The sequence below is a fragment of the Cyclopterus lumpus genome, chromosome 5, assembly GCF_009769545.1.
Source record: "Cyclopterus lumpus isolate fCycLum1 chromosome 5, fCycLum1.pri, whole genome shotgun sequence".
NCBI classification, from domain to species: domain Eukaryota; kingdom Metazoa; phylum Chordata; class Actinopteri; order Perciformes; family Cyclopteridae; genus Cyclopterus; species Cyclopterus lumpus.
This window is the reverse complement of record NC_046970.1, coordinates 18,249,164-18,321,252: the sequence shown is the minus strand read 5'-3', so window position 1 is coordinate 18,321,252 and position 72,089 is coordinate 18,249,164. Positions and strand designations below refer to the sequence as shown.

The following is a 72,089-nucleotide window of genomic DNA, read 5'->3' as shown; positions in this document are numbered from 1 at the left end:
TGGACAAGATGCATCTGATGCTGACAGAGCTCTGCTCCTCCTACAGCGTCTGCAGTGACTTTGTTGTCTTCAATCACATCGTCGTTCCCACAGAGTTCCTCCTTTCCCACCTGGAGACACGCCTCTCTGAGTATGAGTGGGGATGGGGGCATTAATATGTATATATTAAATGTGGATGATGTGATGAGTCCTGAAGGTCAAGTCTCTGGGGCAACATTTGCAAAACAAAACAATCTTCCCCTACCTTATGTGTAGCAGAGGGATTTAGATTTTTTTTTTTGTGAATGTCACAGCAATTACTGTCAGAAATATGCTAATAACTAACATGAGCGCTCGTTTTCATTTTGAAAGGAACACATTCTAATATTGTTTCCTCTGCCAGCGTGTAGATGTGCTGTACAATTGTACTCAGTGTACTGACTTCATTTGTCAACGCAATTAGGGAATTATTTGGAGCGTGTCTCTTCTGAAATGTCACCTCCATCACCATTATGTACACAGCTTTTTGATTGGATTCCTCCGTGTCAGGCTGTGCTGCACACACTTAAAAACCCAAGAAGAGATCCATCCTCTTACTCCCTTGCTCTGTGTCATTTTAGTGCTAACTGATATTTAGATTAGGGACCAGGGCAACCTAATGTTTCTGTGTATATGTTCTGCTTAGTCTCCCTGTCTTAGCTGATGATTATCTGCCCTGTCACCCTACAATTAGCACCCTTGAATAGCAGCACACTCGCAGTGATTGGTCTTTCCATGGCCAAAATTGTAAATACAGACAAGTCAGGGAGAAAAAGAGAGCAAATGAATGGCCCTGTAATAAAATAAGTAAAATAGCAGGGAAGCCCTGGAGCAGTGGATGTGCTGACCTAATGAGAGTCTATATCATTTCACCATGGCTCGTTTAACCCATCTTAAGGCCCCAGCCCACTGCTGGTTATAAGTGACGTTGGTTAAACATGTTTCTCTAGGATCATCGTGAGAATGGCCAATTACAACCAGACCACCGAGGAGATAGCCCGTCCCTCAGACCTCCTGGCGGGGTTAAGAGCCTATACAGCCAGCCTGTACACCCTCTCCAGCTACATCAATATGGACATCACTCGGTTGGTGAAGAATGTTCTGCTGCAGCAAACACAGCCACTGGACTCACGTGGAGGGCAGACTATTACGACCATCTACACAAACTGGTGTGTGTAATACATATAGGTGTATCAACTGTATGCTGCATGCACGGATACAACGGAGCTTTTGTTAAGATGAATTTTTCTGTACCTCAGGTTCCTGGAGAGTCTCTTGCGTCAGGCCAGCAACTCCTTCATTGTTCACTGTCCCACGATGAACTGCTTCGTCAACCATGCTACTGACAACGAACCAAGTTTCAGAGCAGAGGAGTTTTCAGATATATCAGGTCGGGCCCCAGAACTTAATCGTTGCACATTTTGTTCTATCGCCTCTGTCTTTCACAACAAAGAAGACAAAGGAAATGGTAGACAAATAATGTATAGGTTATGTATGTATGAAGTTTATGTAGCTGTTCACTGACTTTCATTGCATGTTACAGTGTAGACAAGTTCATTCAGATGAGTCATCCGTGATGTACACGGCTTAGTTTCCACAACAACAACACTAACTTTATGAACTTTTCCATGATGCATACTACATTCACGTACTAGAATTTTGGTAATGTGGGTGTACTCTAAGAAAAGTATTTAACATATTCTTTTCTATGATAATGTTTGCATGACAAGAGCAAACAGCACCAAAGAGACAGACTTTCCCTTTTTGCAGACACATGCTTTTATACACACAATGTACCCTGATCTAAGACATTATTCACTCTTCAGATCTCATTCACTCCTGACATCACATGCAGAGGGAGTCTTATTGCTCAAGGAGCTTGTTATTGTGTTGGTGTGGTGTTTTTCTTCATGCTGCCTTTCATGCAGTTTATTCTGACACTGCCTGACTAATGTAAAGTTCAGTATTGCTTCACATCTCCCCCGCTCATTCCTCCTTGCATTGTAACTATTCCAGCATCACTTGTCTCTTTACCACTCAGCCTTCTTTTGTGCCTACACGCTGCCTTGTTGGAGCGGTGGACCTCCGGCTGTATTAATATCTACTCCACAACAGACCTTGGCTCATGCAATCATGCATACAGGAGGCACGCACATACACAGTACCTTGGAGACCATTGTACTCCAATAGACGCCCCCGCACAGTGTCATCATCATTGTCTATATTTACTCCATAGTGAGGTATCTTGGTGCCTCTTACTGACTCATTTGCCAATCCATTAACCACCTCCAATTTTAACCACGCACATCCTTATCCATCCATATTCAGGCAGAGATGTTGAGCTGAGTGAAAGGTCTAATAGCTGCAGTTGTCTCTCTCTCATTAATACAGCTACACTCAAAAATCTAATCTTTCATATTTGTGTCACTGCTAGAGTTAAGCTTTGTATCATATACTCACGTAAAAACACCACAAAGCAAACAAAACATCTCCACTTGAGCATGTTTCTTTTGTGCGTTTTTGTAAAAATGTCAATTTAACCTTCTGTTGATCCCTTATCCCCCTCCAATTATAAACCTTGAATTATTCATATCATCTTCTGATCAGAGTTACGGGCCTTGGCGGCGCTAATTGGTCCATATGGCCTGAAGTTTTTGAGTGAGAACCTGATGTGGCACATCACCTCTCAAGTCAGTGAGCTGAAGGTACAGTATGAAGTATGAAGATCAGTGGTATTACCTGGGTAACTCTGATTTGAGTATTACTGGTGAGAGCAGTGACATCAGAAGCAGTGTTGCTGAGATTATTAAAGAAAACAGGTATTTTATTCATTATACATATATTTACTTCAAATTTGCAGGCACAACATGCACAATTATATGGTTTAAAGGCACCTTAATTTCACCAAATCGGATGAATCACATCTTTCTGACGAGCTACCCTTTACTTGCTTCTCGAGTGTACAAATGTCCAAGACAGACTTTTATAATATGTTATACATTTCTTAATACATTATGGTATAATATTTGAATAATGTAAACAATCTTAGTCAAAAAGTCAGATTTAGGTCTTAACTCAATTTTGACCTGTCAGAGCACACTAGAAAAACATAAAGGTTCCCTTCGAGATACATAAAATGAAATTATAATATACTTAATAACACTAACTTTCACAATTCCTCATGTGTCAGCATCTTGAAAGATGTTTGAGCTTGAAAGCTACTTTTATCTTGTCCAACCTGTATCTCTTTTGAATTAGTCGCTACTGTGCATCAGGCTCCACACTTCCACATTTATAATTGAAGTGAGGAGCTCTGAACTTACGGAGAGACAAATATGTCACAGCCATGACCACTCAAAACTCCCACCTGAAGGTGGTTTTATCACTTATCTAACTTCCTTCTCTTCTGTCAGAAACTGGTGATTGAGAATATGGACGTCCTGGTACAGATGAGGAACAACTTTGATAAGCCTGAGGAAATGGCACATCTTAAAAAGAGGCTGTCAGGTGAGAAGTGGAGAGAGGTGATAGGTGATGTAAAGGAAGAAGTAGGGGGTTAAAAATGAAAGGAATGATTTAAAGGTATCGATGTTTTGAAGGCAGACAGGAAGAGATCCGGTGATGAAGAGATCCGATGATGCTTTAAAGTACTGTTAGGTTGTAGTGGATTTTATATATATTTGCACATGTAGATAAGAGAAGTTTGTGTTTTAAATTAATACATAAAGAAAGATATGATAATTAATTTGGGATATTATGAGGAATATTCTGGAGGAATGTATTATGAAACATAAGAGAGGATCACTGTTTTATTATTCTGTTTTAATGACAAATGTAATTATTAACTGTATGATGCATGGGAATGAATGAATGTTTTATTGTTTAGACAATAGTTAAAATGGATGCCGATTGAAACCTAATGTGTTGTTTTTATTCTGAAGGCAGGATAATAGGATTTTATTGTGAAGGGGAACTTCCTGTCCTTGACCGGAAGTGTGAGCTTTGACCCCGCTAATTTATCAATTGGCTTAGCAAACAGAACTGCGGCATCCTTTGAACTGACCAATGGAACTAACCTTTAGGTGTGAATTCATTTGCATGACCATACTAATAGCCGAGCATTTGTTCTGGGGAGACATGGTTCTACTGGTCTGGAGACTCGAGACAGCCCCGGTCTGTGGCTCCCTGGGAGCTGCAGTCCGTCTGTGGAGAGATGCTCCTTTCTGGCCCCACGATCGTGAACGCTACATGAGTATTATCTTTGCCATTAAATATTGTTAAACTTTAACTCGAATCCTGAATTTCCTGCGGCCACGGGACCCGGAGCTTTGAACACGAATCTTACAGTACAAAGTGAAGACAGTAACAGAGACAGAGAAAGAAGGAACGAGAACATGAAGTGAAAGAGGAGTACTAATGTTGACTCACTCTCAGCAGAAGTCCTTATTAGTTCTATACTGACTGACATACAGATACATATCTGTAGCAGACCAGTAGTATTTTGTATGTCACTTATTTAATTTAAGCTAGAAGTGGGAACTACTATAAGCACTTCCAGGTGCCAAAAAAGCAATAAATGAAAAAATAAGGTGATAGAAAAGCTGCTATCAGCCAGGAGAGAAACGCCCATTGAATTTACAAAGAGGGAAAGTGTTCACAAATTATCTTCTGAAATTTACAGTACAATATTTGTATTAAATCATTCCAATGTGTGAGGATGCTGAGGAAGGCAGAGCAGGAAACATCTCTGTGTAATGAACTGTTGCTCATAATTTAATACAAATAAAGTTAAAGTGTAAGTTAGCTGTAAAATACTTTTCAGATACCTCTGATCTGTTTCATATGCACCTCTTTAGGTGGAGAGAACGTACTGAAGAGGATGACCATCATCGGGGTGATCCTGTCCTTCAGATTGATGGCACAGGAATGTCTGAAAGATGTAATGTCCAATGTTATTATATAATATAAAACTCTTAGATCGCACAAACTGTTTCTTATGGAGTGTAGGTACAATTAGCACGAAGATATGCTTATAAAATTAAGAAAGAGAGGGAATAGTGGTTTGACATTTGTATTTTTATTTAAGTCTCAAGGTTCACTTCTTAACTTTTCCAGAGCTTTCAACCGCATCTCACATTCTTCTTCAGTAGTTGGAGTTATCTCAGTTGTTATACAAATGTTTTTCTGTCGACCACATGTCGTCATGTGATTGAAGTTTCAGACATAGGTCATGTGATGAGAAATGAGCAAACTCTGCGAAATAAGTAAGTGGATCTTGAGTAACGTTTTTCTAATTCTTATTCATTAGTCAATTACGAAACCACTACTCTATTTTAAGAGAAAAAGAAAAAGAAAAACATAAAACATCACAAGTGAATTATGGTTCCATGCACTGCATCTCTTATAAAGCTGGAAGACCTCGTAGCTTTAGTACATGAAGTTCTTTACTTCATCATATATGATCTCAGTAGTATTGTGAAATATAATCCTGTCATCTAGATCCTGAATAAGCATTGTCCAAATCTGATTGGGCCCATCGATTGCCTGATCGACTTCCTGTCTCCTGAAACTGACATCAAGGTAAACACAACTTGTACACCACTTCACGACAGCTGCACTGTAAAAACAACAACCGTGTGTTGAGATCCCACAGAGCACTCAAAGTGCAAAAATGAGGGTTTTCAGAAATATGTTAACAGTTGTTTTCACGGAAAAATGTATGTCATAGGCATATTATTGTATTATCATTCATCCAAACATATTTACATTTCAGACTTTAGGGCATTGACTTATTTCCACCAGGGGCTAAGATTGCAGAATATACTCTTGCACAACAGAAAGTGTGCAACAGTGGATCTGAGAGTTGCAGAGGAACACTTTTTTCCCCTATTCTCTAGTAGCCTACCAACTAAATTAGATTCCGTATCTCCCTCTGGAGCTATCTGTGTGACTGTGACTCATGAACTCCCCTTCCCTTACTTACGTCTGGCCTCTGATTGAGAGGCATGACAGCCGCGGCCAGGATAACCCTAAAGACGTCAGCAGCCCCCTCGTGCCTCCGTGAGAGAGAGACTCTGATCGCTGCCGCAGCTCTGCAGTCGTAGCCACATCAGTGGAAACATTCTGCCCAGACAGGCCAACCGTGCATGCAACCAGAAATAGAGCAAGATCAAAAACTGTGTGTCATGACAAAGGCACCCACTGCTGATATAGTGTCATTGCATATACAAGTATGTCACTTTCCTGGCTGCTACACAAAATGCAAAGTACACACCAACATTATGGTGTTTTTTTGTGTTTTTTTATCAGCAACTAAATGCAGCTAAATGGTCAAATGTCAAATGGTGAATCAAATTTAAATTGTACTTTCGGCAGTAGCTTTAAACTGCCTATTTTTTGCTGCACTTCAATTGATGCTTTGTGAACTCACAGGTGACTCTGAGCGTTTTTGAGGTGGCTTCAGCTGCAGGGTTCAAGTGCGATATTGATCCCGCCCTTGTTGCAGCTATCGGCAATATGCAGACAGGTAACACTCAAACTATTAGTGCTACTTCTGGAGACAGCTTGATTTAATGGCTTCGTCATTCAAAATAAAGAGTGTTCTTTAATTTCTTCATATTTTCTTTGAAAAACCTGCAGATAACATGTCAGTTGATGAGGAGTACAAGCTATCGTGTTTGCTGCTGGTCTACGTCGGCGTGTCCCTGCCTACACTGGCCCTGGACCCCAACTCACTCTACAGCCGAGAGCGTGGAGGTGCATATAAATTCATTCATTTTCAGCTGCCACAAACTGCTTGCCAGATCTCAACCAAATACTAATCGTTACTACTTCCAGTCATTACTTACCAGCCGCTGATAGAGTATAAAAAGGTACTCCACCCTCAAACATTAGCCTTAATAGCATCTCTGTGCATCATACTTTCCAGTCCGACTGACATGGTCCTCAGCAAACTATGTCTGTTAATGAGAAACACGTTTCTGTTGAGAGACTTTTGTTTACAGATAAGTTCAGCTGACGTGCATCAATACAGTTACTCTTGGCATGTGGCCCCGCTTACCCTAAGAGCTTGGCTCAGAGCCTAGATAGCAACATTAAGGAATACAAATAGCCAAGATTTCTATCAAAGCACAGGGTGGCGTTTGTCTCAGATTATTTTCTTTGTCTCTATTTTCCGTTGGCATGTTGGAAATAGATTTACCCTGTGAGCCAGAGGAAGTACGCTCAGTATACTTCCTCTTAAGTGTTACGGATCATCGAGTTAATTTCGCTAATTGTCGGGCCATGAAGCCATCTTCTCTGTGGCCAAGGTTACAGGACATGCTACTCTGTTCTTTTGGTCAGTGCTGATTTCTTTGTTCTTATTTCCCCAGGCCACAACAACAACATCCACTGTTTAGCGACGGGCATAAATCAGCTGGCTGCTGCCATGTTCACCGTTCAGAACAAGAACATAGAGCAGCACCTCAAAGAGTTTCTCCTGGTGAGTGGCAAGCATTTTGTTTTTCTTTATACATTTCTTACTTTTCCAAAAAAAATTGAAAGCGATTCTTCCAGCACCATTTAAGATAAAGCCGGGTGGAGTGTTGGTAATAATATTTTGCTTCAGGCCTCTAAAGAAACCCTCAGGAGTGACAATTACTTCGATTGAACAGTGATAGACCTGGAGCCTGTAATAAAGGGTCTAAAGTATCAATTTGTAATAAGGTCAAGGAGCACGGACTTAATAACATTTTTACAGAAAAAGGCAGATAATCATGCCATAGTGGAAAGAATCTTGGAAAAGCCTTAAATGTGACAGGAATATGGCGAGGTATAAATGATTTATTGGGCACAATACACCACTACTATGAAAATATTTCAGTTTAAAAGCTTTCTCAAGACACTGCCAACCTTTACCCCAGCTGAGGTTTAGGTTGAGTCCAACAATGTACAAACTTTCCAGTTGTTTAATCTCCCTCTTTTTTGACTTTGTGTTATTCCACAGCTGGTCTCCTCCACTCTGCTTCAGTTGGGACAAAATGTGGAAAAAATGGAGACCAAAAACCGAGAGTCCATCTATCTGCTCCTACACATGGTAAGCTTCCCAGTAGAATACTAATATTTTCAAATGTACAATAAGACTTAAGTGGTTTTATAAATTGTCTAATGTAGAAAAGTTTTTCTCTGTACATTAAGCCATGTCTTTTATAATGGCTTCATGATTTATCTTTAAAGCATAAATAAATGAATGATAAACAATAAAGTCATCAAGGACATTTTATAATCCCTATTAAGAATTTTAAATTAATAGAGTTTGTCAAGGCGACATAAATCTCAGCCCACACTAATGTACAGTACGTGCAGAATAAATTAATCAACCACCTTTATTAATTCCTCAACATATATTATAGTAATGTTGTGCTATAGGTGGTAAACAATGGTTTTTTTTTTGTATCGTCAACAAATCCCAAGAAAATGCCAGCAAATTAATTGATCCCGCCAAAAAATATTGTCTATGTTTTCCTCAGTGTGATAATCCTCAGTTTTGATCCCATAAAAACAAAAAAAGACATCAGTGAGCCATGCTGCTCCACTGGGTGTTCCTTCACTACGATGAACATGGGCGCTGTAGTTTGAGTCATTCCCACATACAACATTCTGCTGCCCTTAATATTCACGAGCACACCAAATGTGTATTATCTCATCGCTGAACATATTCCCCGCTACTTTTTCTTGTTTGGATAACGTTTGCTTAAAACTACAGTGCCCATCTGTTTTAAAAAAATTACTTAAAGGAAGCTGTATATTGCTGACTTAAAGATTGACATCTTTAATAGAAGTTAATGGCCTCGGAGCAGACAGATTTTGGTCTTTCAGAGGAATTTGTTAACAAGAATAAACTCAAGATTTAACACTTTTAACACTAATCCACTCAGATTGTGCAGGAGTCTCCATTCTTGAGCCAAGACATGCTGGAGCGCTGCTTCCCGTATGTTCTGCTCCGAAACGCCTACAGAGAGGTGTACAGGTCCTTCATCGTCACTCTGGGCTGAAGACTGTTAAATACTTCTAATGTAACATTTATTTATCCAACGTACTATTTTAATGTGCATGCATGTTTTGTTTTCATTATCGTTAATCTCTTATTCACATGATCTGCTTGTTCTTACCTGGTTAACCATGGCCTTAGATATCTGTTTATATATAATGTTTGTTTTTTTCTTATCCTCTTTCATGATGCTTATCTGTAAGTATTATAGTGTAGATTCCCGACTGCTGTAGTATTACTAAAACCAGCTTGATTAAGTCAAATGCAAATTCAGTATACTCTGTAACGTACCATGCCATGTCAGAGCCATGACATAAAAAGTTTTAATAGTGAAACCACATGTATTTAGATTGAAAGAGATCCTTGTAAGTGTATAACATTTTTTCTTACACATTTTCCAATAAATATGATAATAATATACTATTTGTTTTCTTTCTGGTCTATTTACAACAAGTGGGTTTGTCTATTTCAGGTCTGTCCCCAATATCCTCCCTTCCTTACTTTTTAGATGAGAGTCATTTTTCCTGTACAAATTAAATGATGCACTCTGGTTTTACCGAACCAAAAGTGCTTGTTGCTAATTTTAGACGCCACTTCTTTGATTTGATTTCGCAACAAGCACATTCATTATTTTGTTCCTCTTTCCTCTATCTCCCTCTCACCCTATTTTGAAGCTATATCCGTTTGTTTGCCACATTGGACATCTGGATGTTCACATCTGTTTGTATGCAGCTTGTCTGTGTGGACATGTTGGAGTGTTGGACCCCTTCACTTGTCATTTGTGTGGACACCTCATAAATTAAGGGCAGGCCCTGACTGGTTTGATTCCCACGCTGACCCAGCACTTTTATTCTTACCACAACCTGAAACCATATGTCCCTTTGCAACCAATTTGTTATTTCAGTGTCAAAACTACCATTATACAAACAAACTAGAATGATCGCCTTGTGGTTGTTTGCCTCCGACAACCAAGCATATTGCAGTTTACATCCAAGTCATGATTTTTATTTTATTAGACAATTGTGTGAAACAATGGATTGGTTATAGGAATGCTCTCTTTATTATGACTGTACTATCTTACTTGCTCTCTACCCAAGTGTATAACCAATCCAGTACTTATGACCAGTTTAAATATAAGCAGTAGAGGGCTACAACCCCCCAAAAAAAATGATTACAACTCCTAACATGTCACTGAAAGGTTATTCATGTCTCGTAGTGACTTAATTACAATCAAGAGAGTATATTTGACAGATTATAGCCCACACCAGACCAGACAAATTAAAAGTAATAAATAAACACATTGGCTGCACGGTGGTGTAGTGGCTAGCACTGTCGCCTCACAGCAAGAGGGGCCGCGGGTTCGATTCCTGGTGGGAGCGGTCCTTCTGTGTGGAGTTTGCATGTTCTCCCCGTGGCAGCGTGGGTTCTCTCCGGGCTCTCCGGCTTCCTCCCACAGTCCAAAGACATGCTGCAGGTTAATTGATCTCTAAATGTCCCATAGGTGTGAATGTGAGAGTGAATGGTTGTATGTCCCTACATGTGCCCTCGATGGACTGGCGGCCTGTCCAGGGTGTCCCCTGCCTTCGCCCTATGTCAGCTGGGATAGGCTCCAGCGCCCCCGCGACCCTAATCAGGATAAGCGGTATTGAAAATGGATGGATGGATGGATGGAAATAAACACATTTTTTTAAAGAATATCCATAAATAAACAATCGCGGAGAATCAGTCATGTCAGCATATTTGGATGTGTGGAAAATTGTGGAGAAAATACAAAAGTAAACAGCAGCCCTGTCCGCCAAGTTGAGGTAGAGAGAATTAATAGCTTGAATCACACCTGGCTGAATCACAACAACCTGAAAGACTAGAGCCAGCAAACAGACCCCTATAGGAGAGGAGGGGTCATCACAAATTACTTTTTTCAACATGCTATATTCTACATTTTGAAGATTTTTTTTATAAATGCAATACCAGTGGTTCTCAACATTTTTTTCAGTGATGTACTTCCTGTGAAAACATTTTTCAGCTAAGTACCCCGTAACCAGCACAACGCATTTTTGGTAAAAGAAAAGATGTAATACACAGCGCTGTGCTATCAGTGTCTGATTTTATATTGAATACATAAAATTCAGTCTATAAACATACACTTATATTGTATTGAATATTTATTATATTTCTTAATCATTTTTAAATAATTTTTTAATTGGTGCTAATTTGAAATAGATTATTTTATTTATTCACGTCCCCCTATTGGAGAACCAGTGTGCTATACGCCGACCTTTTAATGGCTTTTTTCGTCATACAGTTTTATGACTTTTTAATGACATTTCCAGCACTTACTGGAGGACAGAGATGCAAACTAAACTACGCACACACAAAAATTCATTTATAAAAAAGCATATCATTTGAATGTGACAATGGCTAGTCGTGTAACAATGGTAGTGCTTTTCAGGTCCACCTCTCTCTTGTCCAGTCTGCTGCTCTTCCCTAAACACTTCAGGTGTTTTCTCTGAGAATAATAATACGTTTATAAAACCACATCAAAATTAAAATCTCCAACTCGTTCAAATCCACACTAACTAACCCAACCAACCGGCCACCAATCTTGTTTATCAGCAAGACATGTTTTAAGGCTCTGCATGCAAATGCACAGTGGATCCTGTCCTAAAACCCTAAGGACAGTTAATGGTGGAAACTCTGGTCCTGAAATAAGTCTCTCTGCTGATTGTGTTGGTGACACAGAGCCTCTCCTGACACTTGGAATTACACACACACACACACACACATATACTGTACACACACGCTGCAAAATACACAGAGGAGAGGGCTAGATGTACCTGAGAGTGTAAACACAGAGCAGCATAGATTAACATAAACCACAGCACTATATACACACATTCAAACAGAGGACACATGCTGGATTTACAGTAACACAGAGGCACAACGCTCATACTGTGGTTCTGTCACACTTTTACACACATACGGTCTTCAGCAGCGTTCAGAGCGAAGGGTCATGACACCACCTTGCAAGATACACAGAGCAGCTGATAGACATCTCAGTCTTGTGACATGGCGGATCACACTGGAACGGTAAGACTGCCTTTATTGGTTTACTTTTCATACTCTACACTTTACTAAAGTTGTCCGTAACAGTCTTGGGTTGTTGTGAACCATAAAGTTGCAGAAGAGTTAGATTATTTTATTCAGTGAATGGGGTGTTGTGCAGTGAGGAGTTACTGTATTTTCTATTACAACATGCAGACATACTTGGTATGGTTCTCATGAATGATCTGGCAACTAATGTATAGTACTTATGATGTTGTCTTTTCACAACTAGTTCAATGTTTGATGAATTACAATCAAACAAAAAAAGATGTTCTCCCTTACTGCTACTAAGTTCTCTTTTCGTGGTTTCTTTATGTGAACTTAAAATCCAAGATAGAAATAATATGGTGGAAATTAAAAAAAGTATGTACAGATGTTTCAACACTGCATTGAAATATTACTAATTAAAGGGTCAGTTCACCTAAATTACAAAAACTTTTGTCCTCCTCATATTTAGCCACATACTTATTTTTGGGGGGTTTATGCTTTGATCTAACGGTCTCTGAAGTGTCTATCTTCATCTCCAATACAATGGAGATTAATGCATTGTAGTTGTGGTCTAAGAGTCTTCAATCATCACTGCAGTTCTGTGAGGTTATACGTTGGCACGGCTGTGCTTGGAGATAAGTGGTAATGCTAAGATTCTAACATGCTTGCAATAATAATGCTTACTTGCTGTTTACTATACCTCTTACCTTCACCATCTTAGTTTAGCATGTTAACATAACATTAGTTAATATGCTCTAAATACAAAGTAGTGGGCAGCTGTGGCTCATGAGAATGTCATTAGTTTTGCAAGATTTTGGTCAATAATCAAAGTATTGGACAAATAAAAAAGTTGACCCAATGACAGGCTTAGAGGGGAATAAAACAGATCACCAAAGTTCTTACGATTTAGCTTAAGGGGAGCATATCTGTCCCATATGTCATGGCAAAGCTCATCAGTTGTTGAGATATGAGTCTTGACCAAACTGGTGCACTGACCGATGCAATAGATCAACATATAAAGAGACAATGTCTTTGTCACGCTGCGTGATCCAGACGACACAGTGTCGATAGTGTCCGGGTACTATTTCTTTGGTGAAAAGTAGTTCCAATAAAATTAAATTGCAGTATATTCTGTGGATTATTTAGAGCAAGAGGAATACTGTTCCTAAAAGGAGAGATGCGTGGTGCGGTGGAAGAATTGAATCAACCCAACATGGTTGAGTATGAGGTTCATCCTAGAGAAACTTGAGGAAATAAGCCTTTGACCCTTTGACCATTGTATTCAGTCAAAAAAGAACTTTGACTTGGGTAAAATCCATTTGATTCCACTCTCCGTGGCCCTCAGTACCCTCAGTCTCTTGAACATCTAGTTCCCATGCAGAGCCACGTCACATTTGGATGATTTGTGGTGCCACAGAGTCAGATTTCTCTCTGTGAAGTGTAGGGTTTAGTGAGTAATGATTGGCTCCTATCACCGAGTGGACAGAGAAGGAGATGAGAGGGATTATCATCATCAGACTCAGACGGATGGAGAACAAATAAATAAAACTGTTTTGAGTGTAAAGCAAGAGGCTGACAAGCACACAAAGGGAAGATAGTATGGAGTTTTCAAAGGATTGTAAGTGACACTAGATGAATTACTCTTTTTAAATGTGTAATTGACATCACAGTTGGAATACTGTAAGTCTATCAGGAGCATCATTCTCTGGCATTGTTGATTCTCCATCTTTGCTACATTAAAACATAACCAATTTGGGTGAAAACGAAACAGCTCAAAGTGACACAGGAGATGGAGAATCATATGTTGTGATGTTACTTTTTTGCAATATGTTGAGCCATGTCAAAGAGCATGGGAGCATGAGAGTCAGTCTGACCCAGCAGCCAAAGCAAGACAAGCAGGGAGGGAGGCGGACAGCAGGCAGGGGGTTTTCCCATGCAAGCCACGTTGTGGCACAGCTCTCACAATACTCTATAAATAAAGACTAGTAATGCATTTAAGACCTAAAACTATAAAAGTGTTTCGGGACGATAGTCATTGTCTCGTCCGATCTTGTAGGTTTGTGTGCTTTCCATTGTTGGTGTCTCATTGGACAGAAACGGTTTGTTCTCTTCACTGCCCAGAAAACACTGACTTTTGTTGTTGTGACATTTGCAATAAAAATATTTGGACTCCGATGTTAAAGTAAATTGTTGATATGACCTTAATTATGATTTCAGGCTCTGTGCTGTGTATTGAAGGTGCCACTGCTGGCCCTGCACTTTTTGAATGGTGTAAAAAATGTCTTTATTTTCTTTTTGCATATAGTTCATTCTGAAATCAACTTCAGCTCAAGCAGATCAGTAAAAAAATAAAGAAGCAGCCTGTCAATACAATCAAAGAAAATTACTTTAAATGTGTGGGTGGCTATTTTCTGTGCAGTGCAGTAACAAGCAGCGCAGTTAACCTATCGAGCTGATGTGGGTGGCTTTCGAGGGCAAGCTTTGTTTATGTATTTTGGTTTTGGGGGACTCTGGTGGGTTTCAGTGAAAGACTCTCTGTGTAGTTCCTTAATGTGCGGCTGCGTTGGAACATTCTCATTGAGGATTTGAGTACACGTGGCTTGAAAGCCTTGCAGTCAACACTTCATCAGTGAGTGAGGTCAACTCACTCACACTTCACTCAACATGTGTACACATATACACAAACACTCACTCACTGACACTCAATCACTCACTCTCTCTCTCTATCTCTTACACACACACACACACACACACACATACATACACACACACACACACACACACACACACACACACACACACTGACACAGTTTGGGCCTGCCTAACCAATCAGAGTGAAGTGGAGTCGGTCCCCCCAGAAGTGGGTGGGAGAGCTGTTGAAACAGAAGTCTCTTCTCAGGACACACAAAGTTTGCATTGGTGGTTTGGAGAACTGTTTCTGTTGAGAGCCTCTCTGCAATAATTTTACTTTTTATTCGTCCTGTTATTGTTTTGTTTTTTTCATTGAACTCTGGGTTCCATTAGGGCACCGCTTGAGTGTGGAATGGCTGAACTGGTACGAATCCGTAAGAAACGTCTGCAGATCCCCATCTCTAGGTAAGACAGGGTCAAGATTAGCACACATGATATCATAGCCAGATACCAACACGTCCAGCCATTCTGTGACTGCATGAATAAAGATGCTACATCTTTAAATGTAACATAAATGATCGTTGTTGGGTGCAGTAATGCTGTCTGGATAACATTCTGATGTAGGAGTTTTCTTGTTTCGCAGAAATGGAAATATGTGAGTCAAAAATACATCCTGTAGAGCAAAGTGATGAGTGATAATGCTCTGTGGATTTTCTGACTAATCAGAAAGTTCACTGCAAAGCCATGACCAAGAGTTTTATCTTTACCTTGAAAGATATCCTAATAAGAATATAGTTGACCGTTTATTGTTACACATTTCATGCATTCGTCAATATTTTCTCAGATTACACTTTGCAGCATGAGGGCAAACACTTGTGTGAAGTGGTTGTGTGAACACTCATCTTACTCATGCTTTTTCTGTGTGTGGAAAATGTGCTGCAGTGGTGATAGTCATGTGGTTTTGTTTTGGTTAACACAATAATGCATTTGTGTCTGCAGAGTTCAGAGCATGTAACATTGTTGGGTCTTTTGGGGCTATTTTATGCCATACATTCACACATTTCTCATGTCATGAAAGTCATTTTTTTGTTTAAATTAAATAGCAATTTTATGGCAGAATGAGATATGATCTGATATGGGTTCATGTTAGCTTTTTTTTTTTATAGATATATTTATTTTTTGATCTGTGCTGACAAAGCTTATATCATTCAAACTCTTCTACATTGCTGGGCACCTAGTGAAAATGACACTATGTGTAGATTCAACAAAGCCTGGGCCAAAGGAGGATTTGCCATGTCTCTTTATAAACATAGTTTCACAAGTGCACTTGAAGAGTAATTTCCTGTAAACGTCCTGTCTAGAGGCTCTTCTACTGTGAACGGCCGAAACAAAAAAGCCTGTTATCATGAAAGATTGCTGGAGATTGAAAGTGAGCGGTGGCATTCAGAAGCATTCTATTTTTATGACTCAACAGCTTTTGAAAGCCCCTGCCAGCGTGATAAACACTTGAAAAGCTGTGAGCGTCTCATCCCCAGGAGTTGGCTCAATGGTGCGGCGTGGCGTTGTTTGAAAACAATCCTCCTGGTCACGCTAGTGTACGCGTAGCACCACAAACATGTTGAGGAGAAATCATCTGTGGCACAAATGTGTTATCATAATCTGAATCTCTCTTTCAAATGGCTACAGAGAAAATACAAATCCAATCAAAGGAGAAAGATTCCCCGTCGATGAACTACAGATGATATTTGTCATCAGAGCTTTATGATGCTGTGAAAGCTTCTGGACGTATTACTGTAATGAGATTACATTAACACGCTGCAGATGGGAAACTCTGTCGGTAACATGGGCTCCAGCATTTGCTTTTCATCATGCTGCAAGAGATTAGTTCTGATCCAACAGTTATCTGTGCTAATTTGATTTAAAGTTTCAAATTGAGCAACATGTTCTCAGACAAGATCAGAATGTGGCCAAGACCTAAACTCTAAAAAAAACCACAATATTTCATGGAGCCCACTTTGATCATATGTGAGTTACATAAGACTTTGACCATGGGAATTGTTTCTCTCATGGAAAATTTGGCACTAATGATGCCCTTTTGCCACTTTGCTTACTTTGGACAGCTTGGCATTTAAATCACTTCCAAATGACTCTTTCCTTTCAGGAAGATTTCTCAACCCGTACCTCGTTTCACACACGCAAGACAATGACAAGCGCTTTAATATAAAGAGCTCTGTTCAGAAAGCAATTGTTTCACACAAAGTGTCCATATTTGAACAAACTGACCTTACTTTTGGAGCTATAACTTTTATTACTGTATCCAGTGTGATTTAAGGTGAAGACTTTGATGCCAAAGTCCTGTAACCTCAAACCATTTTCACACAACTATTACCTCTCGGCAATTGCTGTTTCGAGAGGTGAAAACAGCAGTTACAGCACCAAAAGCGCCAACTGCCATATTATTTTGCTTTTTAACATCCAAATAAATGACTGTGTTTTCTTTTAGGCTGAGGAGTATGCTCAAGCAGCTGGAGGAGAAAGATGTTGACTTTGAAGAAATCAAAAAGAATCTGGATTTTACAGCATCGTTACTGGAGGCAGTTTACCTCGATGGAACAAGGTGGAAGATAGTGGAATATTATGATGTTGACAATTTTTGCTTTCTTTGAGCTCTTTCAGTAAACAGTACTCATAGTAAAAGCCCAACATGGGCATAAAGGCCCCATAAAGGGACTGGAAGAAAGACTAGAACGATATCTAACTGTTACTGCATTTATGGAGATTATTTTTAGCATGCTCACAGAGGCCTGAAAGCCCAAACCAGTTCACAATATGCACAAAGTGGGGTACACCCTAGAAAGGTTGCCATCACAGGTTTAACACATTATGACCACCATTCACACTCACATAAATGAGCAATTTTGTGTCAACAATTTGGCTAACCTGCATGCCATGAGAAAACTGGCGCACCCAAAGGAAAATTGTGTAGGGGCTTTTTAAGGCGATTATCAAGAATTAAAGTTAGGCATAATTGAAGGGGTGGATGCTTTGAGTGACAGGTGGGTGCCATCTGAGGTCACTAGCAGCTAGCTAGTGACCTCAGATGCTAGTGGTCCGCCTCAACTCCACCAACGATCCACCTCTCTTTCCAATTTTAATTAGGCTGAGTTATACTGTGTTCACCACTGCCAAGATGGCGACGGCTGGAGTCACCCATTTTGAGCCTCACAACGGCTCTTCAGAAACCTATGGGTGACATTACCCATCAGAAACTATCTTCTTCATTTATACAGTCTATGAGTCTAACACACTACCTCACTGAGTTGTTCACGACTCCTTAAATCAGAGATATTCGGTACACTCACAATTAAAAGGTGTTAAATAGAGTGCATAATAAATAGGGAGGGATTTTGGACACAGCAACAGATTTACCTATAGAGCTTTAATCCAGTATTTTCCATTGTGTGTCATCTCAGGCAGTGTCTGGAGTCTGAGGACGACCTTCAGCAGATGCAGTCAGATGGCGTGCCTTCAGAGGTCACCGATTGGCTGGCTTCCACCTTCACCCAGAGGGTTCGGAGGCCTGTACGACGCCCAGATGAGAAGCCCAAGTTCCGCAGCATTGTGCATGCAGTGCAGGCTGGGATATTTGTGGAGCGGTACAATAACGTGTTCATTTGATCTTCTATTTATAAGGTCATACTTTTTTTAGAGAAGGCCTGCATGATTTGTCAGGATGTTTTATATGTTTTATTTATGAGACTTACAATAAAATAAGGAAAACTATAATATCATACTATAAAACTTGCATTGTAAATGATTGACTTCCACATCTGTCCTATAAATCTAATATAAGCTCATGCAGTGTTGTTACTCACATAGCCACAGAAAACACAGACAGTTGCGCTGGACTGTGAAACATTAGCCTCCTTTTCTCTTTAAAACATCCTTCCAAAGGGAACGGGGACTTTGTAGAATTTATATAAACAGCTCCTGAGACGAGTTAGCTGCACAGTGTCAACATCTGAACTTTAACTGAACTCAACATAAACACTGCATTATTTCAGGATGTTCAAGAGGGCCTACACAGTCGCCATGCCAGACGAACCTGCAGCGGTCGTAAACTGCCTCAGGGTAAACCTCCACTAATCATCAATCTCTCCACGCCTGAGTGTTTGTGCAATAAATCAGACATCACAAAAGGGATTGTATACACATCACAAGTATACACCAATAACCCATTTACTTTCCCTTCCTTCTCTTCAGGATGTTGACCGCTGGAGCTTTGACGTGTTTGCTTTGAACTCCACCAGTTCTGATCACGCACTACGAACTCTGTTCTTTGAGCTGATCACCAGATATGGCCTCAACAGCCGTTTTAAGGTATTTTAACTATGGATTTTGTTGCACAGTTTACATATTGTACTTCTCATACAATATGTTATGATAGACATGTAAGAACGTCAGTGCTTTGGATCACAAATGTTCCAGGAATATGATCATTCTTTCTCTTGTAACCTCATGCTATTGTGGGAAATGTGTGTTGTAACTGCAGATGTAATCAGGCATATGGGTTTTATTATTAATTTGGAACAACGGGTTGCCAGATTCTGTGTGCTAATCACATGCAGCATACCGTAAAGTCCTGTCAATTCACGATTTTATTACAACAGTCAGGCTGTTTTAGCTTTGTGAACATTGGATTTTAAAACTTGGTTGTGACTTGAATAATTATGTTACGCTCTTTGCAGATCCCTATCTCTTGTCTGACAGAGTTCCTGTCTGCATTGGAGAGAGGATACTGCAAACACACCAACCCCTACCACAGCCACGTTCATGCTGCTGATGTGACTCAGACGCTGCACTGCCTGCTTCTGCGCTCTGGACTCGTGGTACACCTGGCTCACTGCAATACAAATGATTTTGGTGCTGCGTCACATTTTTTTAAAAGACAAGGCTGGTGTTTTTGTATATCGTCCTAATTGTCTATATGTCTATTGAGTAGACCAAAACCAACAATGTGTTAAGCTGCCAGTAGGACTTGTTCCTACTGAAGGTATAAATCTTAAAAAATATGTAACAAATGTATAGTCATAAAAATTAAAAAAAAAAGACTATGCACTTTTCTAAAACAGCTGTCCACTCTCATTTTAGTCAGAATGTAAATTTGTCTATGAGGAAACACATCTCAGTCTAAGAATCATTCATATATATTTTACCTGCAAGCTTTATATCTGCATGTCACTATTGTCACTGTTCGCATGTTAGCATATGATATGACATCTAGCATGACTGCAGACTCTTATTAAAGTTTTGGGACAACAATGGATATCCATAAGCTGGATCAGGCTGTGGCTACACAGGTTATGCTTGTTAAAAGGAATCATTATTTGTTGGTTTGGTCTTTCATAGGTTTTGTTGATGATAAGGAAAATAAGCCTCATATTTTCATTCCAAGTGATTCCAGAATATAATAACTGTTCCTCTCAGAGTGCAATGTGTGACCCCTGCTATACATACAGTGTGTTTATATATATATATATATATATATATATATATATATCTATATATATATATATATATATATATATATCTGTTGTGTCCCTTGTGTCTATCAAGCACTGGCTGACAGAGCTTGAGGTGATGGCGTCACTATTTGCCGCGGCCATCCATGACTTTGAACACACAGGGACCACAAACAAATTTCACATCCACACAAAGTAAGCTCTTATTTTGAAACGTATTTTACTAACTCTGTCTTATAAAGCACTGGCTTATAGATTATACTGTATATGCTGCATCCTGTTTTGACATTTGTAAAATAGTAAGAGATCTCAGTGAATATAGGACTAGTAAGGTTGTGTTTCTTAGATGCAATTTTGGAAAAACCAGGCAAAGAGAGAGAGAGCACTAAAGCAAACACATCTTCACAGAGGGAGCGCAGTATTTTTAGAAGTCGATTTTCCACATAGGAGGGCTGAAGATTGCAGTCTCTTGGCACCCATCATCATCACCATGCTTTATTTTGGGAAAAATAATCGTCCACAAAAAGAACACGTCTTAGTTACAGAATCCAAAGCAAAACAGTATCTATCTTTAAGTCATACTTCACCCAAATGTAACATGTCAGTGTCCTGTAGGCTGAAATACTGTCTGTTTTAAATTAACTGTTGTTTCTTACTTCACGGAGAATATTGTCTGTGGTCAGATTAAATTCATGTTGGTAACAATTGATTCCATAAAAGTGTTCATGTATCAAATACAGCCATAGAAACATTTTAAACCTGTGTATAATGCTGCAGGACTAGACTCGATTGTATTTGAAGTTTCTATGTAAGTCTATATTTACCAAAATAGTCAAGGTACAAAGCTTTTATGACAGGGTTTTCTATGTGTTTGTTCCTGTAACTCTTTATTTTATGGGTAGTATAGTTTCCTATATTTTCCTAAAAGGAACTAATAAATGATTGTAAATTAATTTGAAAGTTCCTCAAAATGACCACTACATTTGGTGGTAATTACACAATAACAGGACAGTGTTCAATTGGTACATTTTCAATAAACTTGTTATTTATCATTAATTGCTTCCATAAATCGTTTAGTCAGTGTACAGCTGCTCAGCTGACATTTAAAATGTATATACAGGCAAGCATGCATGTTCTCAGAAAGAAAGAAAAAGTTTCAGATTGCAAATTAATGACAACATTTATTTCAGTTTGAATTCCTTGAATTAAATTCCTCTCAAAATCATGGATTTCTTATAAACTAAACAAGTCAAGATGAGATTTGGAGTTAATAGCAAATATTTATATTACATAATATTATTATATTATATATTGTATATTAATGTTTTACAGTTCTGCAGAGTAGGATGCAGTGGAAGTGTACTGTAGATGTCTCTCACAGTAAAGGACATGCTCTCGGCAGTGCTTATGTCTAACCAATGCCATATTGCCACAGAAGACAAAACTGACTAATTTCTTAATTTCTTTCTTTCATTTCCAGTATAATAACACCCAAATTATATTGTCTTTACCAGGACACTATATATCCCTCAGAAATTAAAAGTATTTTGAAATTCTGGATCCGTACAATAAAATGTTACTTGAATTTTTAGTTTTTTGAACATGACATGTTATAATTATTTTTAAAAACATTGTAACCATCATGAAGTCAAGCTGACTGTGGCTTTTCTCTCTTTGAAGAATGAATCAAAAATGTTAATGGTTTTCTTTGAAGACATGTTTTATTTTATGTTTGGTTAATCACAAAATAATCACTAATTGGAAATCTTTTCACAATGTATTTTGTTACCCATCTAATAATGTAGATTATGCAAATAAATGGACACAAGATGTCTGCTTGAGAAATTAGTTAATTAGCTTGCTACACTCATTACTACCACATGGTGCCTGTTTTTATCACATCCTACTCTCTCATCCGCACTTTAAATTCATCATTACAGTCATTGTGCTTAAATGACTCTTTGAGGACTCTCTTTTTATCTCATTCTCACCTCCTCCTTGCTTCACCACAACATAATTGTACAACTAAACTTCAATGCATTTTCACACTTTCTCTTCTCTGTGCTGATCTCCTCCTCTCTTGCTCTTTCACTGTCTGTCTGCCAGGTCAGAGTTTGCATTGATCTACAATGATCGGTCAATACAAGAAAGCCATCACCTGAGTGCAGCGTTTCGCCTTCTGCAGGACGACCAAATGAACATCTTCACTAATTTGACGAGAGAGGAATGGATGTAAGATGACTATGTTTTAGCTATCTTCGGACGACTGTGGGTCAGTGGTTAGCAGGTCCGTCTTTCAATCAGTGGTTCAATCCCCTAGCCCTAGTCGATGTGTCCTTGAGCAAGACATTTAACCCTGAATTGCTGTGTCTACGGTGTATGAATGTAAGTCGCTTTGGATAAAAGTGTCAGCTAAATGTAATGTAATCTTAAATTTCGTTGTTTCAGTTAGAGAAACTTTATGAAAAATAGTTACTCAGACTTGGAAAAAATCTGAGCAGCTAGAAGGTCGCTGTGGGGAGATCTAAACCCCTGAATAACGGAAAAGTAAACATAAAATAGTTTAAGGGGACATTTCATTAAAATTTCACCTGCAGAACAATTCTGTCCCCACTTGGTGCCTCAGGCCATGTGAAAGGGGCTTGCCAGAAAGGGGACAGACAGGGATTGCTCAAGGACATATATCTGTCCCACATTATTTGTCCTTAAATGAGACTTTTAGTCCTTACCGGCGACAAGGCCGCTCCTCTAGCTGACCCTGACCTCTGACATCCTGAGATCAAATTTCTCATTCAGAAATCAATAATAGATCACGTTACTATTTCTGTTTGATAAATCATCCAATAAACAGAAATATAATAGTGATTGAGTCACTGCGTACTTCCTCTGTCTGCAATTATCTATCAATCAGAGATGTCATCAGTGAGCTAAGATTATTGTACTTCGTCATTCACCTTAACAATGTGATATGTAATCCACATGAACAATTAAAAGAGACAATAGTCATCTATGGTTGATGGATATTGGCATCAACTCCCTTGCTCTCAGCGTGTGTGTAAACAATTTACTCCTGCACTGAAACTTAGTTTGTGAAGAGAAAATATTCAAACTGTTATAAAATGTATAATCATGGAAGCTGATGCATCATTTATCAAACATACATCATGTGACTGTTTTATTAATGGCAGCACTCTGCAGATATCTGCAGACAAACACCGGCAGCATACTGTTGTGGGCTTTTTGTCGCAGTCAGCATTACCGTGGTAACAATTAAAATCTATCAGGAGACTTACCCCACGAAGCCTCCTGTTTATATGTACAGTTACTTCCTATAGTGCACTGTCAACTAGTAAACTGTGTCTTTGTGTGCGTTTGTTTCCAGGGAGCTGCGGTCACTAGTGGTAGAGATGGTGCTGGCCACAGACATGTCCTCCCACTTACTGCAAGTCAAAGGGATGAAATCCTGCCTACAACAACACGAAAGGTAACACTAATAAACTGTGCTGTTTGTTCACACTGTGGTGCATAAACCAAGGTCATGAAATAAACTCTGATTTAGATGATTCCTGCCAAAAAGAGGTTGACAGGCAAATTAGTGTCACGCCATGCAGCTGGTGTCAAGTCTGCTTTTTTCAGATATGTCTGAGATGCATAACACAACAGCAAAAACAAGAAGCGCATAATGCTTTTTCAACAGGATTGACAAGCCAAAAGCTCTATCTCTGTTACTCCACACGGCTGACATAAGCCACCCATCCAAGCCGTGGGCACTGCACTCTCGCTGGACCAGAGCCCTGATGGAGGAGTTCTTCAGGCAGGTATGAACCCTAAAAATAAACCTGAACTGATGGTGTGACTCTTTCTCTACTTCTCTTATCTCATTCTGTTAGCTTATCCACTTTGACTCAGTCGTGGACAAAGTATTAAGTGATAATTGACTTGGTCAAATTGGAGAAAATCTTCTAGAATGACTTTTTTAGTTATTTTGTTGTTGTTGCCTCATGTTTTTGTTTATACTTTCAAGTTTCACTGTGAGTGGATGTCAGATCGTATGTGTAACATTTTCACTGAAGCATTCTTGTATGTCCTACTATACATCTGTATTTCTCTGAAGAGTTTGATCTGTTGTTATCTTGGCATGATCGATCAGACAAATGGTTGGACAACTAATAACAGCTTTACAGTTTTCTAAATACTCAACTGAGTCTAAATAGGAGTGTGAAACCTTCAAAGAAATGTATTCAGACTTAAATAAAGAAAACACAGCAGAGACAGTCAGAGAGGAAAGACTCTTTGAACGGTTTACTGCTTGAAGCCACGTTAGACCTTACAAACTAAGATTTTTATGTCTCAAGAAAAATCCTCTGAGAAAATCTAATGCGCCAGATATCAACCAGACTATTTGATCTTGTTGAAAGGGTGATGATACCTTTCGAAACTCACAAGCTTCCTGGGCCCCTAATATACAAGCTAATGATAAGCATCAGCATCATCATCACCATCATCATCATCATCATCATCATTTTAAGTCATGTGAAGAATTTGTAAGCCAATGTAAAAAAACTGACGATTATGTCAGATATATTTGTGTTATTGTTATCCTATGGGCTACACTATAATCAAAATGTATTTATTGAGGAAAGAAAACAGTCATGGGGAACATGTTGACCATAGTAAAAGCTTTGTAACTCAAAAGTACATCAGGACCTGGGACATTGAAATTTGCCTTTTATAGCCGACTCTAAGTCACATGTATTTTGTGGCATTCTGTTCGAAGATGGTCCCATGTGCCGACCTTTGTGAGGTGTAGCCTTGTAGTTTGGGTTGGAGAGCTGCGAAAAGAAGAAAGCTGCAATCCACCAGACACCAATCATGAGTCACCTCCTGAAGCTCATGTCGTCTGCTGATAGTGCACCCTGCCTCGTTCCAGGAGCTGTAAACACCATCAGTAATACATATATATATATTATATATATCTTTGTGCAAAAAAGAATAATCTTAGCCTCGTTATTGTGGTTACTTAATTATTTATATCTGTTGGGCTGCATTCACACAAGATCCGGCATTGCAGTTTGACAGTGTTTGCCGTTGTGTCACTCCTAATAGCCCATTTAGGCCAAGCCACTGCAAAATGTTTGATGATTTAGTTCCATTATGGCAGGGTTGTACAGATCATTTTGCATGTCGAGAAAGATGCATTGGGTTGTAAGTGTAAGACTGAAAATATCAAATTAGAAAGACAACAGACTCAAAAGTCACATTAGTGACATGACTTGCAAAATGATCAACTGACAAACATAATATGTGTAATTCATGGTTCTACTCAAACGGGATCCAAATATAAGTATTTAGCCGTTGACGACCGTACAGATATTTTCCAAAATATGGTGAAATGGGTACAGATGGCACAAACGTTGGTGTTTACGTTCTATTGTCTGGCGAGGTCATTCATGTGACCATGACCTAGCATGTGATTGGATGAGCCCCCTAACGTGATGATGTGGAAATGTGGAAATAAATTGTTGTTTGTTAAGGTAATTCAACATACTTACTCACACAAGTAAAATCAAATATTATTTTTGGTGAGCTAAAGAAGCCTCTCGGGCTTGTAAAGCTGCCAGAAACCAATATTCCACGTAAATTCATGCAATTCCTGAGAGTTTTCTGGGCTGCCTTTCAAATTCCTGTGAATAGACGTTAACCCCCACTTGCACGGCAAGTTAAAGAGCTGCTTACTGACAACAACAAAAAACACCTTTCAGGCAGTGAAGAAAACTGTCAATCTCATGTTCGCACAACCTCAAATGCCATGATGTTTACACAAATGCCAGATGGCATAGGCTGGTATTAAGAGGCTGGTACTTTGACTGAGTGGATTTCCTGTACATGCAGCAATACGTTTCTATGTCATCCTCTCCTCTATATTCACTGCTTAGACCTGGACTGGAATAAATAGAATAGAGGTTTGGAAAATAAGATGTGAGAAACCTCTCTCTGAAAAAGCCTGTTAATGTTTGTTGTGTTACTTTAAAAAAAAAAAAAATGAAAAGCTTTGAGGTGGCTTGAGTGGTGTTGCAGTCAAATAACCTTTAAAAAGTTATTTTCAGGGGACGTGTGGGATGTTGTTCAAAATATTTCTTCTCTCTCATTCTATCTTTGTGAGGGTGATAGAGAGGCAGAGCTCGTCCTTCCCTTCTCTCCTCTGTGTGATCGAAAAGCACCCTGGTCGCGGAGTCTCAGATCGTATGTCTCACAAAACGCTCTCCAAAACCTCTCTCAGTCCTCTCTCACTGATATTCAGAATTAATTCTCATCCACACTAATGTTGGTTAACATTATTAACATGTTTTCACATGTTAATAAGGCAACTTTTTTTTTTACAGGTTTCATAGACTTCATTGTGTATCCTACATTCTCTCTGCTGACGGACATGGCTGAAAAAGATTGTCATTCCTTTGGTGGAGGAGAACCCAGGTCCCCTAGACCCCTGCAACAGACACAGGTACCACACTAAGAAGGCTTGTACCCTTGTTGGAAAATGTACGTTGTACTCAGACGGCAACTTCCGGGTTTGAGAGAAGTCAATGCAGAACAATTACCATATTTCTTACTTAATTTATTATCTCAGTAAATATTGTAAACATGACTTTATCTCAGGTCTCAATTGCTAGATTAAAGCATGTTCAATACAGCATGATGTTCATTTAGTAATGATGGTCCCATTTAGAGTAACATAGATTAGGGTATACTTTACGGCATGCTCTCCGTGTTTTTGTCGAAGAGGTTTAAACCCTTTCACAGTGCATTCTGACATGGTGACTGTCCATGGCTCTGTCCAAAAAAGGTTTTAAAAAAACCCTGCCAGCACCTCTAAAGATCACTAAGTGGGCAACTGTGGATCTGTGGTGAGCAGGGTCGTCCTTCAATCAGAGGATCGGTGGTTCGATCCCCGGCTTAGCTAGCCCATGTCAATGTGTCCTTGGGCAAGACACTCAACCCCCAAATTGCTCCGTAGCGGTGTCTACGGTGTGTGTGAATGTGTGTGAATGTTAGTCCTGATGGGCAGGTGGAACCTTAGCCCCTCCCATCAGTGTATGAATGGGTGTGAATGGGTGACTAGAAAGCACTATACAAGTACAGGTCCATTTACTACTAAGAACATGGAAGTTTACAGGTGGTTATGGTTCAGTATTTCTCTGTCATGTACAATGACTTGCTGGTAATGTTTTATTATACCATCCGATGAAGCTAGGTTAGCTTTTTCCCTGCTTCCAGTGATGTGCTAAGTTAAGCTAATTGTCTTCTGCTGGTAGCTTCTTGTTTAACAGACGTATATTAATGTTCTCATCTAACTCTCAGCAAGACCATAAATAAGTGTAATTTCCTAAAATGTCAAAATGTTCCTTAAAGAGGCATTTAGATCTTTAAAGGTCCAGTGTGTAGGATTTGGCGGCATTGCAACCAACTAGGCAGATGCGAAAACGTGAATGTGTAGAAACGAGAAAAGAGGAATACGTATATAATTATGTAGATACAAACTGCTCATTCTAAGGTAATGGAAATACAACACTCATTTTCAAATGGTTAAAGCTATTTCGTAAATTTTACAATTTCCTCAATGCTACAGACATTACCATTAAATAAAGACAAACATGTTATAGTTTTACTCACAATTATCTAAACAAGAAAGAAAGAAAGGTGAATATAGGTGAAACTGGAAGATGAAATAGCAATATCTATGAGAGCACTGTTATTTCCCAACAGTAATCTGTGGAAGGAGAGCTCCAGAGGTCTGCAGTGGAGTCTCGCTCACATCACAGCTGAGCTGGTGAGCTTCCGCTCCACTTGGACACGACACACTGAAGACAACAAGATCAAATGGAAGGAAAGTGGCTCCAATGGTATGTTTGTATATTCATTATCAGACATTATCGCAATTTACTTAAACATAATGCTATGTTCAGGTGAAATACTGAAGTAATAAACAACATATCTTAATTATATTCATATCGTTAATTTATCGTTTCAATTATATCTAATTTACAGCAGGGTTCACCACAATACAATCCTGAGAAATGGTTGTAATTTCCGCTGCCCTCTTTTGCAACAATTCAGAATTAAAATGATCACTATTGAAAAGTTTGACAACATCCGCTAACAGAATCAAATATATTTGTTCTAGATGTGTGACTGCTTTATGGAGCCTCTCTGCTCCATAAATGTGCTTTGTCTCCCTGATTTGATTTGTTATCTGCTATAATTTCACAGTGATCTCATGAGGGGATTAACAGATACAGATATTGTTTCCCATTCAGTTTCCCATTCATTTCCAATGCTTTTTTCCAATCTCCTGTATCCTCCATGGATTTTCAGACCCCAGTTGTGACAAAAGGGCAGAGACCCAGACGAGAGGAGCTGTCAGAAAAATCCTTGCCAGACCCCACGACATATTCAAAACAGTAGACTTCATTTATTATGTGCTTTAAAAAAGAAATATATATCTTCAAAGGTTAACTACGGGTTAATGCTGAGTCACTGTTTGTAACAAAAGCACAGTTACCTTCTTATTCGGTGATTGTGGGAGCTACGAGGAAGGGAGGTTAAAGGTTAAGTTCATCTTCCCAAGGTAAGATGAAGTACATGCACAAGTGTCCCCATGTCTTATTTTAAGGGTAGTATACTCTGATGATTTAAATGCAAAGTGTACATGCTGGCCATGTATGTGCATGTTATTAATTTAATTTGCCACCTAAACATTGTAAGGACATTTTACACTTACAGTACTAGTTTTACCTGGACACAAGTCATTTATTGTATAAAACAATACAAACAATAAACGTTGACAATATGTAAATGTTTGTCATATGATTCATTATAAGGCTGCCTTGTTATGGTGAGAATATTGTGCATTGTTGTTTTTAATGAACACATTTAAAAGGATTTAACTGCAAGGTAAGACCCTCCCCTTTGATTGAATTGAATCTGCTACCTTGCATTAATTTAAAAATTATTGTATTCAGTTACCCGTCTGCTAAATTAATTTCAAAAGATTCAGTGGTTTATTTAGAAGATACAAGTAGATTGTTGTGGACATTTTTAAATGAAAGGAGACCATCCTAAATGTTTTCTTACAGGCAATCTTTTTTTAAAACCAGTTGCAACAATTCAGTCAAACTAAAACAGTTTGAATCTAATGAAGGTGCTAAATGTGAAAATAAGAGCATTGATGTAGCACTAAACAACTACCAGTATTTGTTTTATAGAAATATAGCGCAGAAGAGCATAATCCCGAACAGAGAATTAATTAACTCTCCCGAGCTTCTCTGTGCCTCACATATGCTCCGTTTGAGTGTGCGTGTTTCTGCACATACGGTGGCTCCCGATGAAGACGCAGCATCGCCACAGAGGCACGCTGCAACAACAGCAACTTAGGTCTTTTACTCTCAGGAAATCCTGCAGCATATCCACCTGCAACATGGTTTTGTAGCAGAAACTGAGCGATCAAATAGAAGTGATCGCTCTCACGCATGCACTTGGAAGTGTCAGTAGATGTCACATGCAGCTTGTCAAGTCGAACTGAGATCCCAGAAGAGCTGCCCTGAGTGAAAGGCATATATACTGGACTATACGATCTAAGAGTTGATTTTGCATTTGTGTATTGTGACTTAATAAAACATAAGGTAATGTGTAATGTTAGTCGTGTGTGTGTGTGTGTGTGTGTGGGGAGGGGGGGGGGGGGGGGGGGGGGGTTAACTTGTTCTGCAGATGATTGTGCACAGAGTGTGTTTTGGGAAAGGGAACTGTTATGGCTAGCGAAGCCTCTAACTTCATGAGACTTGGCCAACCTAATTCCCTCTCCACACTAACACCCACTATCAATTGTTTATACACTTCAGGGACACTTTGTCCTTGTCTGCACATGAGGTACCGGCCTTTCATCTGAGAGAGTGTATCCTGTCAAAATGTGTGTGTGTTAAACGGTAATGAAGAAATTATGTCATTGAGCAACTGGGTGTGAGGGCACAACTGAGGGAAATAAGAAGAGAGGACTCGAGACATCGACAGGGATTACGACGCGGAACACTGTCCGGTACTCAGCTGAGGACCATAGAACATCGTATGGGACATTATCGGAGAACTGCTCACGGATCAGCGAGACTTTGGTAGACGGAGATTCTTATCTCCACATGCCGATATAGGGTCAATAAGAACACTGTTTTCCTGTGACCTGGTACGGAGCCAAGTGGATCACAGACGGAGCTTCTTTTCCCTCGCCAGTTGACAGCTGAGGACGCTGGGACATTGTCCAGGACAAGCATTGGAGAACTTCGTCTCTGCTCACGAATCAGAGGACCCCGAACGTGGACAGGAATTGTCTGATGAAGATTTTTATCCCCTGCTTCCCACAAAGGATTAAGGAGGACACTGTTTTCTGCGATTTTGTACAGAGTTAAGAGGATCGCTGACAGGCTTATTTTTCCTCGGCAGGAGGAGGCAGGTGTTTACACCAGGGCCCGGTGAAGGCATCTCCTCCTACCTCTCAAAGGATTAATTTCACAAAAAGGAACTTTGTCCCGGTCCTCGGCTCATTCAGAAATGTATATTATGATCAAGCTGTAATGTAATCGATCTAAGTGAATATAATTGAGCTGTTGCTTTGCCCTGCTAATTATCCTGCAATAAATATATAATCTGCATTTAAAGCATGTAGTCCTGAAAGTTTATCATATGAATGTAGTGAAGTGTTCTCATGGTTGGTTAAAAGTTAAGTTCTACTGTGTGTCTAAAATCAATATAGTTCTGAACGGTTATTCTAGTGCCATAGTCCACTAAACAGACCCTTAGAGCTTATAGCTATTAAAACCAAAACTGCACCTTACCAAGAGCCAAGCTCCATAAGAGGAACATTGCCATTAACTGACGCTGAATTCGGGCCAAGAGGGCCTTGAAGTGTAGTTGTGAGTGAAATGGAAGCAGGGAAGACGTCAGGAGGGACGGCAGTGAGACAGTCAGGCGAGTTTCCTGGACCAACAGCTTAAACAGATTCTCCAAACCATCTACGGAGATCCAGACCCTTTGAACGAAGAGCTGGTAAATTAGATAGCCCGTGTGAGGGGCTCATCTCTCGGATCTAACAAGCTTAAATTACCAATTTATTCAAAATCCCAACAGTCTTGCCTATGAAAAATGTAAGTGTTTTTATGCTCCTTGCTCCGAGTACATTGAATTATTTATTTGCAGAGTGCCTATTTTTAGTATGTAGTCAACCTCTACTAAACACGTGCACATGTGCAAGTGATGTCAAAGTTAACTTGAAGTTTTTGGAGACTTTCCCTAAAATATCTCTTTTTTGATGTTTTATTAGTGAATCCTTGTTTACGTGCTTTGGACATTAAAGACTTTGTTTGAGCAGATATCATGATGAGTCTGTCAAATGTACTTTGACTTGATTGGATGCAAAATTTGCAGATAAGTAGGAAAGAAAAACACAAATCCACCAATTTAAAACATTTTATTGTATCAAACAAATTTAAATTACAGATGTAATCATCAATCAATTTAAGTAAAATTGGAACAAAACTTCCCAGATGAAATCCATGTAAAGTACACTATTTACCATTGAAAAACAGAACAAACATTACATGGTCCATACATATACTGCAGAAGAAGAAAACAAAAGCCTGCAAAGGAATGTTTTCATTATCTTTCTTGTTCATTGTGGTCATTGTTATTGTCAATACCAGGGTGGCTTTAGTTTACTGTTTCAGTCTGTTTCATGTTGTTTTAGGCATGTCAAGTATTAATGTGTGTCATGAAAAGATTGTCACATAATCTACATAATAATGCCACTTGAGTGATACAAATAACAGATGTAATAACATTTAAGAGTGAGCTGACAACTTTATGATGGCCTTCTTTCCTACAAAACTAAAATGAAAAGAGAATGCCAGTGATTAACATTGGTGTCTGATTGATGTTTGATTATACATTGAAATATGTTCCCCCATGCAAATTAAAGCACAGTAGACAAACGTCACTGTACATTCAATGCTTAACAGTTTTTTATTAACAGCATTTAGATTCCAGAAAAGCATTTAAAGAAAATTAGGGCACAATTTGTACATTTTAGTTATTAGTGTATTACTGTAACCAGACATATCATTGTTGTTAATTAGGATATTAGCATGAATTATTTCCTACTTTGAAGTCCACATTTAATCATCCCTTTATGCAGTCCAATTTTTTTTTTTTAAGTGTTTAAAAAGTTATCCTTATTATTAAAAGGAAGAAAATATCAGAAATATTCAATTTCCTCTCAGAAGCTAGGGGTGTGTCTGCGTTTGATTGACAGCAGCTAGTAGGTTTTAGTAGTAAAAAAAGATGTACATGGTAACCTCCACGTCATGAGCATTTGCAGGTACGTTTAGGTGCTGTTGCACAGCAGCTAATTAGTTATAAACCTGCAATCTGACTTTGCCAGAGCAACTTTCCCCTCTGAATGTTTGTTTGCTTATCCAGCAAGCTACATTGCAGGCAAGGACGTGTATTCACGTTTATGAGTTATGCAGGAAAGCTGATGTGGGTTGTTGTTTAAAGTTTGGGCTCATGTTGTGTTGCAGGCTTTGCTCTGGCCGTTTGAATGATGAGGTTACTGCTTTATGCAAATATTATATAAAATGAAGACCAGATATATTGCATTTTTAAATTGCATTCATAAAAAGTTCTCCCTTTTGGTTTCTGTTTTTTTTTTTCTTCTTCTTTTCGTTCAAGCACAAGTCAAGTAATTTGGTCAGCAGATATGTGATGCTGTTAGGGCCACAACTAGCGATTCTTTCAGCAAAGAATCTGATTATTTTCCTGATGAATTATTGAATCGATTTGTTTATAAAATGTCTGAAAACAGGTAAAAATGTCCCTCAGAGATTCCCCGAGTTCGAGATGATGTTTTCAAATGTCTTGTTTTTGTCCAGACCAAGAGACGAAAATATTTAATTTATAATAGTAGACTACGAAAGAGACCAAAGCAATTCTCACACTGGTGAAACTGGCAAACCAGAGAAATACGGAATTATTCTGAAAATATTAAAATATTTGCCAATATATTTTCTGTAAATCATTACATTGATGAATTAATCATTGACTAACATTGCAGCTCTACATGATGTACATAACATAATAGTTTTATTGTACTTTAAATAATACATGGTAGCTGTCCAATCCAGTAACTACTACAGTCCCTGTTATTATGAGGTACAAATACATTTTTATTGCTTTGAGATGGAACAACACTTGAAGGAGTCATGGCACATTAATGATAAAAACTGTCTAAAAGGATTGTAGATATAATATGTGTTGCCTTAGAACAGTAAAGGGGACATTGTGCATGTTGCCTAAGTGGTGGTAGTTTATGAAAAGATATTCTCTCTTCCCATTAACTAGATAGTAACTCCCACTCTGGTTCATACATACAGTAAGCTAGTTCTAGTTTGGCCTATCATCAGAGTTAAATAATTCTCCCAGGATGTAAATAGTGTAGAAAACCTTTGTTCTTGTTCTCGGGGTGGTACCTAAGGCCTGACTGTAGAAGAACTTAGATGCCCTGATGTATCTAAAAAGTGAATTTGCAGACCAATCTTCTGTCATTGTGTTGGGCTGGCTGAGAAGACTGAGCAGCGTTGCGTTTCAGAAGACCGCTCTATTTGTCTTTCTTCAGGGCTGGATTTCTTTGTCTTTTCCTCTGCCGGCTGACTAGCACTGGATGTTGCTGCTTTTGTGTCTGAAAAATATAAACATAACATACTGAGGCACGATAAAAGAAAAGGGAAGAGGCTGACTCAGAAGGCTTTGATGAAAAGAATAATTGGAAGCACTATCGTTCCACCATAGATGGTTGTGTCTCCAAATGGAGTGAGTCAGTTTTCAGTTGCTTGGTGTTTAACTACATAGAAACAAATACATATATTATTAGGGGTTCAAGCTCGAAGCATTCAAGCTCTTAACAAACCAATGCAGTGTTCATGTGGCTGTAATAAATGGCATTTTAGGAGGGCAATGTCTTGTTTTTGACTCGGTCATAACCAGAAATTCTAACACAAGTGTAATGGGGATAGGACATTTATCAAACAGTGTGTTTATCTGCTTGTCGACTAAAATTGTTAGTATGTCCAGCTAAGTAGCTTATAGTAAGCTAGTTACTGCAAGCACATTAATAACTAACAAAATGATATTGTTGGGATACTAGTTAACATTAGAGAAAGCTGAAATTAAAAGAATGAATGAATAACTGGGAGGATGCGACTCAAGCAATAGTCGAGACACAATCTGCAAAAGAGAAGACGGACCATAAAAAACACTCCATACACGATTGTACGGTCTTACAATCGTCTTACCTCACAAATGATCTTGGGACATTTTTTACTTTTTGATGCGTCTTATATCAATGTGTGCATTCAATATTGTGTCTGAACCCACATTCAAACATCATAAGTCATGATTGAACAATTATGCCTGTGTTTTTTTTTTGTTTTTTTTTAATATTAATATATATATATATATATATATATATATATATATACATACATACATACATGTATATATATATATATATATATATATATATATATATATATATACATACATATATATATATATATATATATATATATACACACACACACACACACACTTTTATTTAATTTTTTACACAAAGTTTTCTGTTGTAACAAACTGCATTTTCTTAATGAATGTGTCCACAGATTAAATGTAGTGAGAGAATTTAAGAAATGAAGAAACAAACAAACAAAATAAAATCTACAAGTAATGACAGGACACAGTCTCCATTCAGCCCCACAAACACATGTTTTCGCACATATGAGCTGCCTCCGTGAAGTGTGGATCAAAGCCACTTCACAGATGATTGTTGACAAGCCATGGTTACATGACACAGAGTCAAGCCTGTTGAAAGGGAAAATATTTCTGTGTAACCACGGCTCCTTTGACTCTACCTGGTTGTGCTTTGTTTTGTTGCGATGAGGGATCTGCTACATTGGCAACGCTGGAACAATCCTCCTCCTCCTTGGAGAGGGGGCACTCGAGTCCTCCACCAGCTTCTAATAGACTCTCCCTTGAGAACTCTGCAGGGGGCAGAGAGACAAATGGAGGTTGGGCTGAAGGAGAAGTAGAGAAGAAACAATACACTTTCCATCACACAGATAAAGTACTTTATTCATGGTTTACTTATGTTAGATTACAGAACTTCACCACCTTGTCATTAATCAATGTCATCTGACATTTACAGCTGCATGTTTTCTAGTAACACTGCTTGAATTCAAAAGGCTGATCTTAAGGTGAAGCCTACCTCAACTGACTTATGTTAACCAAATGTGACGCCCACCAATGTGTGTGCACATGTGTGTTAATGTGTTTTGTTTGTATTACAAATATTATATTACATATTGTTTGTATTGACAAACAATATGTTTTCAAAGTGAATAGCTTAAGTTTATAAAGTACTGAAATGCTTTAGTTTTGTATGGATTGTACATTCCACCCTGCAGCCAGCAGGGGGCAGGGTGGAGCTCTATTTTGCGTTAAGCAGACTTTACGACAGTAGAATGGTTTACGAGCAGAACGTTGCGAGTGACGTCCCCTCATTCTGCGCAGCGTGGCGCGATGACCAGACGTGAATTTGCTTGGTGTCATCTGTGTGTCCTGTTTGCAGGTGGTTGAGTAAAGAATGAGACGTGAATAAGTTTGTTTGGGTGCAGTTACTGTTTCAGCAGCTAGGAGATGGATGTCTGTAAATGTATAAATATAAGTTTGTGTGGATGTATAGTTTTGATTAGCCGGTGTGCCGCGCTAGCTAAAATGGCACCACACCATCACGGCCATTGACTGTATTATTGGTTCAGTAAACATTTAATGAGTAATATTGTTATATTGAGGAAGATTGTTAATATGTTTTGTACTTATGTATTTGAATATGGAAATAAATGGATTCTGCGCAGGGTGGCGCGATGACCAGACGTGAATGTGCTTGGTGTCATCTGTGTGTCCCGTTTGCAGAATCATATCATCTGGCTACTCGGTACAAACCCTGGTACCTGTAACAGATTTGTGGGGGCTCGTCCGGGATCAGCACCACCGGAAGGCTGGAAGCTGATCTAGTGATACATGAAATTTGGGACCAGAGCTTGGCTGAGCTGCAATCCATGAAAGCTGTGGGAGAAAAGAGACGGATGTGGGTGTAGACTGGTGAGCTGAAGCAGGGACGGAGTTGCTGAGCTGGGGAACCGCACGTGAGGAAAAGAGAAAGCGCTACGATGTCGGACAGTGAGAGGAAGAGCCTTAGGAAGAGCCTACTCACTTTGTCAGCGGATGAACTCTTTCACATTGCCAAAATGGTGGGACCAGAGCCAGGCCAGGACAAGTCTGTGCTAAGAGAGGAAGATCTCGAGGGTTGCTTTGAATACATCAGCTCTTTCATGCACAGTGAGTGTCTTCTTGAGTTAGAGGACAACGGTATGGTTGATTTGTTGATGTTGAAGGACACTGTCGATAATGTTATTAAGAATCAGGATGTGGTACTTTTTGACAGAACATATAATGATGATGCCAATGTTCATGACACACCCACTATTGACCAACCCACTGACACTACTCATGCTGCAACTATTTCAGCTAGGTTAACTCACTTTAGTGACAGACAACACAACTGCAGGGAACACAAACCACACTGTTCCAGTAGTTAAAAACACCAGAGATGCTATAGCTAGTACAGTTGGGCCCACACCAAATAGTGAACTACAGAGAATGCTACAAAGTTATGAGGAGCTTAGCAAGAAACTTATGCAGTGTATTACCACACCTACTACTCAGTCAGCTGCACATGACAGAGAGACGTTACCCCGGAGTGACCAGTGTAAACCCAATACACTCCAACCATGTGAGAAGGTGGTCTCCATCAGAGAACTCTCATACCGCCACCGTAGAGAATTCAAAATACAAGGAGGTCAAATTGGTGATCACACCTCAGACATCACCTACAGCAATGTGTGCAAACAGATCGATGACGGAATAGAAGAGGACTTCAGTGACTCAGAAATAGTACGAGCTGTGCTAAGGATCATCAAACCAGGCTTCAAAGATATGTTGATGAGTAAAGATGATGTGACTGTGGTGGAACTTAAAGGATTCTTACAGTCCCATTTAAGAGAAAAGAATAGCACTGAACTATTTCAGGAGTTAATGTGCACCAAACGACAATGAGACTCCACAACAATTCCTCTACCGAGTAATTGGACTTAAACAGAGAATACTGTTTACATCTAACCTTCCTGATGCAAGCATCAAGTACAGCAGAGCCACAGTCCAAGATGTCTTCTTACACAGTCTTATCAGGGACTGGGACACAAACATAATGATATCCGCAGGGAACTAAAATCGCTTCTCTCAGATGCTGAGGTGAAAGATGAGACAATTCTCAGACATGTGATGAGAATAACTAGTGAGGAAAGTGAGAGACAACGGAGATTAGGCCCAACGCCCCGCCCAAATCTAACTAATGTTCGCAGTGCACAGTTCGGCGCCAGTGCAACACAAGAACTGTGTGCTAAGCAGCAGATCACCGAACGTGCAGCTGGAATGGACATAATACAACAACTCTCTGCAAAATTTGAGGCACTCACCAGAGTAGTAGACTCAATGAAACAACCCATACAGCCACTGAAAACAGAGCAGATGTGCCAGTGCTCGATGAAAAAAATGACTAACTCAAGAAGGGAGAGAACTAATGGCTGTCCTAGATGTGTGGAGCTGGGCCTGTCAAACTGTAACCATTGCTTCTACTGTGGTGAAGAAGGTCACAGAGCCGTAGGTTGTCTCAAAAAGCACCAGGGAAACTGGAGCCGGTCGCTGCAGGGGGGCGCCCAGTGACCGGGTCTCAATCGTCCCAGCGTGGTGTCAGTGGAAACCGGACTCGAACAAGAAGCATCACCAACAAACACACCATCTACTCCTCCAGTAGTACCTTGTACAAAAGGGAGAAATGGACAGAGGGGGATCTCCACCGAGTTACCACAAGAACCATTGAACACCAGAAATGAGCAAATTACCAGATTAATTGGTAGAAAGGCAATAATCTAATGTTACCTCGATGGGCTAGCTGTTTATGGTTTACTTGATACAGGGGCTCAAGTCAGTATGATCGACCGAACCTGGAAAGACAAACACCTCATCTTGAGAACCGGCCAATTGCTGAACTGATGAAAGATGACGATGAGCTGGAAGTATATGCGGTGAACGGATGTCTCATCCCATTTGATGGTTGGGTTGCAGTAACAGTGAACTTGCCTGGGAATGAAAACCCCAACTTGCTGATCAGTGTCCCCTTTTTAGTGAGTAGTCTACCCCTAGAGAGGCCGCTGGTTGGGTTCAACGTAGTGGAGGAACTAATCCTGGGACAACCAGAGAAAATAATTCCAACACTGGTTACCCTGTTAAGCGGGGCCATCTCAATCCCAACTGACAAAGCCGAGGCAATAGTGAGCTGCATGTCCACCACCAAGCACAGCCTACAGCATGGACGCTTGAGTAGGCCAACATGACATTGTCATTCTTGCTGGCCAGGTCGCCTGGATAAAGTGCCATCCAACATGGATCCATCAAACCGCCTTGTATTGTTTGAACCAGATGAAGACAGCGTGCCATTAGAACAGCTGGATGTTGGTTGAAGTCCAAAACAAGAAGCGACCATATTTAGTTGTGCCAGTGGGGAACAATACAAAACATGACATCACCCTGCCACGAAAGACAGCTCTGGGTAATATTCAACCAATTGCTAAAGTAGTTGAAATGTACACACCTTAACAGGACTCAACAGACCACTCAAAACAGGATGTGACAAACAGTGCCATTGTTCCATCTACTGGTGAAAGCCCATCATTCTGGCATCCACCAGTTGATATCAGCCACCTAGAAGAGGAACAACAAGAGGCAGTAAAGAAAATGTTATTTGAGGAGTCAGCAGCGTTTGCAAAAAATGGTGAAGATATCGGCTGTATTCCGAGTCTGCAAATGTCAATCAACCTCAAAGATGATATTCCTGTTCAGAGAGCATACTCCTCTGTGCCAAAACCACTACTCAGGTAAGTCAAGGAGTACGTCCAGGACCTTCTGGCAAAGGGATGGATTGTGAAATCCAAGTCTCCTTACTCTGCCCCAGTGGTGTGTGTTCGAAAAAAAGACGAAACGTTACGCCTCTGTATAGATTATCGGCTGTTCCTGATCAGCATCCACTACCCAGGATCCAAGACTTGACTGACACCCTTGGTGGTTATTCCTGGTTCAGCATCTTGGACCAGGGAAAAGCCTACCATCAGGGTTTTATCGACCCAGTATCCAGACATGTCACAACCTTTATCACGCCCTGGGGTCTCTATGAATGGGTGCGTATTCCCTTTGGCCTTTCTAATGCGCCTGCAGCCTTTCAGACGAGTATGGAGGAGATGCTTGGCTCCCTTAGGGACGAGTACTGCATTCCATATCTCGATGATGTCCTCTGTTATGCAAGGTCTTTTGAAGAGCATGTTGAGGGAGTCCGCAAGGTCCTACGCGCTCTCCAGCGCCATGGAGTAAAACTAAGGACTGAGAAATGTGAACTCTTCCAACGTGAGGTCCGTTACGTGGGACGACTGGTATCTGCGGAAGGAGTGAAAATTGACCCAAAAGACCTGGAAGCGGTGCTGTCGCTCAAAACCAAGACACCACAGACAGTAGGTGATATCAGAAGGATCCTTGGTTTCCTAAGCTACTACCAATCCTACATCCAGGACTTCTCACGGATTGCAAAGCCTCATTATGAGTTGCTGCAGCTGAAGCATGGCATGTCAGGGAATACAACACAGAGAGGGAAATCCAAAGGACCCCAAATGTCCTCCAGGGCTCCTGTGGAATGGTCAAAAGAACACTAGAGCGTCTTGTGGACATGCTCACAAGCCCACCTGTGTTGGCATACCCGGACTTCAACTTACCGTTCATACTGCATACTGATGCATCAGAGCAAGGCCTTGGTGCAATCCTTTACCAGCAGCAGGAAGGGAAGTTGAGGGCCCTTGGTTATGGATCGAGAACTTTGACAGCTGCAGAGAAAAAGTACAATCTACACAGTGGGAAATTGGAATTTCTTGCCTTAAAATGGGCAGTGTGCGAGAAGTTCAGAGATTACCTGTATTATGCATCGCATTTCACGGTCTATACAGATAACAACCCCCTCACCTACATCATGAGCACAGCAACGCTAAATGCTGTTGGACATCGTTGGGTAGGAGAACTCAGTGATTTACGATTTGATGTGAAGTACCGGCCTGGGAAGGTTAACATAGATGCAGATACATTGTCTCGTATCCCGCTGGATATCGAGAAATATATCACATCCTGCACTGAGGAGCTTTCCCAAGATGTTGTCTGCACGACCTGGGATGGAAACAAAGCATCTCAGAGAAAGGATGTTGCCTGGATCGCTGCTTTGCATATTGCCTCTCTTAACACAAGCCAAGAGCCGTGTAGGCTCCTGCCAACAATAGGTCACGATGAGCTTGTTCGAGCACAAGGAGAAGATCCCACCATTGGAGAGGTCTTGAGGCTCAAGGAAACAAACACTGTCCCTACTGATGAGACACGTAAAGCAGCAAATCTACTCACCAGAAAGCTCTTACATGAGTGGAAGAAACTACATCTGGAAAATGGGCTCCTGTACAGAAGAAAGAGTGTTGGAAGGACCATCTCCCACAAATTGTACATGCGTACAATTGTACTCTACATGAGTCCACGGGCTACTCGCCCTACTATTTGCTTTACGGGCATCATCCACGCCTGCCCATCGATCTTTTATTTGGCCGGATGGGGGAGACAGACTTAGTCACACCCAAAGGATATGCACAGAAGTGGGCAAAGAGAATGTCTGATGCTTATCAGATTGCAAATGAGAACAGCAAGAAGTCAAGTGCTAGAGGCAAGTCCTATTACGACAGCAAGATGAAAGGAGCAGTCCTACAGCCCGGAGACAGAGTGCTAGTAAGGAACCTGAATGAGCGAGGAGGGCCTGGGAAGCTAAGATCCTACTGGGAGAAGGCCATATACATAGTCAAGGAGCAAGTATCCGAAAATCCTGTATATGTTGTCTATCCAGAGGCTGGAGATAAGCTGAAAAGGAGAACTCTACATCGCAACCTGTTGTTACCTGTTAGCGACCTACCTGTTGAAACGCCTCTTTGTGCAGAGAAGTTCTCACCTGAGACACAACCAAGGAAAAGGCATACCAGAGTCAATGATTTGGAGGAACAGAGCGATGAGAGTGACAACTCGGATGATTCAGAGGATGAACAGAGCACTGGAGGCTATTGGCTACGGATAGAACAAAGAGGTTCGGTCCAAGTGCCCGAAAAACCAGGTTCAAGCCAGAGAGGATCAGTCCAAGGATCTCCAAGAGATGAAAACTGGGGTGAGAGGGAATACTTACCTGATCCAGTTACAGTGCCTGCAAGGGAAGAACAAAGACCACCACAACACACTGAGGATGATTTCTTACCTGGTCCAGTCCAAACAGAAACAGAGAATGGACATGAAGAGAGACAGGTGACCCCACCTCCAGCAAACATACACACAGAGGTTAGACGATCTGCTAGGGAAAGTAAGCCGAGGCAGATGTTGACTTATGATACACTTGGCCAGCCTTCGGTAAAATCGAACCCAACAGTTAACACAGTCGGGGCATACAGTGCACCTTACTTACCATTTTGGGGTACACCTTACCATTTCCAACTGACATACCAAACTGCACCTTACATGCCACCAACATACATGCCATACATTACACCTGTTTATTGATTTTAAAGGGGACTTTTGATGTTTAAAGAAATTGTGAGTTACATGCATTTTGATCAAGTTAGTTTTGAGACTTTTGAATGTTGGAAATGTCAGGAGCCATTTTGTTGGGGAGTGTGTGACGCCCACCAATGTGTGTGCACATGTGTGTTAATGTGTTTTGTTTGTATTGACAAACAATATGTTTCAAAGTGAACAGTATATTAGCTAGGAAGATTATAAGTTTATAAAGTACTGAAATGCTTTAGTTTTGTATGGATTGTACATTCCACCCTGCAGCCAGCAGGGGGAAGGGTGGAGCTCTATTTTGCGTTAAGCAGACTTTACGACAGTAGAATGGTTTATGAGCAGAACGTTCCGAGTGACGCCCCCTCATTCTGCGCAGCGTGGCGCGATGACCAGACGTGAATTTGCTGTGTGTCCTGTTTGCAGGTGGGTGAGGAAAGAATGAGACGTGAATACGTTTGTATGGGTGCAGTTACTGTGTTAGCAGCTAGTAGATGGATGTCTGTAAATGTATAAATATAAGTTTGTGTGGATGTATAGTTTTGATTAGCCGGTGTGCTGCGCTAGCTAGAATGGCACCACACCATCACGGCCATTGACTGTATTATTGGTTCAGTAAACATTTAATGAGTAATATTGTTATATTGAGGAAGATTGTTAATATGTTTTGTACTTATGTATTTGAATATGGAAATAAATGGATTCTGCGCAGCGTGGCGCGATGACCAGACGTGAATGTGCTTGGTGTCATCTGTGTGTCCTGTTTGCAGAATCATATCATCTGGCTACTCGTTACCAACCCTGGTACCTGTAACACAAGCTTAACATGAGAGCAATTCATAAAAAAAACTAGAATAGAATATTGTATTCACACAAATGGGACGGACGTGAAATCACAGTGACCTTTGACCACTAAAATCGAATCACTTCATCCTTGAACCCAGTTGGACGTTGGTGCCAAAATTTGATTAAATTTGCTCAAGGCGTTCCTGAGACATTGTGTTGATGAGAATGGACCGGACGGACAAGCCGAGAACATAATGCCTCGAGCTACGGCTATCTACCGGCGTGGTGGCATAAAAATGACATTTCGGCACTTCAGAAAAGCAGCCCTCATAATGCATTAGTGCTGGGTAATTACTCAGTGTGTGTACAGTATGCACTGTACTCAGCAACCATCTACTCACCTGCCATTAAAGTGAATTATTTGTCCCGAGCTGAAAAGCTGATTCCCTGTTTTTTCTCATCAGCTGTTGAGATCTTTGGCACTGACAGGACTCACTCCATGTGAGTGTTTTCATTAAATGAATGGTTCAATTATACACTTTCTTGCAAAGAGTTAGAGTAGATCGATACCACTCTCGTGTCTTAACACGAAATATGAAGCTACAGTCTGCAGCCGGACAACTCACCTTAGCATAAATACTGGATACAAGGGGAAATATCTAAGTCCAAAGAAAACAAAATACACCTACCAGCTCCTCTGAAACTCAATAATTATAATAATGTTACATCTCTATCTATACAAAAAATGAGAAAAAATGGCAGTGCTTTTACACTAAGATGTAAAATATCATACAAATGTGAGAATGTGTTGACCTCAATCTTTTAGTTTCACTTCTTTTAACTCCCAAAGCCTATCATGAATTTGACATACACCCCTTCCAGGCATTATTCAGCTTTTTGCCTCATTTCCTGCTTTACGCTACCGCTCCCATTTGATCCCAATTCTACCTTTTTGCTTAATATGAATTGTTATGAAAGAGGTCTCATCTTGTCCCTCCATCTGCTCTCTACTCATGGAACCACACCATCTATTTTTCAGAGGCCTCCTTATCTGTCCTTCCTTCCCTCTCGCATCCTCATATCCTTATATTGCGGTCCTTAAATTCTTTGAAAATCCAAATTGACATATACTCTACTTTACTTGATCAGTTTAGATTGTGTGTGGGAAAAAAATAGACATGAACATATTCTATGGCAACATATAACACCATGCATTTACAGGTGGGGTCTTATTTTACAAAGTCTTGGAGTACTCTTGTGTTGTAGGTTTTACAAGAGGTTTGTGTTGCTGAAAAGGAAGACACAATACAGTATATGCAGATAAAATCTTTACAGACTCCAAACATACCCTCCATTTGGCAGCGCAGTTTCTCAAAGGCCTCTGCCGTGGCCTCATCATCGTGTGGGAGTTCCTCCCCGGCGGGAAGAGAGTCGGGGCTGGGCCGGTCCGAAAGGCAGCTCTCTGAGGAGCACTCGTCCCCGGCTCCCTGCTGCTGCCTGTACAGGTGATGCTCTACCATGAACTGCAGCTCTGGGAGGACGATAAAAGAAGTGAGAGAGAAGCAGGGAAAATAAAAGTCAACAGGGGAAGGAGAGGTAAGATGAGAAGGGAGATGAGTGGATTGGAAGAAATAGTGGAAAATAAAAAGTCATTGGGGAAATGTTGGAAGAAGGGTGATGAGCAAGAAAAGAAAGTTGATTGAGATGAAGGGAACCAATGGGAGAACAGACATGGTATGAACAGTACACGGGAATGTGAGATGAAGGAAGAGACTCAATGAAATGCAGCGCTCCAGAATATTGTAGGTTAAGCATTGTTAATGAACTAGCAAGATCTAATTAACATCCAGCAGTGTTTGAAGTGAGGGGGGATTTGTTTAATCTCTTTCTTCAACTACCTTCATCCACGTTTTTATTACTCTTAATCGCCTTGCAGTGGGAAACTAAAGTACACCGATTATCGCCCTGTATCCAATAGAAAGCAACTCATCACACTTGAAGCTGCTAAGCTGTGAAACTAATTGAAGAATAAACTTCCAATAGCACTAGATTGTACTTATCTTCTCATTATTGTTCCCTTGCGTTGGTTTCTTTGTTGGAACGTATTCACTGCATACATAATTACATTGTGTATTTGAGTTAAATTGGATGTTGACTTATATCTAATTGCATTGCAGTGATAAAAAAAAAAAAGGCTTCAGAAAAGTCAAATGCTGGGGTTCTGTGTGTGTATCATCTTCGGGTTTTCTTCAGGTGGTACAGGACATCTTGTGCCCGAATCTCGCAAAGATAGACTTTGTAGCTCAAGAAATTGAAATTGGGAGAAATTCTGATCCGTCTAATGAGTCTCGGCACTGTGTGGCTCCAGCGTTGAAATAGGACACTCGAAGTAGACCAAACTCCCATCATTAGCTCAGCTATTTGATCAAGTAAGTTTACGTTGCTTGACACCTGACTTCCGAGACTCTATTGGACATGCTAATAGCTTTGTCCCATTAAAGGAAGGTTGGCATTTGTTACATTTTGTCTTAAAGCAATACTGATGTGCCATATGTATGTTGAAACAGATTGTGTGTCTCTCTTGTCCATATTCAGTTTATTTTATGTCACTCTCCAGACCAATAAAAATTGTTGTCCCACAACCACGACCAATTTCATTACCAAATTGTCTCTCATGTGAGCCATGAGAGACAATTTGGCTTAAATGGTTATCATATGAGATGTTACAAATTACAAGACCAAAAGATCCTTTGTGGTCTCTAATTGTATTGATAATTAACAAAATACAAGTACTGCAATACTTTAATGAAAGGAGGAGTTTTAATTGTCAATATATGTTAATTTCAATTAACCTGACAATAAGATTATCGTATTACATTTCAGTTCAAAGAATATATTTTTAGATTTTCAGAAGTCTGAAAACGTTTCCTGTTGTTTAATGGCTACCCAAAAGTGTGATCCAAGACATAAAATGCCAACATCACACAGAACTAGATAACTCACTCTACCTTTCATTGTAGGAGTTCCCTTTGGCACTTTTCGCCGCTGTCGAGGGGAGTTCAACAAGGCTGCCTGTAAAACATCAATGTTTCTTATCAGCTGGGCAGAGAGCACAAACATTCAGGAGATTTTTTAAATAAAATTTAAAAAAGAAACTTAATTCCCATAATTACATTTCTGTAACATTATTTGGATAAAATTGACCCTCAAAGAGAATTAATTAAATTACCATGTACAACTGGTTTGGGAGACGATCTTCATCTATTTCTGCAAAAAAAACAAATACACAGTTACATATAACACACAATAAAACAAATATAGGACTCAATGCAAACACAGAATGATCTGGCAAACATTGTGCGGCCTTGTGACTGTCCATAATAGCACAGTTGACCTCTTCAGTCAGTGTACTGTGGCTGCAGTGCTGCTGTGTCTCCAGACACCAGAGTGCACACAAGATGACCTCTGGCCAGATGGTTATCTGACACTACAAGCAAGATGGAAGTGTTTGTTCCATTTTTATCGAGCATGGTGGGGGTGGAATTGTTTGTATTATTCTCCACTCTCATTTTTCTAATAAAAATAGTCACACAACAGATTTTTTGCAAACAAAGGGGACGCTAATCCACTCTCGCACTCTTCCTAATAGATTCCTCCATGCAGGCAACTGCGGGTGATATAAACAGTAAAACTGTTTATCCAAAAACCCTTAGGGTTTAGGGGTCGGCTGTAGCTCATAGGTAGAGTGGTTGTCCCACAACCACGAGGTAGCCGGTTCGCTCCCCGCTCTCCCCATAGTTGCATGTCAAAGTGTCCTTGAGCAAGACACTGCACCCTCAGTTGCTCCCCAGGTGCTTCACTGCAGCCCATCCTTAATAACTATGGATGGGGTCAAATGTAGAGAAGAATTTCCCCACTGTGGGATTATTAAAAGTGTAGATTATTATTAAGGGAAGTAAGTGTATAGCATACTTAAAGTGTAGTCTGGATTATTTACAATCAGTTGGCAGTGTTTAGGTATATATAGCTCAAATGAATGCAGTTTATAGTTAAATATAACAGTCCTGCAATTGATCCGACCTTCTTGTTACGTTTCTAATATTTTTCCATCCTATTTATATCAATGAGGCTAAATAACGGAAACACTTCTCTGTATAATATATGCAGTTCAACAGCACCACACACTCCCTAATACAGTTGAATCAACACCTCTCTAAAACTAAAGTTTCACCAAAAACAAAACATTATAACCTTCATGAAGGTCGGGTTTATCGCAGGACTGTTTAATAAACTGGCAGCTGAGTGTATATTACTACAGTAAAAGTATGTAAAATGGTGACATTTATGTTTTAACTGTACATGGTACCTTTTGAATAAAGATAAGGGAAAAAAAAGAGCAACATGTAACTCCAACTGGATTAGGATGGATCATCTGGGGTCAATACTTGAAACAAGACTGTGCTCATGAAATGAAAGGACTGAAATAGAAACAAAAACACTGTTGACTGGAGTACAATACAACCATTAACTGTAATCAATAGTGATTGCATTGAACATCCACTGTGTTTCCAGCCTTGAAAGTTTTTCTAGGACACCACCTTGTTGCTTGGCAACCTATGCATCCCTAGGCACTAGGAAGCACTCTGTGTGTGTGAGCATGTGCATATATTATTCCTTCTTAAAAGTATGCACTAGGCTGTTCAAAATGCCAGTGATGTGCTTGTTTCTTTATTCATCTCTTTATCTTTATCTCTCTCTCTCTCTCTCTCTCTCTGCAACAAACACAAAGTCATGGTGAATAAAAACCTCACACAAAAGCCATTACATTTCATTTCATCTTTATGCTGTAATTTTACAGTGATGCTTGAAACTGAATCGTATTTTTAGCGTCTCCCAGGAGTTTGAGAGGGTTCATACAACCATTATGGATTTTGTTTCAAATCAATCGCAAGAAATATGCAGTCTTGAATTGTTTCAGAGTAAAGATTTACCAAACGGGTATTGACAGACAGCTGTCAAACTATGGCAGTCTAAAAATCTAGTTTTATCCCACCGGTGCAAAATGTGATATGAACATTTTGTTCAGCCATAAAAAAGCAAAAAGAGAAGGCAAATATCTTAAAGGGATATATATGTAAATAAAAAACATTCAAAAATAGAAAAGAATTTCAATAAATGTGGTGAATCTGTGAAAGAATCTTGAGATGCTTGGAAGGTTTTCTTGACTGTGTAGCTACATGTTTTGTGATCAGTGTAGGTGTAATAATCTCTGGTTTCAGCCCACATCTTGTTGCTGTTTAAGCTGCTTGTTTTGTTTTTTTAAGTTCCATACATATCAAAATAAATCTAAAATACTGTGGCTATAAATAGCAAAGGGTTCCCCTCCAGTGATGGTGGCAGCTTTAACTGCAGAATTGTTGCTTCTTAACCTAACAATTTAACATCTGCAGAGTAAAAATATTTTATTAAAAAAATGGAGGTGTTCTGACTCTGAAAATAAGAAGCTGTGCTGTAAAGTTCTGCAATTTCAGTCATGATTTTTGTGCAGCACAGATAGAGTGAAATTGGAGCTCCAAATTAATATGGTGTCTTCTCAGGTTTTCAGTTATGATTAAAATTGGTGGATAGTATTAATGTACTCTAAATATTATAACAGTGAGCAGCTGGGCTCAAATTAAAAAAAGTATATATTTATATTAGTGCTGGGCAAAGATGAAAAAAAAATTACCGATTAATCGCATTATGCGCAAAGAATTAAAAACTAGTGTATTACACACTTTTATTTTAAAGTAATGTTATCAGAAGTTAACAAACAGAATATCAATCTGTTTTTTAAAAAAATTCTGAACACAGGGGGACTTTTTTTTTTTTTTTTTTTTTTTGCAGGGGACTTTTAGTCTGTAAAGCCTGTGAAACAATAAAGCAGTTACACTAACCCAGCCACCATCTTTGTAGTCCGCTCTGTTTCATACAAATCAATGGTGTGTCTTGAGGCTCATACTGCTCTCTCTACTGCTTGTGCGCGTGCCAGAGCACGGCGGGACTGCCAGAGCGCAAGCAGTAGAGAGGGTGTAGGCTGCAGAGGCGCCCCTCTGTACCCTACACCCTCTCTCTACTATATGTTAAGTATTCAGTTTAGTGCACATGCGCGGGTTCTGTCTGGTTCTAGAGGAACGTATGTTTATGTTGGCTTGAAGTAAAGCTTGAAACATCTACCGTTGTCACTGGATTTATTCAATTAACATGGTAGCAGAGGATGGCGGCTGGAAATTATAAAACTCCACCGCAGTTTGACGAGAAGAAGTCTTACGAGAGCTGGAAAAATGAGGTTGAAATTTGGAGGCTGGTGACGGACCTGGAGGAGAAGAAGCAGGCCTTGGCGGTTGCTTTATCGCTGACGGGAAGAGCGAGGGATAGTGCGCTAGAAATCGCTGCAGCAGATTTAAACGTCAATGGAGGAATGCTTCTCACGAAATTGGACTCAGTTTTTTTGAAAGAGGAAAAAGATCGCCAGTACGAGGCGTACACAGAGTTTGACCGGATCGCAAGACAAAATGGCGTCTCTATGGTCGACTACATTATCGAGTTTGAGCGCCGGTACAACCGACTACGTAAGTTCAAGATGGAGCTTCCAGATGCTGTGTTAGCTTTCAAGCTACTAGACACTGCAGGACTTAATGTTAAAGACAAACTATTGGCACTTACTGCTTGCCCAGAGCTTTCGTTTGTTAACATGAAGTCAGGCTTGAAGAGAATCTTTGCTGATAATTCTCCACAAGAGGGAGCTAATGACCTCCGTGTGAGTGCGGGTGCTGGCGACTCAGCCTACTACACAGTTTACTGGCAAGCGTGAAAGTAATGCCAGGTCAAGCCCACAACATCATACGGCTGTTCAAGGGACAAATCCACTCGACAGATATGGAAGGACAAGATGTGCAGTCTGCCAAAGCACATATCACTGGACAAAGGATTGTCCTCACAAAAGTGAACATGCAAAATTGACAGAAGATGAGGTGGTGACAGATGTGGCCAAGCACACACTGGAAAAATCCTCAGCAGGGCAGGAAAAGCCACTGGAGCATACAAATACTGGTATAATTTGGAGTACATTGAGCCTGAGGAAAGTATTGGCACTACCAGTTCTGTTGATTTAGGACGAGTACACAATCTTCAAGTGGTCCCACCTGAGCATGGTGAATTAGGTGCTAGCCATCCTGAAGAAGACATACTTATTGTGAATGACGATGCCTTCATGTCTGCCAAACACAATGAACTCAGCAACTGGAATGATGTGTTTGAAGAGGTGAAAGATGAAGGCCAGAAATGTGTCTCTACGAGGTGGGTGTGCACACTCAAGGAGACACCTGATGGTTTTGTACCAAAAGCTAGATTAGTTGCAAGAGGCTTTGAAGAAATGAACACCCAGGAGCTCCCAAAAGACTCGCCTACATGTGCCTCAGAGTCTCTAAAAATGATTATGGCAGTCATATGTCAAAAGAAATGGCAGCTTAACTCTATGGACATTAAAGCAGCCTTTTTACAAGGCAAAGAGTTAACCCGAAATGTCTATATTCGCCCCCCCCCAAGAAAGGAGGGCAAAGGAATTCTGTGGAAGTTAAAAAAGTGTTTTTTATGGCTTAGCAGATGCTTTTCTGTATTGGTACAACAGAGTGAAAGACACCATGCAGCAACTGGGAGCTACTGTGTCACAAGTTGATCCAGCAATGTTCTACTGGCTGGATGACTCCTTGCTTGTCACGTGGATGACTTCATCTGGGGTGGTTCAGAAACATTCTCCACAACAGTCATTCCTCACTTAAAAGTTGCTTTTCAAGTTGGACGTGAAGAGCACAACAGCTTCAGCTACATTGGAATGGAGGTTCACTCTTTGGAGGATGAGATACAAGTGCAACAAAGGATTTACATCAAGAATCTACAACCCATTCCTGTGGATCCCAACAGAGCCACACAGCGAGAGGCTCCTCTAACAGACACTGACATGTTAAAGTCGAAAATTGGCCAAATATTGTGGGTAGCAAGGCAGAGTAGACCCGACATAATGTACGACATATCCATCCTATCATCAAGTACAAAGCATGCTACTGTTCAGACTTTACACTGGGCAAACAAACTTGTCAGGAAACTGAATTCCGAAGAGGTGACCTTCAGGTTTCAGCACCTGGGAAAAGACAGCTCGCTGAAACTAGTGGTGTTTAGTGATTCCTCGATGGGAAACCTTCCAGATGGTGACACTCAAGGCGGACACCTGGTCATGCTTATGGGAGAGAATGGACGGTTTTCACCTATATGCTGGCGTTCAAAGAGGATCAGGAGAGATGTCCGAAGCACCTTAGCAGGAGAGACTTTGGCACTTGCAGATGGCATTGACAGTGCAGTCTTTTTGGCTACACTCTACTCTGAACTGACCACAGGTGATTGCACACGGACAATTTACCCATTGTCTGTGTAACGGACAATTACTCTCTTCTTGATGCGGTGAAGTCCACCAAAAGCGTGACTGAAAAGAGACTCCGCCTCGAAATCAGCAGCATCAAGGAGCTCGTCCACTCTGGGACCATCGTCTGGGAAGTCGTCTGTGTGGTGTGGGGGAGGAGCTACATATAACTTTTCTTTGTCGCAGAATCAACTGATCATGTAATCAAAGTAACAAATAACTGTTTCTATGGAAACATTGATACATATAACACCTAATATCAGATGGCTATGTTCACCAAGCCTGTGCAACATTTGGTGAGTTTTGGAGTATGACAAGTACCCCAAATATACGCCCCAAAGATCTAAAATAAAGCCCAACTATACCGCTCCTCCTCCCGCACCAGCTCTGGCTCTTTCCCCGCTAGCGAGGTGACGTCCACCAGGTTTCTCTGGTCCGGGCGAGGTAACTTCATTCCGTGTGTGTATGTATGTGTGTGTATGTATGTATGTATGTGTAATATATATATATATATATATATATATATATATATATATATATATATATATAGTTAGTAGTAGCAGCAGCAGTAGTAGACATGTTTGAAATATAATTTGAGTCAACAAACGTAAAATATGGCTTTCACTCGGCTTATATTCAGATTTCCTCTGTGTATCGAGCCCATCTGTGCTGCTGAATGAGAGAAAAGGCCAATAAAGAAGGCCGTTCCAGCAATGATGATTCTATCGCTACAACTCCCAGCTGACTGGTCATCTGTCACAAAGCCAGACGGGAACAGAGACGGTCTTCTGACTCCACTTTACAAGCAGCTCTAATTCAGCTGCCGACTGTAGCTGCCAATTCAGATGAAGAAAAATGAGAAAATCAAGAAAACGCTTGCACTGTGTCTTCAAACTAAAATGAAAAGACAAGTCTGAACATATTCAGGAATGTATTTTAAATAAATATATATATATATTGTGGCATCACAAGGGGACAGGTAGTGGAGGGGCGCTACAAAATGGCCACCAGTGCAAGAACTACATCTCCCAGCCCCCCGTAGTGTCACGGGCTGTCGGGTACAACAACCGTGTCCACAATCACGCTCACCAGCATATTGGGGGAATAGCAGCCACTCGGGCTTACGTTGCTGCGACTCACGCCGAATGGGGCCCTCTGGATAACGTCGCCGTCTTCGGATCTCTAGGGCAAGCGGGAGGGAACATCCAGCCCTGCATGATTCGTAATCTGGATATGGCTCCGTTCACCGCCGCTCACGTAGGAGCTTCCAGCGTAGGTGTTGCTGGCCTGTATGTTACAGACGTCCTGTGCACTCTCCGCACGGGGTCTGCCGTCGCCAAGGTTCAGCAGGTCATCGCCGTGTGTCTCGTTCCCAACTGGCCCAACGCTCGAGCACTCCCGACGGCGGACGCTCGCAATGAGCTGCATCGAGTACTACTGAATGGAGGCGTTCTCGCCGACCAGGCCTGGTTTGGAGATGTATTAATGGAAATGCAGAGACGACGCCAGATGAAAGCCATGGCTGCTCAGGCGGCTGGAGCCGGTGGCGGTGCAGGGGGAGCCGGTGGCGGTGCAGGGGGAGCGGGACCGCCGCCTCTCGACCTCAATATGATCCAGGACGCGGCCGGCAATGTTGTCTGGAATATGATGGTTAGAGACTGGCATGGAAATCCAGGAGACCAGGTTAAAATAAACTTCCTCATCTTTTGCATGCAGGGACTCAGAGAGAGGCAGAGTGCGAGGGGAATGTATCCTGTCTTTCTGATGATCCTGGCTTTCATCACACGAGGCACTATCTCCACAGACAAGCTAGAGCGACTCAAGAAGGAGATGAAGGACGTCATGGGCCCTCTTCTCGACATGCTTAAACCCGAGGACGTGAGGCTCACCTGGGATAACTTTTCTGTGTGTGTTCGCGACGCCGAGGCGGTGTTCCAACGCTGGGAGGGATACTTCACGGGCAACGCTTTGATCCGTCTTCGCGTCATGATATCCCAGGCTAGAGGGGCAGGACTCACCAGCCTGGACATCATCAACCGTGCCATCCATGTGCACCCACACTTTGCGTGGTTCGCCATCAGACGCCTCTATCCAGAAGAGTGGGAAGCTGCCCGGGCTGCGACACTTGCTGTGGGAGGGAATCGGTACTACGGCTACAGGCCGGATCTCGGGGCAGTGAAGGCCACGTTGTACAAGCGACTCGCGTGGGCATGCCACATGCTGCTAGTCGCATGCGGAGAGGACAATCTTGCGAAGTATCGGGGTTTTACGCGTGACGAGGCTAAGAAGGAGACACTCAATCTCCTAATCGCTGCTTACAAAAGCCCTGATGTCGAGTGCGACCTGAAGGAAGCCGTCGGCGACGCGGAAAATGATGCCATCGGGGAGTACGTGGAATTGGTCGCGCAGTATCCAGGAAACGATGTTTAGATGAGACAAAGGTAGCTCATTCGCTGTTACCGGCCCAGTGTTAAGTAGCTGAGCAGTATTATATTTAAAAAAAAAAAAAAAAAAGGTCCAGTTAGACAACACAAAACATCCCGGAGGAGAAAGTGGTTAATTAACCAAACAAAACTCAACACTGGTGACTCCAGGCTACGAAGTCCTCTTCCTTGTCGTCCTCTTCCAGGTGCTTGTGGGTTCACCTTCCGCTTGTGTGTTTTCTCCTTCCCAGGTGCTCTCTCTTAAGTCTCCCAGCCCTGCCTCAATCAGGTACCTTAAGCAGCTGCAGCTGGGTGAGCGGTGAGGCAGGCTGGGAGATGTAGTTCTTGCACTGGTGGCCATTTTGTAGCGCCCCTCCACTACCTGTCCCCTTGTGATGCCACAATATATATATATATATATATATATATATATATATATATATAGAGAGAGAGAGAGAGAGATGTATATATAGGGAGATATGTATATCTGTAGAATATATATATATATATATATAAAACCCTAACCCTGCTCAAATAAAGGGAGAATCTGAAAGATGAAGAAAGGGCAAAGTGAAGAAGGATTAGTCCAGCAGTTTGCATGGCAGGGAAGAAGAACAGGTATAAACAGTGTTGCTCATAAGCACAGCATGTACATAATATTTGAATTATATAAAGGTATAAAGTTGTAAACATGTGGAAAGGTTCAACCCCTCAATCACAATGGCAGTGAATGGAAAAGTGACACGAGTGTCATCATTGTAACTTCTGAAAACCCTTTTAAATTGGAAGGTACTGTATAGTGAACAAAGTGATTTCCTGCGACATTAGTCGCACTAGTTGTTGTTAACAGCCGGTGTGCATCAGTCCTCACTTCCTTCATGTTGCATGTGTGTGTTTGTATGTGTAAGATGAAGCAAGACATCTTGCATTGTCTTGCTTCGAGCTTCATATATTTTCAAAAGTGCTTCAGGTGGCAGCACTCACCACCACAGAGCAGCTGGTGCTTGTAGAGATGAAAGGATCTCAATTAATGGGCACTACTTAACGTGATCGTTTTATGTAAGATTTATGGTTATTCCCTCAATTTTATGTTTAAATGTTCGGAGTTTATAGTGTCTTATAATATTCTGTATTCTATAGATATACATCTCTCCCTGCCAGGAAGAGTGAGTGTGTGCACCTCTGTGTCTGTCTGCAGGTGATCTCACATTCTGCTGGAGCAAACTGTATAATATTGTGGGTTCACACGTATGATTGCATGCTGAAGGACCTCTAATGGTTGCAGTGACTCATACTTTCTCATAAGCACCTCTTATTGCTGCCTGGGTTACGCCGCCTTTGCCTATCTTGCCCTCATTGGTGTCTAAATGGGGGTTGGCCAATAGTGAGTTCTATTCATTCGATCACACAATACAGCACAGACACACAACTGATAGAGATCTGCACTCAGTGCGACTTTGTTGTTTACTTTATATTTACTGTTGCTACATCTGGATTACCTGCTGCTAAGAAGGCAAGTTCCCAGTTTGGGAACAAAGTACATCCATTTATCCATCTCTTGCAAAGGACTAACACTAGAGCACTGCTGCTGCTCTTCATGAAGCCAAAGTCAAAGTTTGTAAAGAAGACAATCTTTATAAGGTTGTATATACTGTATTGATAGAATTGATTATTCTGTGTTTGTCAACCGATAGTGTTGTCTCTTTGAGACATGAATGCTCCTCTTTAGAAAAAAATCAAATCAGGCACAGCCCGCATCTGATGTGCTATTGGGGTTCACAATGCACGTGACAGAGCAATCTGCAGAGCATTAAATAATGCAGTGCGCAGCTCCTCTCCCTCATCATCATCATCATCATCATCATCATATCTATTCCTCCCCATTCCCCTCCTCTCTCGCACATCCTCGTTCGCACACACTCATAACTGTAAATGACTGAATCTTCGATTGTGTCTCTGAGTCTGATTTGATGTTTGAAGTCTTTTTTTTTAACTCCTATCTTTTTTCCGTGGCATGGCTATCTCATAATTTCTCATTTTGAGGACAGACACGCACGCACCTACACACACACACTCACACGGCAGGTCAAAATATTCTGCAGTAGATTACATTAGATTTGATAACTTTATTAATTCCAGAGGTAAAACTAGTTTGGCCGCCCAGTACAATCACAAGTGTGTTGAAGGAATATCTAATGAGATTCCTTATTATCACAAGTATTGCTTTTATCCCAAGGCATCTTCACCCTCTACCTCACTGTTATTTTATTTTGTACGGGTAGAGCACAATACAACCAAAGAAACAAACAAGTTTAAAACTCATGTCAAATGATCATGACTGTAAAATAACAGGTAACAATATAATATGATATATAATATCTGATAAACAACACACTTCCTCTTCTCCGGTAATCTTAGTTACTATGTCTCAGGTTCTTTTTTCCCCATTCCTTCACTTCACATACGATTTCACAAATTGATCGCCTCATAAGTCTTTTTGCCTCTGATCTACTGAGCAGGGTGGATTGTTAAGAGTTTTCTCTGCAATTTCATTCAGAGATCAAGGTCGACCCTGAGACACTCTGCACGCTCAGTATCCAATTACTAAATAAAAAGACAGACACGTGTAATCAAACACATAGACACATATTAAGCAAAGAGATCACAGGCAAATACTTTTTAATCAGACCTCAATATGAAAACACTCAACTCTAAGAGATAAAATGCTGCAAGTTAAACAATACAACATTGGTAGTCTCTGGTAGTCTTAATGACGCATCAACTCTTCATGTATTCATATAAACAGAATACCACCCTCTGTTTTCTCACCTAGAGGAACTTACACTCACCGCCCGATATTCCCAGCTGATCCTCCTTTAATTTGGGTCACATTACACACTTACACATGGAAGTACAGCAGAGGCAGTGGGGGAGGCCGGGAGCCACTGGATGACTCACAGAAGAAGACAACTCTCTAGAGGAGCACTGTTGTGTTTGATCATTACGATCCCATGAGAGGACACACACACACAGTTGTTTTTGTTGCTCTATTACAGCAGGAAGATTTACTTGGTGCAAAATGTACTTTAGATACTGCATCACGGCAATCACAATAAGAAATAGAAATATCTGAAGAATATTGTGGCTACATTAACTTGTTATTTTGTGGTTATGTCCCTGAATTAATCACATTGTGGGGATTCATCTCCCATCTGTGGACAAAAAGCTCAAGGTCAAGCTGTTATTTGAGTGTTCAGACTTTGTTTTAGGTTAAGGTTAGTTTTGGTTGCCTGTTAGTTTGTTACAATTTAGGTAAAAGTGTTGTAGTTTTGGCAATTATTGATTATGATTCAATTGTACTCATCAAAGTTAATGCTGACATTTGGGAGCACAAACAGGTCAGATGGGGTAGGAAACCAACAACAAGGGTGCAAACGCACAAAGAGTTTGAATCTGGCTCGATGTACCACAATGCATAATCATCCGGAATGACACAGAATGTCCGAACGCCAGAGATGAACAGCAATGCAGTGTTGACTAATAATGTTTATACTCAACTGAAACCCCTAATGCCCGCTGACCTGGAAGTTTGGTTTAACTCTGTATGATCATCTGGCTACTTTTCTGGCAATGTCCTCCGGCTTTAATAAAACAGAATCATCAATGATGTTTCTGGTGACCCCCAAGATAATAAATCCAATGACCTCACAAGTGACAAAAATAGCCTGTATGTATGCGCGTGTTTGCATTTAAGAGCCTTACCAGGTGAGGATTGATCACTGGATGCCACTAAAGTGGCAGGTGTGGGTCTGCGTCTTCTGATCTGAAAAAGTAGAACAGTTTTATTCTAATGTGAGAAAAAAAACATGGATAAACAACTTATGAAAATATTGCCTGTTGGATCTCAGGCTGTAATTTCACACAGGCTTTTGGCTCAACCAATTTAAATGCTAAGCAGTGCACTGAAACGTTGTTTCATTACTCAGCCAATCAGGGAGAGACTAGCCCTGCTCCCTCAGTACCAGTCGTCTGGATAACTCAGCATAAAAACCCATAAAACAGCCTGTGAGCAATGCTGGATCTCAACAGTGCAGTAAGATCAGCAGGGAAGTCTGCCACCTACTTGCTTCTTGGCTCATGACTAGTTGAGTGTGGCAGCTATGGACCAATTTGGGATAACATTTGAAATAACACACACATTTCACTGAGCTGCACAGCAGAGAGTGTTAGAAGGATCTGCTAGTGGAAAACTAGAATTACAACTGCGAAAACACAGAAGTATCCATTAGTATCCAATCAAATATAAGAGATGCAAACAGCTTTTTGATTGAAATATCAGAAAAGTTTTATTAAGCAAATGATGGAAAAAGGACTTTTATTTATCCCATCAGGACTCTATAGCTAACCATTCATACACCGCAAGCACAGCCCAGGGACACATCGGCTTGGACTAGCTGAGCCGGGGATCGAACCTCCGATTGAAGGATGAACCTGCTTTAAAATAGTCGCATCACTAGATGTTGAAACTACCAGAAACTTCTGCATTTGACTGACAACTTCACTCCAATGGAAAGAAGGAAAAGGGAGGTGAAAATAACAAGGGAGAAAATAAATGGCCACCCTCCTAACTGTGCAGCAACAACAGTTAAGTATCAGTAAGGGCTGGCAGACACTTTTACAGTGAAATATGCACCACAAGGTTCTGCAAATATGAAAGTAAATTGGCTGTGCATCTGTATCTCTTAAACTATTAGACTACAGATTTTGGAGAGAAAAGTACAGTGATTCATTTTCAGCCGCCTCCGGGATCAGGTGATTACTTTTCCATTTTCTTGCTCCATAAAAATAAAAAGGCGATGACATGGGAATTGAAATAGTCAATTGCACACACACAAACACAAGCACGCGCACACAAACACACAAACACAAACACACTCACGCACACACACACACATAGCTGACAGTGTTGCTGACTAATGTTGGAAGGTGTGCAAGCTTCTGTCCTCCATGTATCTTTTCTAACTGCTGGTTGTGCACTTATAAAGCTGTGTAGTCTTCTTCAGCCATCCAGCCATGAAGCCTGTAACCTCTGCCTGCTCACTGGAGCATCACATTGTATTGTGTGAGACAGTTCAAATAGCTTGTTGTTAACTTTTTTTCTCTGGAGATGAGAAACCAATGATCAAAGTTTTGAGCTGTGCAGTGAGTCTTGAAAGCACAAAGATAGGACTCATTTTTGTTGCAGGTGCATTCACAGTTAAAAGGGAAAAACAAAGTGACAGAGTAGAATCAGAAAGCGAATCGTTGCCCTTGGATCCAGTTTGCAGCTTTGACTTTGAGGCTGCGGCGTTCAACAAAATGAGTGAGGAAATTATTAAATAACACAAAACATCACTTTAGAATGTGTTCAATACAAAATATAGATGTAGCTGCAGACATAATGTGCAGTAATGAAAACCGAGCAGTCAGTAGTATGTCATTAGCCCAGTCTAATTAGGTTTTCAGATGTTAAGAGGCTTCATCTTCATTACCTTTCAAATCACAGCCATGGAGTACAGAACGGCTGAGAGAATAAGAAGAGTCATTGAGTGACTTTTCTTTACCAAGCAGGCAGAGATTTAATAAAGCTTTTTACACTTTTCCAAGAGACGCAAGTCAACCTTTCAGTTTCACCTTTCTGTGGAGCGGCTACTTTCATTTCTGTATCCGTCACTAATGTGAATGCTCTCACAGTCTTTATTTAGGCTGACATAAAGGTACTGAAAGATTTATCTTAAAATTGAGTTTTGTGTCATGGGATAGCAATCTAATGATGAATAGCTCAAGCTACTACTCAAAAAGCATAGGACATGAATAGTATGAGGTGTAAATGCAACAATCCTTCATAATACAGATGATTCAGCTATGTCAAATACCTACAACAAGCAACCAAGATGAGGTACTAAATTGTCACCACTGTTCTCTTCTCTGTCTGCATGTTGGACTGTAACTGTTTATTTTTCTTTTAAGCAGGGGTCACACTTTTTCCACAGATTAATTCAAATCCTAATGAAGCAAAATGCAATCACAAGTAATCAAGTCTTGAGTTTCCTTTGAGTTACAATGTGATGTCAGGTGGGAATTGCAGCCAATAATATAAACCATGCAATCGTTGGTTTTATAGCTAATTTCTCTTTGACAAATGAAAACTAGTAATTTATTATGTGATTTGTTTTGTATATGTCTGTGAAACACCTTGGGACTCAGGTTTATAGATATCAAGATGTATTTAGTACTTGTGTATACTATGAATCAATGTACTAATATTTCAGCCTTGTATGTGTCTTGTTGTCATTCCAGAAAACTCCCCTCCCGGCCCACATTAAACCACAATGAGCCATGGCTGTGTAGAACTGATTATGCCAGAGTCATTGTTATTCTCCTCAGCCGGCAGCAAAGCAAACTCCCTGATCTTTAGCTCACACAAATACCAGCGCTTACTGGACAAGCTCTTCCCTCAAACCACCGGGCCTGCCTTTCATCCTACAGTCCGTTTAAAATGCAGTTCTGTCACTCACAACAACGAACAAAAACAGCCTTCAAAAAGTGATGGGTGGGCAGGAAAAGCCGTGCATGCCTGATTTCCTTGTGTGGGGGCAACAGACAAAATATAGGTCAGGTCAAGAGACAGCAGAGGCAAAGTCCTGTTTCATATTTAACACTCGTGTTTAGTTGACATTGGCTTCTTACTTATTTGTGACCCCACAGACCGCAATGCTGTCTGTGCGAAAAAAGTACTAATAATTGCAAAATCAACTCTCAAATCATTTTATTTCCTTCTGATCTCATTAAAACACGAAATGTAGAAAAAACGCTGAAGTGTAACACTTCAACTGAACTTGTACGTTAGATGAAGGCAATAAAGTATGACCATAAAACATTGCTGTTACGCCAAAAAAGGATATATTATCTTTTGTTACACGAGTTAAGCATTATGTCATATTCTAGATTTCTTGTGTCCATCTTTCAGGGAAACAAATTGAAGTGTGCTCCTGAGGTTTTCTCTTCATATTCAAAGACAAATCTACAACGTCTATAACACCAACCAATAGAGATTGAAACTATGGTGATTTGACAGAGGTGCAGAATTTGAAATTGAGGGCATTTCTATTGCCTTGTAACGGCTCTCAACATGCCGACATGTTGAAAAAGCTGACAGTGTTTACTTGAGGGAGTAACAGGGAGTTACACATGTGTTTGGTGTAACTCCCTGTTAGACCTCTTATGAACAATCTCCAATGGAACTCCAACTGGAATTTGAGAGGACTAGTGCTGTGTAAAAACTATTTACACCAATCACAGATGTAGAGCAGATGGACATTGATTGTATTTACCCATATTTTACAGCTGGAGTCTCTGAGACCTCATTACTAATGTGTAATCTTCTGTATAGGAAATGTGGCATCATCTCAAAATCATGTTTGAAAGCAATTCTTGTCAAATTAGGAAATAATATGTCTAGCTGATGTTTTATAGCTTAAAACAGGGAACTTTTTTCTTATCGAGGAATAACACATCACAACTAATTGGGATGACAATTTCAACTGTACTGAAGTGAAATTCTAAGACGTATAGCCTTTACCTCCTAACCTTGATTTCCCTTCGAGAAAAACATTGGTATGTTTGTAGTATTTGCGCTATCAGAGTTGCCTTGTGACCTTCACCAGAATAATGTGATTGCAACAGTCGGTGCCATGAATCAGAACTAGAGCGTTCACATAAATTGCTGCAAAAATAAAAGGTTAAGGAAAACTTTCCCAGCACCTTGTTACTGTGTGGGCTGAGGCAGTACTGTACAGTCAGAAATTCAGCCCAGAGCACAGATAAGGATTTATGTGATTCTTCATCCTGTCATTTGATATTATGACCATGGTATTGTTCAAGCTGAAATCAGTGCTCAGCCAGTATACATCCTCACAGACTGTCTCCAACTGTGGTCTCGTTTGGCTCTGAATAGAGGAAATTACTGTATTCACAGGTCATTGAAAACCCAGATAACTGACTTCTTCTTTCCTTTATCTCAGTTTCTTCAGTCCTCTGCCTCCCTCTCACTTTCTATCACTCATTTGTCTTCTCCACTTTAACAGCCCCTCTTATCATCTTCTCTTTTGCTAAATATCACACAACCAGCTGCACTGGGGGGGAGCAGGGGTCGGATGCGAGGCACAAGCTGCAATTTATTTGCCGGAATAATACATTTTTCACTGAGAACTTTTGCTGAGAATCAAGGAAAAGCAGCAATTTATAATTGAATACAAATTGAGAAGAATGAGGGCTTAACATTATGTTTTCAATGAAGGCAGCGCGGAAGTTTTCTGTTCAGACCTGTTATTGCAGCAGCTGTGAACATGTTGAAAGAACTGGAAATTGAATCAATGGGTCCTCAATCAGAAATAAACATTCATTTCTTGCAACTGTCGAGTTCAATGAATTAACAAATATCGCTGAAAGATTTTACAAGCTGTAGTTAGAAGCTAATTAATCAAATGATGGCTCTATAAGTTGGTTGAAAACTTTACCTCGGTTTGACTTTGTAATCTTTCCATCTGAAACAAGAACCTTGTAAAAGAGGTGCTAGATAAGCACTTGGTGGCCACGTACATTATATTGTGCTAAAAGGCTGACAATGCTTCCAAAATCACAAATGGACTACATACTCAATAAATGTAATATCATTAAATACCACGTCACTTCGTACAGATAACCATGGTAACCCCGTGCTAAGCTGTGACCACATGAGGATTTGTGAAAAACTAATTTAAAAAAATGTGTGTGCAATGTGTCATCAACTGAAGCGGTATAGACGTTACAGAGCTATCCCCCATTGCTTTTTATCGACATTATAGTATGTAATTCACATACTATTGGTTTCATAATTATTAAAAACAAACTTTAAATAGCATGTTAGTATGGAGACTGAGGTCAAAGCTACAAGTACCTGGCAGACATTACATTTTTCTTACCTTTCTTTTAATATAAGTTCAGACTTTAACTTTGCTCTTTTATAATCCTGTTTGGTCTGCTCATCTTACATACTGGTTCATATCATAGATGAGGAGAAATGTAGCTAGCTCGATAATGATACTCCTTGACCTTGATAATAATGCTCAGTTACAATGTTAGTTAGACATGCTATTAATGTTTGCAGCTTAAGCTAACAGACAACCTTTAGTTAGATGTTTGGTTCTGTAAAGACGCTTTAGCGTCTCATGAAATCCAAAGCGTGACAGGACTGCCGTGCTGCTCTGGGGAGGGGTGTAGCTAACAGTCCAAAAGCAGTCAAAGTTACAAATAAAAATGTACAAAGCAGTAACGATTGTAGGCCTAAGTCCTGGTTAAAACCATATGTTTTCAGCAAAAGATCTTGATTTTCTTAATGAGCAAGAGATATGCATGGCGTGATAAATATGATGCACTTGTCACAGTCTTGGGTTTTTGTTTCTAGATTCCTGTTTTATTTTGAAGTCCTTGTCTCTCGTGTCCTCAGATATCCTGCACTTCCTGCTCCTGTGATTGTCTGCCCTGTCCCTGATTAATTATTCCTGTGTATAATCACCTGCACCTTCCCAGTGTATTTAAACCCTGTGTGTCTCCTGCCCCAGTGTTGGTTCGTCTGTTTAGATCCCTGCGAATATCCCTGCGTATATGCGTTGTTCTTCCTGATTCCCCTTTTGTTTTGTTAAAATAAATTGCTTACACCGTTGCTTGGCATTTGGGTCTACTCTTTTGTTCCACGTCGTGGCAGCTCTTAAAAGTTATTCTTAGAAAATGACCTTCCTAATTCATAGAGTATTGTGTTGTTGTTCTCTGTCAAAGACAAAGACAGTTTGACACATCAGCATCGGAGATATTAAGGAGGACACAATCAACCCTGAAATGAAAGGACATAACCTTAATATGTCAAATTTCATCATCTCATCATCCATGATTTCTCAAGCAAAGAGAAATAGGGCAAATATTTCAGTTTAATATCAAATGTCTGTTGTAGTGAGATTAGATTGAATGTGTCACTCAGAGGTGTAAACATACAAAGAGAAAAATGTGTTTAATTTAGAGGCAAACCAAGTTCGTTACTCTATTAACAACCTTAATGTTAGATAATAACCTGGTGTTAACATGTAATGCACTAATGCTGCCTCAGCCTGTTTTTTACTGATTAGTGCATGTACGTTGAATCTAATGTAGACATCAGCAGACGATTTGACGATTTGAGAAATATTCAATGTAAGACTATAGCAGCCAGTTAACTTAGCTAAGTGCAAACATTGGAAATGTACAGTTCCCTCAAACCCTTGAAAATACCATCATATATTCAGCTGGACTTTCATGGCCATTGAGTTTTTTCAAGCCTTTATTGGCCTGGATTCTGTAATGTTAAAGGAAAAGTTTGACGTTGCTTCACATATTCTCTTTCTTGCTGAGAGTTAGTTGAGAAGATTAATACGACTTGTACATGGTGTTTAATATAAAAGCAGGATCCAGGACATGGTAAATTAGCTTAGCATAAAGACTGGAAGCGGAAAGCTGGCTCTGTTTCAAGATAATATCTGCCTAGCAGCACCTCTAAAGCTCCAGCGTTCCACTTCATTTGTTTCATCTATACAAAACCCATAGATGGTGCACTAACATACTGGAGTCTTGTCATCTACAGGATGTGAGCCGGCCCAGCTGTCCACATTTCCATTCGTTTTGCTAAACTAAAAGAAGCTAACCATCTCCTTGTTCCAGCTTTGTATTCGACAGGCAGATACGAGATTGGTATTGGTATATTTTTCCCAAAATATCAAACTATTCCATCAGTCAAACCGTAACAGAAGCTGTTTGAAATGAATAAAACCTACTTCTACTGGTGAGAAGAATATCTGAATAACTACAAAATAATAAAAAAGAAACCCCTATCCACTGTCACTATCAGGTCCTGGCCTCTTATCGGGTACAGTCAGTTTGTGCTCCTAAGTACACCGTGAACCCTAACGGAATGTCATAATGATAACGGAGGAACACACTGTATCTTTCTGCGGATCGCAGGATGAACGTGTGCTGTTGGAGTGAGGGTCAGACCTCAAGGAGGCTGTTCTGACTGACGGCAGGTCTCCACGGAGGCTGATTCACAATGTTGGACAGGTTGCAGAGATCACTGAACCATGGGTGAGGCCCCCTGATGTGATATGTATAAGCAAGGTTGTAAACACAAAGACAACAACAAGCAGACTTCTTTTTTTCTCTCACTGTTGTCTATCACACATACATACAAAACCAATTAAGAACAAGCATGCCATGCAGGCTCAGTGGCCACTCACAGTAATCTAAATAGAAAATATATCCTAAAAGTAAAAGTCTCAAAGGCAGATCATGCAAGCTTTTGCCATGCTTATTGAGAGTGTGAGCTAAGAACACTAAAAGATGTGTGCATGGGTGAAGAAGAGGAGGTAAACCCCAGGCATGGAGGTGTTTAACATCCTGTATTGACTGGCCTGGGATCTGACGCGTGTCTGAATAAACACAGACAGTGGACACCGACTCCCTGACGTGCAGTCACAAACAGGACAGACGTGGAGACCTGAGCGACTTGAATTACATCCACTTTTTTTTCTTTACAATATACAAAGACGAAAAAGTGAGAGAAGACACAGACACAAACACACTTATTACCATCTACCACAGGCACCAATGTACAGACAAAGTGTCCTGAAATATAAATGACACAAGTAAACAGCAACATAAGCAAACCACACTGGCACAAACCAATAAGCTTCAGACCTGGATAAGAATGCCATCCAACCTCTATGCTCATCTTCTGACAGTATTATTAAATTCACAATCCTGACGATTTCAGTCCTGGTTGATTTGCTATTTGATACCACAGATTGAAGAATTCCCATGCATAATAAGACTTAATAAAACCATTATCACTGACAGCTGTACAATGATAGTAATACACTCTAAATTAGTGCAAATAATTAATTGATATGTTAGACTAGATTAGATATGTACTTTATTCAGGGAGAAATTTCTTTTAAGCAGCAGCAAACATATTTACAATATATAGAATACAATAAAATAGCAGGGCAGGACATATTACAATGACTCATTTAAATAATAATAAAGGAAATGAAAATGAAGAAATGAAAATGAAAATGTAAAAAAAAAAAATGAAATGAAAGTGTATACAGTGTATCTAAGTATATATAAAGTAAAAAGGGAGAGCAGTTATTATTGAGTGTAAATAAAATAAACTGCTATTGCTGAAAATAATGCTGGACATGAATATTATTAAAAACAGGGTTTCATCTTTAATCTTTAGGATTATAATTTTAAGCGCCTGTTTTACCGGTCCGTCTTGGTGAAGAGGGAGCTGAGCCGGAAGGCAAAGCTCTCCATTTACTGGTCGGTCTACGTTCCAACCCTCACCTATGGTCACGAACTCTGGGTCGTGACCGAAAGAACGAGATCTCGGATACAAGCGGCCGAAATGAGCTTCCTCCGTAGGGTGGCTGGGCTCAGCCTTAGAGATAGGGTAAGGAGCTCGGACATCAGGGGGGAGCTTGGAGTCGAGTCGCTGCTCCTTCGTGTCGAAAGGAGTCAGCTGAGGTGGTTCGGGCATCTAGTCAGGATGCCTCCTGGACGCCTCCCATTAGAGGTTTTCCGGGCACGTCCAACTGGTAGGAGGCCCCGGGGAAGACCGAGGACACGCTGGAGGGATTATATCTCCCGGCTGGCTTTGGAACGCCTCGGGATCCCCCAGAATGAGCTGGAAAGTGTTGCGGGTGAGAGGGAAGCCTGGGTCGGCCTGCTGAACCTGCTGCCACCGCGACCCGACCCCGGATAAGTGGGTGATAATATAATGGATGGATGGATGGGATTTTAAAAAAGGTCAATTTTAGTTCTTCATTTATCATAATAAAGCATGAAGAGGTTTTTGAAAGCAAGAACTCTTTTAAGGCGCACTACAATTTTTCTATTTATCGGTCCTTTGATCAGATTGATTTGCTTCTGTTCTGTGGGACAAAACCCTTCAAGGTAACTTTGATGATGCGTTGGTCTTTTGCATGTCCGAGCTGGGTATGCACATATTTGTAATTGACAACATTAATAACCTGCACTCTACTTAAGTGAGCTATGTGCAGGGCGTTGGCATGGTGCATGCTGGCTCACTGTCATGGCGAACTGAGCCAGCGTTGATGAAATGTTTCAAAATATCTGCTGTGTATAAGGCTTGTTTGCTGCAGCAGTGATGCATCGGGTTTGTCCCGTTAAACAGGGTAAATTAGTATCCTGTACTTTATCCATCCATTACCCGTAACCATGTATCCTTTAAGAGTGTGCAGAGAAGCCGGAGAAAACCCACGCTGACACGGGGAGAACATGCAAACTCCACACAGAAGGGCCCTCAAGCCCGGGATCGAACCCACGCCCCTCGTGCTGCCACTACACACCAACGTGCTGACCCTATACTTTAGATCCATTATTCATTTAGAGTACCTTGTAGGAGTCTGATTTCATTTTGGCATTTTAGTTTGTTTTGTTGTTGTTAATGCTTGTTGTTTAATGTGTCAAAAAGCCCCATTAAATCCTCCAAAACGGGAAAACTGGGAGAACCTTTTACAGGCACTGCAATGTGGATGTGCTGTTACATTGAGATGTACAATGTTATATACTGACATGACAAATCAAGGGGCAAATTACTAGGAAAATGAAAAAAAAATGAGCAACATTAAAATATATCAGATGGTCTTTACTTTAAAATTGCAAACCATCACAAATGATGTAACAATTAAGGTTACATTGAAGCTGTGTGGAAGTTATTTCACTTACAGCTAACTCCAGCTGAGAGGGAGCCTTTATGCAAAGAAGGAGATTATGGAGTATGATGGTTATGGTCTGCACATTCAGTAACTCACAACTGAGCATCACAAAGTACTTCATCATACCAGCAGCTCTAACTCAACATGAAACCATCCAAGGAAATGTCCCACAAGGCCGATCTCGCATACACACACACATGCACGATGAGGGCATCCTAACATCTCCTTTCTGACAGCCACAGTGGGAAAAAGAATGACCAGCAGAAAGGGAGAGGGAGACATAAACGGGGTGTCGTCAGACTCAGAAAGCTTTCCACTTGAGGATCATTTGTTATTAATGACCCTTCCATGTTATATTTATAAAAAATGAGAAAGTGGGACACATCTTTTCACTACATTCTCTAAAAAAACACATGCATTGCACCCATTGGGCTTTTCACTATTTGATCTTGGTTCTTTCACTGATGTGGAGTTTATAAGATCCTAAAGAAAAAAGGTGAGAAATTGCTTTCCACAGATTCATGCAGATACAATCTATTATTTAGTTTGAGTTTGATGTCATGAGATGATCCCATTGCTGATAGCAGATTGATTTGGAATAAGTTTATCTTGTGCTTGCAGGCAACTTTTGTCAGAATCTCACTGCTGTACGATGCCTGCAGCCAAACTCAAACCAAAGCAACGCCAAAGCCCTGGAGACGCATCCATACAGTGCACCACCCCTTTTTAACACTACTGAGTTACTGTGTCTTACAGAATCTGCAAGGTTGTGAGTGAAGAAGGGAACATATATCTTCATTTGATCACGATGACTTAAGCACAGCATTCAAAAGCTTGCTATTTAGGTGCAGGGGAGTAATGAGTTTAAAACGTCAATCAGACCTCACACATTTTGGACAGAGCACACTGCATCTTTTCATTCCAGTCGAGTTGCTCAGCTTTGTCTGCACCCACTTGCTTGGATGACTGAATGTGACAAGCATTTACATTGATTTCCTTTTCACCCTTTCCCATTTATTGAGCTAAAAGTCCAATCATGTCACTGATGAATTAAAGAAAACCTTTAAAAGCCTGGAAGTCCCACATCCTTCAAACCCCCTTCTCTTCCTCCTTCTCACCTGTTCTGCTGCCTCTGGGTCCAGGTGGGTGTCCAGTAGAGGAACGGTGAACTGTATCTTCCTGGGGCTCCCGGTGTCCATGGTGGCACTGTCTGTCAAATAGGAGGACAGTATGAAGAGGAAGAGGAGGAGGAGGGAGAATCCGTATGAGGAAAAGAGGGTAAAGAGCTCAGTGAGGGTGACGGAAAATTAGTGGGCTCCAGCTTAGGAAAAACGAAGATTGCGTTGTAGTTTCTGTCTGACTATTTTCTGTTCTTTAGTTCTATCTTTTCACACACTTTTCTCTGATTAACTAGCTTTGAGTTTGGCACCCTGTTTGTTTCTATCCTCAGTACCTGCTGGTGTCTCTAACCCGGTTTTACTCTCCTCTCTCCCTCTGTCTCAGCACTGAGGCAAGGGCATTATGGGCTAGGAACACCTCTCCTTCGCTCTCATTCGCTGTGCACAAGTCCCTTTCATGCAAGTCCCGCCCTCTGTTCACATTTCTTTCTGTCTGTATTGGACATCTGAGATGAGGGCTGTTCTGCAGCCGCCCCCGCACAGCCAGCAGAGAGAGAGAGGATGACAAAGACATCTCTCTCTCTCTCGCTCTCTCTCTCTTGCTCTCTCTCTCTACTGGATGGTAGGAAAAGATGCATGATCCAGCCTTGCTTTACAGTAAGAGAAAGTATTTTTTAAATACACTTTCTACACATGCTTAAAATATAAATACAAAGAGGCTCAATCAGAATGAATAATCTCTCTCAGTTGTATATAAATACACACCCCTGACAATATTGACAGTCATTTTTGTGCCACAGACAAATGTGTGAGCAAGCTATTTTCAACAGATCACTGCAGTATATTTTATAAATATTAAGCCTACACAAGGACAGTTTTGAGCCGAAACTGTGCTTCTGAAAGGATCATCTGAGCTTTGTTCATATCTGACCAAGCTTGTCCTTGCCGTCGCCTGGCCAGCACAATCTCTATTGATTCCCCTCTCAAAGTTGTCCCTACATCACACGTCTACTGGGCCCTGATACCTGACACCGGCCAAGAGGGTCTGTTGTTCATCCAGATTTGCAGCACATGTTGGGGATGTAATAAAATACAAACTGGGCATTTATATTCCCGGAATCATTTTTTTTGCTTTTAACTTTAAATTCAAAGTTCAATCACATTAAAAAAGCTACTTCAAATCAATATAATCTAATTCAAAGCTTAAAGCTCATCTTGGAAATTGATGAAGAGGCGTTAACAGTTTTGTCCAGACACTAACTGGTAGCTTAAGACGTATACGTATGACATTTAGACCACTATATACATTACCTGTAAAAGCAATATATATGCATAATATATAAGACCGTATAGATGAGCAGCAAATATGAGAAAGGGCAAGAGAAGAGGGGGGTGGAGCTCCCCAACACAAAAGTCCCCAGCTGAAATCAAAACCAGAAACACGGTGGCCATATGGCACGAGTCCTAGATCACGAAGCCTCTGGGGTGCCTTCAAACTGGGTCTTTTGAGTCATTTATGTTATGCCTATAAGCCCTGGTTCATAAAGTAGTAACTGCATGGGGTTTGCAAAGCGAGAATGTTTTCATCATCTGACATCTGAAAAACCCTCTGTATATAACATGTATAATAAATGAATAAAAGAATCCTTTTCTTTCTCTTTTTACTCAGCCGTTATTGCTTGTAGCTGAGAGTGAAAGAGTGAGTGATAATACAAAAGTGCCACATTAATAAGAGCTTTTCCTGAATTATGTATCCGTCATCAAAGTAGAGAAGTATGTTAATAAAAGACCACATGCGTGCTCTGTGTGTGTGTGTGTGTGTGTGTGTGTGTGTGTGTGTGTGTGTGTGTGTGTGTGAAAACAACAGCTGACTGGGTATCCTCTGGTCTGTACTGTACAACCTCTTTCCCGAAGGGAAAACTACATCCTGTTTACTAATTAAATACTCAATGTTGTTTCATTAGTGTATATTTTTACAGTCCCTGCCAACAGTTTTCATTTAATCATGTGGCGAAGCTATGCTGTCTAATGTTGAACCTAAACCACGAGTCAGAGAGCAAACAATAAAAAACCTCCAACAGATCTAAATACTAGCTGGAAACATCAAACCAAACTATGCACCAGATTTATTGAGGGCAGTTCAATCAGTTGTGCCACTGATGACTGGAAGCTTTTTTAAATCCTTTAGCTGGCCACCAATAGCAACACTGAGCTGCACTCTAAGTGAATGACAAATAAATCTGCACCACATTTTCATTACTGCTAAAAAGTGTTAATAGAGTTTGTCTACCTAGGAATGGACAACAAGGGATGCATGGAATGGTATAAAATCATAACCACAGCAGCCCGGTTTGCTTAATGGTTAGTAGCAAAGTCAAAGAACTCTGTGTGCTATCTAGTCATGCAGGAGAGCACACCTCTGCAGTTTACCCTTGACACTGACATGGTTTTTATTTTTCACTCACCCTGTAGCCATTAAAGCTTGTTGTGTGTGACAAATTGTGCTGTGTCATGGTCACGGCCGGTAATGGGCTGAGACCTACCTCTCCGCTGATCAAGATGGCTGAAGATGATGACCCAAAGGGAAAAAGGGAGCAGGGGGGTCGGGGAAAGGTCAACGAGTCATACAGTAGATTGAGAAGGACATGGTATCTGAAAGGTAAGTGCAGGTCATTTATTTTGTGTATTGTATTGTCTATTTTTTAGTTACTGTATACAATTGGTGGAAATAATACAATTTCAATATCTATTTATCTCTCAGTCTCATATCTCTCTGTAAGTCTGTCTGTCTGTTAAAATTGCTGCACACGATCTGAACCCCCCGCAGACTCATGAAATTCAGATGAGTTGAATCATTCTTTAACTCATCTGCAGATCAGAGGCTACAGCTGTGTGATCAACAGCAGCTGTGCCCTGCTACCCCTCTCTGTCTTATCTTTTGTCTCAACATGTTTCTTGGTACCTCATCTTTTATTCTCTTATTTCCTTGTCACTGCTCTTGTTGCTGCACAAGTGTACACCTTTTGCACACTCGGACATCCCGTCCTCGTGGGGGATCCCTCTTTGAATAAACTGAGTTTATTTTCTCTTTTAAATAAATTATTACTAGGAATTCCCAATGTCTTTACTGTGGTTGGTATGTGTTTGTCTTTGTGCTTTTGTGTTTGTGCATTGTGTTATAGTATATGTGTTAGTTTCTGAATCATTGCTAAGTTACTGTATATAATAAGTTTATATTGAAAGTCCTTTTTAGATTTTTCTCAAGTGAAACTGAAAAGTAGTG

The 72,089-nt window shown here is 40.4% G+C and overlaps 3 protein-coding genes across 3 annotated transcripts in view; 2 read left to right on the top strand and 1 right to left on the bottom strand.

Moving 5' to 3' along the window:
- nckap1l (NCK associated protein 1 like) overlaps window positions 1-9,371 on the top strand; it is a 19,833-nt gene extending 10,462 nt beyond the window's left edge. The window contains exons 20-31 of the mRNA XM_034531948.1: window positions 1-130; window positions 969-1,187; window positions 1,278-1,408; window positions 2,626-2,723; window positions 3,432-3,525; window positions 4,875-4,957; window positions 5,518-5,598; window positions 6,451-6,544; window positions 6,658-6,774; window positions 7,392-7,501; window positions 8,006-8,095; window positions 8,937-9,371. The exon at window positions 1-130 is cut by the window's left edge and continues 2 nt beyond it. Coding sequence (XP_034387839.1) covers window positions 1-130; window positions 969-1,187; window positions 1,278-1,408; window positions 2,626-2,723; window positions 3,432-3,525; window positions 4,875-4,957; window positions 5,518-5,598; window positions 6,451-6,544; window positions 6,658-6,774; window positions 7,392-7,501; window positions 8,006-8,095; window positions 8,937-9,053 — 1,364 coding nt within the window. The 3' untranslated portion in view covers window positions 9,054-9,371. The remainder of the gene's footprint in view (window positions 131-968; window positions 1,188-1,277; window positions 1,409-2,625; window positions 2,724-3,431; window positions 3,526-4,874; window positions 4,958-5,517; window positions 5,599-6,450; window positions 6,545-6,657; window positions 6,775-7,391; window positions 7,502-8,005; window positions 8,096-8,936) is intronic.
- A 5,697-nt stretch (window positions 9,372-15,068) lies between these two features.
- LOC117730946 (calcium/calmodulin-dependent 3',5'-cyclic nucleotide phosphodiesterase 1B-like) lies at window positions 15,069-29,147 on the top strand. Its single transcript, XM_034533024.1, is given in 16 exon segments — window positions 15,069-15,235; window positions 17,274-17,387; window positions 18,244-18,426; window positions 18,835-18,901; window positions 19,034-19,150; window positions 19,519-19,659; window positions 20,387-20,487; window positions 22,399-22,524; window positions 23,675-23,776; window positions 23,990-24,110; window positions 26,456-26,507; window positions 26,510-26,535; window positions 26,657-26,731; window positions 26,733-26,794; window positions 28,057-28,201; window positions 28,666-29,147. Coding segments are annotated over 16 exon segments (1,575 nt in total). The 5' UTR covers window positions 15,069-15,182; the 3' UTR covers window positions 28,756-29,147.
- A 4,785-nt stretch (window positions 29,148-33,932) lies between these two features.
- Window positions 33,933-68,887, bottom strand: LOC117730504 (protein phosphatase 1 regulatory subunit 1A-like). The gene is made up of 7 exons (XM_034532238.1): window positions 68,807-68,887; window positions 57,607-57,667; window positions 46,196-46,233; window positions 45,975-46,038; window positions 44,315-44,497; window positions 35,298-35,426; window positions 33,933-34,069 (listed from the first exon to the last, which is right to left on the bottom strand). Exons 1-7 carry the CDS (start codon window positions 68,885-68,887, stop codon window positions 33,933-33,935), a joined length of 693 nt encoding a protein of 230 aa, XP_034388129.1.
- Between the last annotated feature and the right edge of the window lie 3,202 nt (window positions 68,888-72,089).

Coding starts and splice junctions, on each gene's coding strand:
- LOC117730504 (XM_034532238.1), bottom strand. CDS start 68,887: ATGGACACCGGGAGCCCCAGGAAGATACAGTTCACCGTTCCTCTACTG. Junction 46,039..46,195: donor TCCCAAACCAGTTGTACATG/GTAATTTAATTA, acceptor GATGTTTTACAG/GCAGCCTTGTTGAACTCCCC. Junction 44,498..45,974: donor GGGAACTCCTACAATGAAAG/GTAGAGTGAGTT, acceptor TCGTCCTCCCAG/AGCTGCAGTTCATGGTAGAG.